The sequence below is a fragment of the Rutidosis leptorrhynchoides genome, chromosome 2 (assembly GCF_046630445.1).
Source record: "Rutidosis leptorrhynchoides isolate AG116_Rl617_1_P2 chromosome 2, CSIRO_AGI_Rlap_v1, whole genome shotgun sequence".
Lineage (NCBI taxonomy): Eukaryota > Viridiplantae > Streptophyta > Magnoliopsida > Asterales > Asteraceae > Rutidosis > Rutidosis leptorrhynchoides.
In genome coordinates this window covers 4,262,686-4,334,774 of record NC_092334.1, presented here as the reverse complement: position 1 = coordinate 4,334,774, position 72,089 = coordinate 4,262,686, and the positions used below count along the sequence as shown (strand labels likewise).

Below are 72,089 nucleotides of genomic sequence, written 5' to 3'. Positions count from 1 at the left end.
AAGCAAAATAACAGTTGAACAAACTGGTTAAATAGCTTTTAGCTGAGAAGTAAAACAGATAAGAAAGAACAGAGGAGTGGTTAGGGGAGTGGGTGATGAACGAGAGGTTTTGGGTTCGAGCCTTGCTAGAGACAATATTTTTAATCCTTTTTGGTTTTGAGGTAGAATCTCTACTTATTATTACTGTTATCATTATTATTATCATTATTGTTATTATTATTATTATTCATATAAATATTAGTATCAATATTTTTATAGTTATTATTATTAATATTCATTATTGTTAAAAATTAACACTTTTACTAAAAGTATCATTTTTATTAAAGTTACCATTTTTATTATTATTATTATTATTAAAAGTATCTTTATCTTTATTTTTAAATTTATTATTTTTATTACCATTATCATTATTTTTATCATTATTATTATTATTAGTATTATTAATATATCAAATAAAGATTTTCTATATAAAAATATATTTATAATATATAACATAACTATATTAATATTTTGTAATAAATATTAAATTATCTATTTAAAGTATATAAAAAATAAATATACCTAATTTAGTTATTAATGAAGCATATAATTTATTAAAATAACAATCATGTCACTAATAATATGTAAATTTGTTCGATTACAATTATGTGTGTTAATATATATGTAAATGATATAGGTTCGTGAATCCGAGACCAACCATACACTTGTTTAATGACGTCATATGTATTTTTACTACAAAATACAGTATGGTGAGTTTCATTTGCTCCCTTTTTAATTGCTTTTGCAATATATATATTTGGGCTGAGAATACATGCAATATTTTATAAATGTTTTACGAAATAGAGACAAGTGATTAAAAATGATATACTGCGGATTGATGTGCTAGGTAATTTAGTTACATGTTATAAGAGCATGTAAACGCGAATCCTAAAGATAGATCTATCGGGCTTAACACCCCCATCCTGTAGGCTGCACTAGACATAAGAGCTAGTGGGCGGATGTTTAGTACTTCGAGGATTATTTATACACTTGCGAGTGTACATATCCATCTTTGCGAAGATGACTTATTATATTATTGTTAAGGTTGGTTACTGAGGCCTCAACATAAGCAGAACGGTTTTATACACGTGCGAGTGTACATATATTTATAAACGAAAATCTTGTGGTCTATTAATATATTGAAATGATTGTTATGATAAACCTATGAACTCACCAACCTTTTGGTTGACACTTTTAAGCATGTTTATTCTCAGGTACGAATTAAGTCTTCCGCTGTGCATTTGCTCATTTTAAGGACATTACTTGGAGTCGATCATCGCAATGGGACCAAATGTTGATGACTTCGTCCAGGAGGATTAGGACGGGTCATTTCACTTGCCGTAGACACCCGCTGCTCTAGTGTTATCACAGCATGAACTGTTTATTTTGCATTCAAACTTTAATACTTTTGAACTATGTTTTGTAACGACCTAAGGGTCACATACATTTATTCATGCTTGCTATTCGTAGAAGCATACGGTTGGTGTAAAACAATTGATGTCGATTATGACGTCATCATTTTTCGTGAATGCAACTTCTTTTGAAACAGCATATAGTACTTAACCTTGTAATGATCCTGTTGTTGATGATTCGTACACGATGGTTTTGTACGGGGCATCACAGTAGCCAACTAGACCCAACCACAACTAGGTTGACCTCTCTGAGCTGAACCTAACAGATCAAGGTTCCAATTATAACAACAAGAACAACAACTTGTGCAGATACAATCAGTCAACAACTACTACTACAACAGGCAACTAATACTACTAAAAGTCTGGCAACCCTAACTGTGATCAGCTGTACAACATAACTACTAATCATGGCAACTATCAACAATATAAACATAGTAGCGCAACTTGCTACTCTATACTACACCAAGAGATAATCCCACTCACCGATTACCAGCAACTAGCTCAGATAAACTATCACTGATCTTCTTCCTTATCCTTATCACCTGAACATAAGGCAAATCAAGTTAGTTTCCATCCGTTAACACAAAACAACACAATACAGCAAATCAGTATCAAAAGCGCCACAAAAAGGTCTACTTAACACTTATGCATTTTCAGAATTTACATCCTGATTATCATAAGTCACGCGGGCAGCATAACGGCTAGGAAACAACACTTAGTAAAATATTCTGCCCATAAAGACACTCGGTCGACTGTCTCACACAGTCGGCCGACTGTGTCCACACACTCGGTCGAGCGTCTTCTCACACAGTCGATTGACTAAATCAAATCAGCAGATCAGGAACCATGCACACTCGGTCGAGTGAGTCACTCAACCGGTCGATCGTCTACACAGTCGGTCGACTGTCAAGAGACACTCGACCGAGTGTGTTCATCTGATGAAGAAGATGAACACAACTACGGGTTTAACCCAAAATTTGCCATTTCTTGCTCTAGAGCTCGTTTCTTACCTCAAAACTGACCAAATCGACTACACTAAACATCAATAAACACAAACCCACAAGATTTTGACACAAACAACATCAAAATCAACCAATTTGACACTAAAACCCACTTTTAACAAACTTAACACAAAAACTCCATTTTCTCAAAGATTAAAGCTTGAAACACTATGATTCTTACCTCAAAAGACTCAGTAAATCGTAAGGAACAAGATGATACAAAAGATTTGAGCTCTAGAACACCAATTGAGAATCTAGGGTTAGAGGTAGGAGATGAAGTGGGTACGGAGTGTAATTTGAAAGCTTCAAGAAAATGCAAGAAAGGCTGGTCACAAGCTTTTATATTTAGGTTAAATACAATACTCCATCACACACGGGTATTTACCAGTTATCTGATATCTTTCATATCTAATTTGACTGCCCTAACAGAGTCCAAATTAAACAAACGAACCTATTCTGTGACCCTTGTCACAAACTGATCTCAACTAAACAACCAAATAATTATAAACATATAATTATTATAATAACATACAAATACACCCAAGGTCAAAAGGGTCATTTCAACTAGGCCCAAAAACAGGATGTTACAAATCTACCCCCTAAAGAGATTCCGTCCTCGGAATCGGGTCAACTACGGTCAGCAAAACTGTAAACTCAACTAAGTCTTTCACAATGATCAACCCAAACTAGCAAATCGTCCTTTCAATACCAATCATCTTTCTTCAAACAAGTGCACGAATATGGAATTTCTATCATTTTCTCACTTCCGATACAATACAAATCATCATAACATCCATTAGTCAACCACTTGAATCCACAAATCTTCACTATTAATCCAATTATCCAAGTGAAATTTCACGTTTCTAAGTCATTCTGTATCAAAAATTTCACAATCTGTCATCAAATTCAACTCCTAACACAGTCAACATTTCATAAATATTCCAAGCTCGGGCTATAGAATTAGTCATCAGTCAAAGTCATGTGTCTACATTCACAAAATGGTCCTTAATTCATGGTAATATCCCAGGTTACTCGTCTTATGTCCAATCATATCACAGTCTCAATTCTTAACTCACAGTCCAGGAAGAGCACATGCTACCTAATTTTTCCTTCTGCTTTCCAAATTTTTTGAATGACTCACCATAATACACTTCTGTTGGCCAAACACAAGTATGTTATCCTGAATCACACCGTCATTCTGAGTTGCTCGAAACGGAAAAAATACTACTTGTTCCATCCACTAACTTAAGTCCAACAAGTCTCCTCAAACGCTTCGGCAATAACTAAGCTACTTTATAATTAATCAGTTACACCATCTGTCCAATCATAATTATTTAAACATTGTCCATCAAATGTTCAAATATAATCTAGAAACATTATTACACATTCAACAAGCATAGGAAATCGCAACATATGTTCCTCAATGTCAAAAATACGCTCAACTAGCAGTATCCTACATCTCGTTAAGCAAAAGAATTGTCCAATCAACACAACCCTCATTTCATCACATCAGCAACAACAATATCATTATCTAATAGTCTCCTGCCATCTATGAATCCACTACCTAAATCACAACACATCTCTATCCAAGTCACGGTTTTCAATCCCAAAAATCAGCCTAAGGATCACCCCTACCCCACAAAGCACACAAGGGTCGTAACCAAACATACAACAACATAACTTATCAAAGTAAATCTTACACTACAAGCAAGATCTACCGATCTACACACAAACATGTATATACACAATCATATATATATATATATATATATATAACTAAACAATACGAGGATTTTGAAACATACCTGTATTCACATCATATTCAACATCTGTATCAGCAACCATCTGATAAGCTCTTGCTATTGTCGTAGGTGAATTATTTCTTTTCTACCCTACTAGAGAACCAGAAGGTCCACCTATCGATCCCGACTGCGCTCCTGGCCCCGCCCCATAACCTGATCCTCTTACATACGGATACTGAGCTGACCTATGCCCCACTTGATGACATTTCCAACATACATCCTCTTGGAATGAACACATACGAATTTCGTGTCCCATAATACCACATCTCAAACATCTTTTAGTTGAATCCGAACAAGGACCACTATGAGATGACCTGCAACTATAACACCAAGAATTCTGACTTGATGCTGACCCACTCTGTTCTGACCCGCTAGTCTGTTTCAACTTAACAGACTTCTTTGACCTAGAGTCTGACTGACTCATCACCGGATCTTGTTGTGGCGTCACATGACCTTCCATTATATTTCTTGCTGTTATGACATCATCCTCTACCATCTTGGCTATAACAAACGCTTGCGATAGCGTCTTCGCCATCCTAACCATTGTTCTGTACTCTGGTAAAATTATATTAACAAAATGCTGAATTCTAGACTGTTCATCTGGAACTCACTGTTGCACAAACCTTAATTTATCCATATACTGCTCAATCACCTCATCTATCGTCATCTGAAGAGTCATTTTCATTTCCAAAAATTATGTCTTAATTCGATTGAGATCATAGACCGAGCAATACTGTTCACAAACTTTACTATAAAATTGTTCCCAAGTAATCATGTTCACTTGCTCTTTCGGTATACTAGAAATAACCGTATCTCACCAAACCATTGCCCTATTTTTCAACATACGACTAGCATAAATAACCTGCAATTCTGGTTCGCACTGACAAGTCTCAAAAACCTTTTCTATCTCTCTTAACCAGTTATGGGTTATCGTTGGGTTAGAACTTCCTGAGTACTCTGGTGGATTACAATTCAGAAACTGTTTGAAGGTACATTTCTTCGGTTGTTGAAACATCGGCATCTGATAAGGACCCCACATCTGATTTGGGAACTGTTGATTAAACTGAGGTGGCATCTGATACTGTTGAGGAAACTGATACTGAGGTGGTAACCATTGCTGTTGTGGGAAAGCACTTCCAGTTTGCTGATACATATTTGACTGCACCGGATACCCACTAAACATCTGATTCGGTACAATACCACTTGGATTCACTATTACCTGACTTTGTTCTAATTCCTTTATTCGATCATGTGCTTCCTTTAACTTACTTTGCAAATCTATAATTTATTCCTGTGGATCCTCTTCTGACACGTATCCGTCTTCATCTGGGGCTCTGAATGTTCTGGGGGCTGATGGACCAGTTGTGTTTCCTATATTATCTGCCATGTCTGCACTACCACAACATCTCACACAAACTCTTAGTGGAAAATAGGTTAGTACCTATCAACTAACGCATGTAATCGCTACATTCACTTAACCCGTCCCCTCAGATATGTTTGACACAACACAAGGTTTAGGAACATGACATTCAACACAATGTACATGCGGCCAAACCTAGGCTCTGATACCAAGTTTGTAACACCCTAATTTTTTTTAAATCACAGCGGAAGACTTATTTTACATTAATACCCTTAGTTAAATACAAACATGATTACCACATAACATTAGTTAATTACTTTATTACAAACCACAGGTGTTACGTTAAATGACTAGTTACATAATTACAAAAGTTAAGTCATCCAAGTTCGTCTTGTCAAACATATCATCAACCTGACTCCCGTCCCTACCAGCACTAAGATCCAAAATCTGCAAGGGAGGAGGTGAGGGGTTAACACGAGGCTAAGTGAATAGAACTATCACAAGGTCTAGCATACAGTACTGTGACGATTGCTCCAAATCCATATGGATGAACACGTCATTCATCGATTTCATTGCGAGGTATTTGACCTCTATATGATACGTTTTGTAAACATTGCATTCTTTTGAAAAGGCACACCATAAATGAATATTTAAATCAAAGGTTTTCGACATATGATGATATCTACATATAGACAATCACTTTAAATAATAGTTTACAATAGTACTTCCGTTGACAATGCAGTCAAAATAAGATACATGGTGATGATTTGGTGAATGCAACGTTTCCTTGAAAAATATGCCATGTAAGACTCCATGCACATAGCTTGTCTAACATATAAGAAAACAGCGGAAGACTTCTAGGGAACCTGAGAATAAACATGCTAACAAGTGTCAACACAAAGGTTGGTGAGTTCATAGTTTTAATGTTTTGCATAATCTGTACATAAAGGTGGATCACAAGATTTCAGTTGTTTCATCCAGAAACGTTTATCAAAATATTCTACGAAATTGAGCACCCTGGTAACTAAACTTAACGTATATATAAGTTATACCCTTTGTATAATCATCTTAATAATACACGCAAACCAACGTGTACGCTTCTCAAATAGCATATGTCCGTTAAAAGGCTAGTGCTCTAGCTCGGACGGGGATATCAAGCCCTATGGATCCATATACTACTACTCGCGCCCACCAGTTCTTATAACTGGCAGTTACTAGTTACCAAAGCTAAGGGATTTTCGGTTCAAACTCAGTGTAGAATTTAGTATGTACTTGTATCCATTGTGTTTAAAATAAAGTGCATGTATTCTCAGCCTAAAAATATAGATTTCAAAAGCAATTAAAAAGGGAGCAAATGAAACTCACCTTAGCAGCATATAAAGTCGTTCACCAAAATGTGACCGAAACTCGGATTACCAAATAACCGTAGATCTCAACCTAGAGAATATATGTTGGTCAATAAATGTCTATCAAGCTAGGTCTGGTCATAGTGTATCACAATCCTAATGCTCGAGATCGACATACAAAAGTTATCCAAAGTTGTTTCAAAAAGTCAATTTTTGAACAGTTGTTTAACAAAACGAGATGTACCTTATATAAGGATTCATTTACTCGGTTGGTAATATTCAAAAATCCAATTTATCAATCTCGTAAACAAGTTGTTTAAATCTTAATTGCAGATTCAAAAGCAATTTCAATTAACGTCAATCATAATTCAGTTGATCATATATTTTAATCCGTTCATCGAAACTATTCGATATCTAAATGAAAAGTTATTGATTTTTCGCCAGCTTTCCAAAAACATGTATATCATATACCTTTTACCAGTAATATATGTATTTAATTAGTGATTTATTATAAACTGTTTAACGATGAAATTTAGTATACAAGCATGCATAAACATATATACTCGAGCACTAGACATGTATACACTATTAATATATAAAAGATAAGATATGAATGCTCACTTATCAATATTGAGATTCAATATTGCAGGAAAGTACGTAGACGCAACAGAGATGATAAACAATAGGTTGACCTTACGAGCAAAACTCTCGAACAATACCCATAACCTCCATAGCTATAACCCATAATTTCCTTAGCTCTATCCCGCTCGAAAACATATTTTGAAAGTGACACGCTCATGACCTCGTCGTAGTATTTTATGTATAAATAATAATAATACTCATAACCATAAGATTAATAATAATAATAATAATAATAATAATAATAATAATAATAATAATAATAATAATAATAATAATAATAATAATAATAATATTATTATTATTATTATTATTATTATATATATAGAGAGAGATATCGAGAGATAGATGGATAAAATCATTCATGGAACCATAAATCGATCGAGCTTTTATAATGTGGCCTGGATTTTGATCCCACGCTATCGCATGGAATATGTGAGGGGAACCCATGCGATCGCATGGCCCCTGGTGACAGATCACATTATCTTGTTTTCTTGCTTGTCCACATATTTTTTTAATTATAAATATAATATATTTAATTTATATAATTAATTATATATTATATTAAATTCACATGCATAGTTGACTTGAAATTTTTGTTCCGATAAGTCGTACGTTGTTACTCGACTTATGTCCTGGTTCCGGTTTCTCGAATGTCCTTTCGTGCGCTGAAAAAACTTGCATTTTACATTTTGTGACTCGTACCTTTATTAAAATATAGTCTTAAATTATCAATAAACTATATCACTCAAAGCGTATCTTAAACTTTCTAGTGTTTTGATCATTTACTTCTATAAATCATCGTCTCGTAGTATATACATATACATATATACATTTTCATTTTGAAATAGTGTTTTACTGTAGCAAAGTTTTTTTACTGTAGCAAATAGTGATTTTTGAAAACACTGTAGCTTTTCGGGTACTATAGTAATTCGAAAATACTGTAGCAAATTAGTGTTTTACTGGTTCATCTTAAACGTTTTAGTTAACTTATCTAAATATCAATCGAATCAATAATCAAATGTTACTATCGTTTACTAAATAACTTGAAATCATATATATATGCACATTAAGTTATATATATATTGTTCGTGAATCTTCGAGAACAGTCAAAGAATAATTGATTACATGAATATAGTTCCAAAACTTTGAGACTCAACATTACAGACTTTTCTTATCGTGTCGGAAACATTAAATCATTTAAAGATAAAGTTTAAATTTGGTTAGAGATTTCCGGGTCATCACAGTACCTACCCGTTAAAGAAATTACGTCCCGAAATTTGCGTGAGGTCATCATGGCTAACAATAAAAATGTTTTCATGATGAATATGAGTTGATAAATAGAATTTTATCACCGTTGAATAATATGGATAAAACAATTCGATTTCTCGAAGTGTATGAGAGAAGTTATCGTAAAAGAGTGAAATGAAAGAATAGAGATTCGTCTTAACTTTTGACGTAGCTATGATTGATTTCCGGAATTTAAGGAATAGAAAATATTCATAATCTAAATAAGATTTGATTCTTCGAAATTTAAGGAAATTAAGATTTCCTTTAAATGCGTAATCTGCCTCGATTGTTATGTCTGATATTTTGCTATAAATTAACCACTTTAGTTTCATTATTTTCACCACTCCTACATCTTCTTCCTTATTTCATACTTCCAAAAGATTGTGAAATGCTTAATCCAGTTCTGATTCTTGATATTTTCTTGGCTATCGTATCCTTCATTCTTCTTTTTCATTTGCCACCAGAGGAAGTTATTTTCTTCTACTATTACCTTGGGGTTATAGTATTTTTTATTCTCCCGTGTCTTTATACTGCTATACGCATTGATATACACAGTTTGTAATATATGTGTTGTTGTCAGGCTTTATATTTTCCCTTATATTTAGGAGCTCCATGCTTTCGTTTTTCCTTCCCGACTTCAAGTCAAGCGAATAATGGTCCAGAATTCGTAGCTATACATTTCGGAATGAACATAGTTAATGTTCTAAGAAAGAAATTGTAATGGCACGATCTTGTTTTGTCAAATTACCAGAATATCTGGAAAAGACTGAATCATCAAGAAAAGTATTTTCTTGATATATTTAGAGATTAAATAGAATGAAAGAGTTATGTAACATGGTTCATGATGAGGGTGTGATCTGTGAACCCTTATCACGTTCCATTAGAAACTCAGCATGACTTACTGTAATATAATCACGTTGATCAAGTATCATTATATTATACTAACTCATGCTTCAATTCCCAACACTACTTCAAAAACATCCATTTTTCAAAATTTTCAGAAATTAGAAACTAAAATAGTTTCTTTTATGATGTAACACAGATAGCGTGAAAAGATAAATAATTTCGGATGATAATAGTTATGAAGATATCTTCAGAAATATGGAGAATATTTATAATGGAAGATACGATGATATCTTAGAATTTCTAATATCAGAGGATGATGCGGAAAATCTGTCTGTGAAGGTTTAGAATAAGAAGTAAGGTTCTTACTAATGGTTTCAGCAGACACTGAATCATTTGGATTCTTTGAAGGCAGGTTCAGTCTTTGTGATTTATCCACAACCTCCTTCATACTTTGCTCAATTCGGTTTTCAGTTCCAAACCTTCTCTTTTTTTTCTCAGCTTTACCACCATACTATTCTTTATCATCAAACTTTTGACTGTTAAGGTCGTTTACAGTTTTTGCTGCTTCATCAGCATTGTTCCAATTTCAGAGAACTAGTTCATAGTTTGGGATATTTTTCAGAAACTTCACATTCGAAGTATGTAAGTCTAGAAGATAGACATTATATGTATATATAACTGTTGTCGTAGAAAATGCTGCGAGATTCAAAATACTGATTGCTAATTCCCGATGGTTGGTATGGCAATTATTGTTACAAGTTGTGGATGAGTATATGATAGGGTTTCAATGAGTATAAGGATTTTTCGAAAGGTCAAGGATTAATAAAGTTGTTGGTAAATTTACTGCTAATGTGGTGGAACATGAAAGGTTCCCCGATAACAAGAATGTATATGTCAAAGTTACAATAAGGCTAATCTGAAAAGTCAAAGTTGACTGGTTGGAAGTGTGATAAAACTGGATACTTTGAAAAGGATTGCAAGATTATTTTCGGTAATAACAATGCTAAAGGATCTTTCACAGTTTTGAAGTCAAAGTATAGCTTTGAAAGATGTAGAGATCTAAGAATGATGTCACTTATTAAATTTTGACTTGGATTCCGTTCTGTTAGGATATATAATTGAATTTGTATGAAAACGATTGTATATCGCTGTGAGTATAGTTAATAATTTTTGAATCAAAGTTGAAGAATGTACAGTGTAACATATTAATTGTGAACTTATATACTTCCCGAGTATTACCTACCCTTTAAAGATTTTACAAGTAATATTTTGTACAAAAGAATTTTCATTACAATCTTTATGAAAATATATGTATGTATATTTTCTTCAGATGTAATACAGATTTAATGAGTTAATATCATATTAAGCTCATTTGATTTTTGGCTTGAATTAGAAATGAAAAATCTCTAAAACATTAGAGATCATATAATCTGCGCGGAATATATCACTAATGAAATCAATACTTCATTATTTATTCTTATTGATATTCCTTGGTGAAGGATGTTGTTGCTCGTGGAATTTTTTTTTTTTTTGTGAACCTTACAAGGCATAGATGATGTTTTCTTGAAAGTTTCGAGTATATCGAAATTGAAAATGTAAAATCAATTATGTAATTGATTAATACACTTGGTTTTATTATGAAATGGAATTCATTGGGTTGAAACAGAGATTGTAGTTAACAATGGTTAAGTTGTTAAGGAAGGATGTATATCATTGCATATTAGTAATAAGAACTAACCGAGTAGTTCCTACCAGTTAAGATTCACACGTAATAGCTTAGTACGAAAAGATTTATTTTGATTTCAAATTTCATATATATTAAATATACATAAAATTTCTTCAGGAGAAATGAGTTAATACTTCATCGGTTATTGTTGCTGGTATTTCTTGGTAACTACGGTGCATATGACGTTGATGCTCGTGGAACAGATTGTGAAGTTGAGGTTTGCGATGCGGATGTTGTTGGTGGTGGTAATGGTACTGTTGGTGTTGTTGTCAGTGGTACTGTTGATGCCGGTGATGCTGCTGGTGCTTGTAACCTTTGCACTGTATTCTCCAAAGCCACTACCCGAGCGCGAAGCTCGTTGACTTCTTCTACTACACCGGGATGATTGGCGGTTCGGACGAGCGGATGAATAAGATCCAGAATTTGAGATAGTATATTATTGTGACGAGATACTCTGTAAATGAGAGAGAAAATGGTGTCTCGAACAGGTTCGCCGGTAAGTGCTTCAGGTTCTTCGCCAAGAGGGCAATGTGGTGGATGGAAGGGATCGCCTTCTTCTTGTGTCCAATAATTAAGTAGGCTATGAACCCATCCCCAATTCATCCAGAATAGGTGATGGCTGATTGGTTGATCCATTCCGGTTACACTGTCTTCGGAATTCAGGTGAATATCCATATCGGAATAGCTGTCGGAGTTTAAGGAATTTGAACTAGATACGGGATCCATCTTGTATAATTAGGGAGATAATTTTTGATATGAATTAGATTATAGAATTTAGTTTGGTATTCTTCAATACATAATTTACATATGTATATATAATACCAAATTCCATAAATCGCAGAGAAATTTTCGGAAGATGTCAGGAAAAGTTTACAGTAACAGATACGCTAAGATATGGATTTTTGTCTATACACTATTTATGCAATAAATGCAGGAAAACGTGTCTAGACTTAAGAATGATAAGCAGGTAATTTCCGACAAGAAATGATAAGCAAAACTTTTAACATGCAGACACGGTCGAAGTCCAGACTTACTAATGCATCTTAACAATTATCAGTTAGACACACTCATGCAAGACATGGTTCGCTAGGACCAACGATCTGATACCAACTGTGACGATCGCTCCAAATCCATATGGACGAACACGTCATTCATCGATTTCATTGCGAGGTATTTGACCTCTATATGATACGTTTTGTAAACATTGCATTCTTTTGAAAAGGCACACCATAAATGAATATTTAAATTAAAGGTTTTCGACATCTGATGATATCTACATATAGACAATCACCGTAAATAATAGTTTACAATAGTACTTCCGTTGACAATGCAGTCAAAATAAGATACATGGTGATGATTTGGTGAATGCAATGTTTCCTTGAAAAATATGCCATGTAAGACTCCATGCACATAGCTTGTCTAACATATAAGCAAACAGCGGAAGACTTCTAGGGAACCTGAGAATAAACATGCTAACAAGTGTCAACACAAAGGTTGGTGAGTTCATAGTTTTAATGTTTTGCATAATCTGTACATAAAGGTGGATCACAAGATTTCAGTTGTTTCATCCAGAAACGTTTATCAAAATATTCTACGAAATTGAGCACCCTGGTAACTAAACTTAACGTATATATAATTTATACCCTTTGTATAATCATCTTAATAATACACGCAAACCAACGTGTACGCTTCTCAAATAGCATACGTCCGTTAAAAGGCTAGTGCTCTAGCTCGGACGGGGATATCAAGCCCTATGGATCCATATACTACTACTCGCGTCCACCAGTTCTTATAACTGGCAGTTACTAGTTACCAAAGCTAAGGGATTTTCGGTTCAAACTCAGTGTAGAATTTAGTACGTACTTGTATCCATTGTGTTTAAAATAAAGTGCATGTATTCTCAGCCCAAAAATATAGATTTCAAAAGCAATAAAAAATGAGCAAATGAAACTCACCTTAGCAGCATATAAAGTAGTTCACCAAAATGTGACCGAAACTCGAATTACTAAATAACCGTAGATCTCAACCTAGAGAACATATGTTGGTCAATAAATGTCTATCAAGCTAGGTCTGGTCATAGTGTATCACAATCCTAATGCTCGAGATCGACATAGAAAAGTTATCCAAAGTCGTTTCAAAAAGTCAATTTTTAGACAGTTGTTTAACAAAATGAGATGTACCTCATATAAGAATTCATTTACACGGTTGGTAATATTCAAAAATCCAATTTATCAATCTTGTAAACAAGTTGTTTAAATCTTAATTGCAGATTCAAAAGCAATTTCAATTAACATCAATCATAATTCTGTTGATCATATCTTTTAATCCGTTCATCGAAACTATTCGATATCTAAATGAAAAGTTATTGATTTTTCGCCAGCTTTCCAAAAACATTTATATCATATACCTTTTACCAGTAATATATGTATTTAATTAGTGATTCATTATAAACTATTTAACGACGAAATTTAGTATACAAGCATGCATAAAATATATACTCGAGCACTAGACATGTATACACTATTAATATATAAAAGATAAGATATGAATGCTCACTTATCAATATTGAGATTCAATATTGCAGGAAAGTACGTAGACGCAACAGAGATGATAAACACTAGGTTGACCTTACGAGCATAACTCTCGAACAATACCCATAACCTCCATAGCTATAACCATAAATTTCCTTAGCTCTATCCCGCTCGAAAACATATTTTGAAAGTGACACGCTCATGACCTCGTCGTAGTATTTTATGTATAAATAATAATAATACTCATAACCATAAGATTAATAATAATATTAATCTTAATAATATATATATATATATATATATATATATATATATATATATATATATATATAGATATCTAGAGATAGATGGATAAAATCATTCACAGAACCATAAATCGATCGAGCTTTTATAATGTGGCCTGGATTTTGATCCCATGCGATCGCATGGAATATGTGAGGGGAACCCATGCGATCGCATGGCCCCTGGTGACAGCTTACATTATCTTGTTTTCTTGCTTGTTGACATATTTTTTTAATTATAAATATAATATATTTAATTTATATAATTAATTATATATTATATTAAATTCACATGCATAGTTGACTTGAAATTTTTGTTCCGATAAGTCGTACGTTGTTACTCGACTTATGTCCCGGCTCCGGTTTCTCGAATGTCCTTTCGTACGCTGAGAAAACTTGCATTTTACATTTCGTGACTCGTACCTTTGTTAAAATATAGTCTTAAATTATCAATAAACTATATCACTCAAAGTGTATCTTAAACTTTCTATTGTTTTGGTCATTTACTTCTATAAATCATCGTCTTGTAGTATATACATATACATATATACATTTTCATTTTGAAATAGTGTTTTACTGTAGCAAAGTTACTGTAGCAAAGTTTTTTTAATGTAACAAATAGTGATTTTTGAAAACACTGTAGCTTTTCGGGTACTGTAGTAATTCGAAAATACTGTAGCAAATTAGTGTTTTACTGGTTCATCTTAAACGTTTTAGTTAACTTATCTAAATATTAATCGAATCAATAATCGAATCAATAATCAAATGTTACTATCGTTTACTAAATAACTTATATATATATATATATATATATATATATATATATATATATATATATATATATATATATATATATATATATATATATATATATATGCACAATAAGTTATATATATATTGTTCGTGAATTTTCGAAAACAGTCAAAGAATAATTGATTACATGAATATAGTTCCAAAACTTTGAGACTCAACATTACAGACTTTGCTTATCGTGTCGGAAACATTAAATCATTTAAAGATAAAGTTTAAATTTGGTCAGAAATTTCCGGTTCATCACAAGTACCAACTTGTACTCCTACAGCAGTACAACATACAACAACATACAACACATAACAACTGGCAACCATGCTCCAACTAGAGGATCGGCGGCTTGTACGGGCACACGACCACTAGCTGATCAGTCTAGCGTCTACCGATAGTCTTTACTACTGTATCTCCAGTATAGTCATCCACACGCAGGTGATGCGTCGTTCAGCACTATACTCAACAAACAGTAGCCGACTAGACCCAACCACAACTAGGTTGACCTCTCTGAGCTGAACCTAACAGATCAAGGTTCCAACTATAACAACAAGAACAACAACTTGTGTACATACAATCAGTCAACAACTACTACTACAACAGGCAACTAATACTACTAAAAGCCTGGCAACCCTAACTGTGATCAACTGTACAACATAACTACTAATCATGGCAACTATCAACAATATAAACATAGTAGCGCAACTTGCTAGTCTATACTACACCAAGAGATAATCCCACTCACCGATTACCAGCAACTAGCTCAGATAAACTATTACTAAGCTTCTTCCTTATCCTTATCACCTGAATATAAGGCAAATCAAGTTAGTTTCCATCCGTTAACACAAAACAACACAATACAGCAAATTAGTATCAAAAGCGCCACAAAAAGGTCTACTTAACACTTATGCATTTTCAGAATTTACATCCTGATTATCATAAGTCACGCGGGCAGCATAACGGCTAGGAAACAACACTTAGTAAAATATTCTGCCCATAAAGACACTCGGTCGACTGTCTCACACAGTCGGCCGACTGTGTCCACACACTCGGTCGAGTGTCTTCTCACACGGTCGATTGACTAAATCAAATCAGCAGATCAGGAACCATACACACTCGGTCGAGTGAGTCACTCAACCAGTCGATCGTCAACACAGTCGGTCGAGTGTCAAGAGACACTCGGCCGAGTGTGTTCATCTGATGAAGAAGATGAACACAACTACGGGTTTAACCCAAAATTCGCCATTTCTTGCTCTAGAGCTCGTTTCTTACCTCAAAACTGACCAAATCGACTACACTAAACATCAATAAACACAAACCCACAAAATTTTGACACAAACAACATCAAAATCAACCAATTTGACACTAAAACCCACTTTTAACAAACTTAACACAAAAACTCCATTTTCTCAAAGATTAAAGCTTGAAACACTACGATTCTTACCTCAAAAGACTCAGTAAATCGTAAGGAACAAGATGATACAAAAGATTTGAGCTCTAGAACACCAATTGAGAATCTAGGGTTAGAGGTAGGAGATGAAGTGGGTACGGAGTGTAATTTGAAAGCTTCAAGAAAATGCAAGAAAGGCTGGTCACAAGCTTTTATATTTAGGTTAAATACAATACCCCATCACACACGGGTATTTACCAGTTATCTGATATCTTTCGTATCTAATTTGACTGCCCTAACGGAGTCCAAATTAAACAAACGAACCTGCTCTGTGACCCTTGTCACAAACTGATCTCAACTAAACAACCAAATAATTATAAACATATAATTATTATAATAACATACAAATACACCCAAGGTCAAAAGGGACATTTCAACTAGGCCCGGTAACAGGATGTTACGGGTTCCCCCCCCCCCCCCCTTTAGCGGGCTCGTGTTTATATATGTTTGCTTTTCGAAAAAAAAATACATGAAAGTGATCGCATGTCTTTGCGTTCACTTACTATTGAAATATGTTTAACTTAATTCATGGCAGTATATAAGCCCAACAACACGATTATGAGGCACTAATCACCACATCATTCCTAAGCAACCAAAAATGTCACCGGACCAATAAGTCTCTATGTCATTTCCACCTTAAGACCTAACCTATTAACAATTGATCGGTAATTCTAGAATTGACGAAAGCATCACTATATCACATCATTTTACAAATAAAATTTTGTAAAAATTTAGTGGACATATCATTTTTTCTTGATAGTAATCAACCGTATAAAGAGAGAATAAAAAGAGATAATAGAACTTAACTACGGAGTATTGATTGGTTTATGATATTAATTACTTTATTCAGTGTATTTTATTATATTTATTTTTGGTTTGTGAAAATTGAGTTTTGATCTATCTACACTTTTTTTTTCCAATAAATTTACAATTATACTCATAAATTAGTCTAGGGAGTTAAACTTATATTATTATTATTATTATTATTATTATTATTATTATTATTATTATTATTATTATTATTTTAGGTATAATTAAGAGTATAATAATAGTGAATTAGGTGTAAATGGATTAAAAAGTGATGTACAAGATTAACTTTCTAACTATTGTAGGGGCTGTATCTTTACTTAGATTATCAAATTATCAGTTGGCTAATTTTCTGACGATTTTAATTTAGTGAACGGATTTTAATAACAATAACAATATAAGTATTATAAATGAGAATTCTGAGTCAAATCTAAAAATCCCAAATCTCTAAAATCTAAAATCTAAAATCCTAAATCTCGTTTGCCTACAATAGGGCCAACCCAACCCCCTTTGCGTTAATTGAAGAAGACTGACTGCTGTTAGCATAAAATACACTCTTACCTTTTTCCCGGCAGCAGCAAACCCCTCTTCTTCCTACTCCGCCACCGTCCACCGTTACACCGCCTCCCTTCCACTCTCAACTGCCGCCGTGAATGTTTTCCTTCACCGCTACCTAACACTTTTCACCGACTTCATCATCATCTCTCACAATGTTGCGAAAATCAACTCTTAATTTGTTATTCTTCGTCCTTGTTATCGATCTTTGTTGCTCTATTTGTTTACTTGCAGACGAAGATACTTTTGATTTCAACAATGACGTTTCAATCGTTAACGTGACTAGTAGTGGATCAAATAGATCTAAGGAAGATAGCTTTGCTGGCATGCTTGATCGTGCTCTTGAAAAAGAGTTCCCTGAAAATGACGATCAGTCCGATGGTTACTTACTTTCATTCTTCAATCTAAACATATATACATGCATTTTATATTAGCTGAAGATTACTGATTTATTTTTGATACGATAGATTAGATATCTACCGATGTTACTAATTTTTGAGCTATTTAGGGCAAAAAATTAGGTACATTTTGAAATGATGCCTTTAATTTACTCACACTAATTTTAATTTAGGGCATAGAATTATGTATATTTGGTAATGATGTGTTTAATACACAAATACTAGGTTCAGCAAGGTGTATGATTCTACTTGAATTGATAGAATTTTTAACTATAACGTGTACAATGTTTGTGCTAATGATTTAGTTTGATATGTTAACGATGAAATGTAAATTTTGAGCTACTTTGGGTTAGGGAAATAGTTACATTTTGAAATTTAGTGTTATTTTACTTAATGTAGGAATTACTCCCGTGATGTTTGTGGAGTAATGTTCCAACAATCGTGTAATGTGTTATAAGTTTTCTGTCTATAATTTTGTAATGTGCTAGTTTGATTTATTTTTCTTAGGTACGGATCCTGGGAGCTTTAATAACAGTGTGGCAGGGCAACAGGTATGTGATATAATTCTTTTAGATTTAGAGTTTCTATACGGAACATTGAAACATGTTGGCTAATTAAACTAACCTAGCGCATAAGAATTTGATTGCTTGTATGGTTTGAGCAATCAAGTACTATATTTTTTTTATTTGGGTTGGTTGTAGACGACTTGATTACAAACATCAGAATCAAATTGTGAACTGCTAGTATTAGGATGCAGAGGGGATCACTATTGTAGGTGATTACAGTTGCTAAGCTGCTACTTATCTTACGTTTTAACATGTTCATAGAGACCCTGATATACAATTATCATTGAATGTCTTGTACATTAGCTCATGTGAATGTCAGAGTATGACCTCAAGTGAGCTTTCTGAGGGTTATTTTCTTAACTGTAACTGTATCATGGTCGTTCATGATTTCATCATTATTCTTTACTGTGGTTCTTGTCTTCATATCTCCCTTAAATGCCACCAACAATCATATCATGAAAATGTTCGGTGAAGAAAAGATCTGGACTTAAGCTTCATAGAAAAACCAATAGAACCACAAATGGGGGATTAGTGTTGATTAAGTAATATTCATCACTATATTCTACTTGGAATACATATTAAAGATTATTCATGAATTTTTCTAGGAATAGAGTTTATAGTATTTTTTTTACACATTTCACTTGTCAGGCAGTTCTGGAAACTGTTGCTAGAGTCAAGTCGAAGAGAAACGACACGAAGGAGGATAAGTATGTGCTTCTGTTTGAATAAAACTTCTCTTGATGTATATAACTTAAAGTACACAGTTCTAGGCTTTTTTGCAGTTTGGATTTGAACAATTTTGAGATGTTCCTCACTGTTCATCTCGTCCCCTGGTTTTATGGAAGTCAGTAGTCTACTACTCCTGATTTTATTTGACTTGTACCTCAGGTCATTTCAGCTTCATGATGTTTTCAATTTGGATAATGAAAACCGTCCTGAAGATACGCCAAGACTGATAGATAGCAAGGTATTTTATACTTTTGAGTTTCACTTCATATATGATGTACCAGCAGCTGAATTTGATGATATCAATCCCAGTGCTTAGAATGGACTCATTAAGTGTTCCTTTTACTTATTTGTTTGCCTGTGCAATTTTTTTTTTTTTTTTTTTTTTTTTTTTTTTTGTATAAAATTGAATTTTGTTATCAAGAAGTTGATCTTTTCTTTGAAATCTATGCCCAGGACAATGTCTTTATCATGTCCAATCCGAAGTCTAAGTATCCTGTACTACAATTAGACCTAAGGTATGTCTTCCACAAAATTCTTCAAGGAAAAACTTATTCTTAGAACATGCGCCTTTTCTCCTCTTTTATCACCTCTAAACTTCGACGTATTTATGTAGTTAGTATCTAATACATGTTTTTATAATTTTGACAGGTTGATATCTGATTTGGTTGTTGTCATTGTATCTGCAACGTGTGGTGGGATTGCATTTGCTTGTGCGGGCCAGCCGGTCTGGTCATCATTAATTTTTTTTTCAATTACTTGATATGTTCTAAATATATAACTAAAAACAAGACTTTCCTTAAACTTCAAGATGGTTTTCTCTGTTTCTTTAGAATTTATAAAACATATATTAAATGGAAACCTCATTTCATAATACTAATATCTGCTTTCTATGGTTTTCTCTGTTTTTTTAGAACTTATAAAACATATATTAAATGGAAAACTCTTTTCATAATACTAATGTATGCTTTCTTGTTCAAACCACGCAGGTTATTACAGGATATTTGTTAGCAGGATCCGTGATTGGACCAGGTGGACTTAGCTTTGTTAATGAACTGGTTCAGGTATGTAACATCATCTTTCTCTTAGGTGTCCAAGTGTTTCATGGGAATGTTTGATGATAAAATTGTGTTGATTTTGACATCTTGTAAGTATATGCATGCAGGTTGAGACTGTTGCCCAGTTTGGTGTTATTTTTCTTCTTTTTGCATTAGGTTTGGAGTTCTCTGCAGCCAAGGTTTAACCTCCCGTTCATACCCCAACATCTCCGTATCTTTCCTTTATATGCTCTCTCACACACACAGCAAAAACAACACAAATTCACAACTTGTGATTTTTATAAAGATAATAAATGTTGAATCATGTTTTTAATCTCTGTATGGGTGATACATTCTCTTAATCAAGTGTCTAATGTTCCATTGTTACAGCTTCGTGTTGTCCGAGCAGTTGCTATTTTAGGAGGTCTGCTCCAGATATTTCTTTTTATGTGCTTGTCTGGAGTAATAGCTGTGGTATGTGGTTGTTGTTGCAAGTCTTTTAAGGGTTTTTTTAATGTTTATTTTATGGTATATTACTTGTCATAATTACTTTAACTGATGTGGATATTATCATGTTCGTTTTATTTACAAGAATATGAATCGAACTTTAGTAACAGAACGTAATTGAAAAGGCCTTTATATTACCTTCATCTGATCGGGTCTGATCTGATCTGCACACTTACCTTCTATTGCAGTTATGTGGTGGTGAAGCTTCTGAAGGTGTATTTGTTGGTGCCTTCCTTTCCATGTCATCGACAGCAGTGGTAGTTATATAGTCATGTTAATTTTATTTAGCAGCATTATAATATGATCAACAGCTACTTGCCAAATAATACTTTTAATCTTGTCCTCATGTTATTTTGTAAGCTAATCCAGCGATAAGTTAGTACTCAAAGTAGATTTATCACTTAAATCTTCATTTAGTTGGAAAAACATATTTTTTAGACATTAACAAAGTATTTAAGTTGCTTAAATACTAGACTATTCAGATCGTTTGATATGCAGTCACGGACTTTGAGTTAACACCTTAGTTAAGTCTTATAGTTGTATTTTTTTCTGGGTGTTGCTGACCCATCATTGTTTTGGTTTACATAGGTTTTGAAGTTTTTGATGGAAAAGAATAGCATTAGCACTCTTCACGGTCAGGTCACTGTTGGTACCCTTATCTTGCAGGTAGATTTCTTCTTCGTTATATTTTATTCACCATTTATCTTTAATGCCCCGACGTGGTGAAATATAAAAATATAGTTAAAACGACAGGCCAAATGACGCAAATGGGTTAGTTAGGTCGAAAGTCGTCTCAATTAATGCATACAATTTCTAATTTTTATTTGAAGCATCTAGATTATCGTTGATATGATGTAACATTTGTAGTTGTATTTATACACAATTAATTGAAAATGAAATAATACATTTTTTAGATGACACTGTTTCGCTTCAACCCGGCCCAAAATTAAAACCATCTTTTTTGACAACCCCATCGTAACTTGTTAACCTACCCACCTATTTTATCACTTCAATTAACTTTGAATGGCATTTACTTGTTCAAAATGTTAGTACCACAGAGTCTGACAAGTTGGTGTTGATGTATTTTTGTATATCAGGATTGTGCAGTTGGCTTATTATTTGCGCTGCTTCCGATCCTGGGTGGTACTTCTGGAATTGTTGAAGGCATGTTATCTATGACAAAGACGTAAGTAAATTAACCAAAACCTGAAGAATTGCATCTTCTGCTAATGTAGCGAACAATTGCTATTGTATTCTCATGCAAAGAATACACTAAATCATTACAACAATACATGCAACTTATCTGTTACTCCAATGATATTTAGTCTTCTATCTTCTATTATACATTAATCGTGACTCGTGTTATCAGGTTGGTGACTTTAGTTACGTTCTTGGCTGTTTTGTCGGTATTCTCCCGCACTTGTATACCATGGTTTTTCAAACTTATGATAAGCCTATCCTCTCAGGTATTTAAGGTCTTATTAATGCTAATCAAACATCTCTTTGTTCCAATTCCTAAAAATTATAGAAGTGTTCATTTTTTTTTAAATGTTAATTTATAAACATTCTGCAGACCAATGAACTTTATCAGCTAGCTTCTGTGGCTTTCTGCTTGATAGTTGCATCGGTTAGTTACGTTACTCTACTACATTTTGGCTTAATTTTATTGCATCTCATCTGGCATCATCGCTTATACTTTCAACCAATTTACTTAAGATTGTTTGAAATGTGTTGAATTATAGTTTATCCCTAACGGGTCAACCGGGTGCAATAAAAAGTAGTTAAGACTTTTTAAATTAAGTTACTTGGAGGAGGCATTATTCCCTAAAAATACTCATTGAGTGATTTTGAACCCATTTTATGTTTTGAGTGGAAAATTGTAATGTATCTAATGGGTATTGAAATGTGTCAAATGGGGATTGAAAGTCACTCACAGTACTCATGAGATGAATTGCGTCAAATAGATTGGAAGTCACTGACAGTGTCCTTTTAGCTGCATAAAGCCTCCAAAGCACTTTTTTCAAAAGCTAAAAGTGATGTATTTGACACAAAAGTATTTTGTAAAATAAGTTGTAAAAGAAATTTCCCGGTCTATCCAAACTGGGCCGGGGTTTGATCGTAACAAAAGTTATCTGATTTGATGTGTTATCTGACCATCCATAATGACCTGATACACTATTGAGAATAACTATAAGAAATGGTAAATGCTGATTGTGATAAATTATCTAATGAATCAGTGTAGTGACAAGTTGGGTCTAAGTCTTGAATTGGGTAGCTTTGCTGCTGGAGTGATGATATCAACAACTGATCTTGCTCAGCATACACTTGAACAAGTAAGAATAACTCGTAAATGAGCCTAACAATGACTATCTTTGTTTTTGTTGCTTAATCTTAACTGATATTCTATTTATTATTTTTTTTTTCAAATGACATTTTAATCACTATACTTCTTTCTGGATGTGGCATACTTTATAGCGAACTCATCTCCCATTAATGAAAAGTGAAAACAATTCTTTGATTAAATGCAAGACTCAATTTTGTTTCAGGTGGAGCCCATTCGCAATTTCTTTGCTGCTCTTTTCCTTGCGAGCATCGGGATGCTTATTCACGTTCAATTTCTATGGAACCACATTGATATCTTACTAGCAGCTGTTATACTGGTAGTTGTAATAAAGACTTTTGTAGTTGCCACTGTAGTCAAAGGATTTGGATACACTAACAAGACTGCACTGCTTGTAAGGGTTTTTGCTGCTACTTGTCTACGTTCTCCTATGGTTTCTTTTCTTTTAACTTTATATATATAATATATATTTAGCTTTATTGACAAGTGAGCCTTAGTTAATAACTTGATGTAGGTCGGGATGTCCCTTGCTCAGATCGGTGAATTTGCTTTTGTCCTTTTAAGCCGTGCCTCTAATCTTCATCTAATTGAGGTAATATTACAACTTAGCTACTTATTCCCTTTGTAAAGCAAGTTATGTTTCAGAACACACCGCCTTACCCAATATTAGTCTGGGTGGAAGTTTCTATCTATCTACTAATTAATGGGTTGATTTGGGTTGTGTTTCTATCTCAAGTGGATCAAATAAAATATTCATTTGGGAATTGCCAGAAGTGTTTGCTTGTCAACCTGTCCCATTTCAACTTGTTCTGAGAGTTGACCCGTTTGAATCCTTTAGACAAGCTTGCTACCTCTTGTCTAAAAAAAACATGTTACTTGTTAATTATTCATAAAACATTCGTTTTTGATTCTATTTATTGCATTCTCAAAATGGGAGCATCACATGTTATTGCTACTGTTTGATGACAACTGCTTGTTTACAGGGCAAGTTGTATCTTCTGCTTCTTGGCACAACAGCTCTCAGTCTGGTACGTTAATTCTCATTGTAATAAATCATCTGTGTGTTTGGCATGATCCAATTAAGACGCCAGGTTCCACCATAATTGGTTGTCACTTGAAATATTTTGAGTGTTAAAGGTTTAAAGTTTGTTCAGCCCTCGCTTGTCAATATCCATGTAGGGAGCCAAAAACACAAAATAAGCCACAGGTCACTAAGTGATATTTATTTGTTTGCAGGTGACCACTCCGTTTCTATTTAAACTGATTCCTGCTGTTGTACATCTTGGAGTATTATTGCGTTGGTTCACACCTGACATCCCCACAGAGGTGATCTTCTTTTCTCAAACAAATCTTACCCGGAAAATTCGATAGGTTGTAAACAACCCCTTTATAATATGCATTGTACACCATACCCAACAATGCATCATTACAAATGTTCTTGTACAACACTTTGTGTACCATAGTAGAATTGACACTTCCGAACACTTTGAATGGGTCTATTCAGTTGTGTTTTGTCACTAAATGGCGTTTTTGAATGAAGTTGGATAAAAGGAAATACTATCACACAAAGTGCACTTAATACACATAACATCTAAAATCTTTTTATTTAAAAGCTTAATTTTTTTATGCCATAATATATTCTTTTGTGATCCTATTTGGCATACTAGCTACCAGTAGCGTAATTGTTTTTTTTAATTCTTTTTACAAAGAATGTTTTGTGTTAACCCTTCATGTCCGGTTTCGATCTATAAAAATACTTCCCGTTAGACACCCTGATCCACTCATTATTCCGCCTGTATACTATGGCATGTCATTGTTCATTTACGTAAGTTATTATGCATCTATATTGTTTCATTTCAATTATCATATGCTGAATTATGACCGGGGTGTACTTTTCTCAGATGCTATTCAAAGGAGAACTGATGCGGTCAGACACTGTCAAACGTATTAGTTTAATGGTAGATGTTTCTCATGATTTATAATGTAGCGCGAAGTATATTTATGAAAAAGACATGACTCAAAATCTCAGGCTGTACCCGATGCACAATTGATACTCTGTGAGATAGGTGAGAAAAGAGTTGACTTGAGCTTAAACTCAAAAGCAAAGGAACAAGTCTAGTAGTAACCCCGCTCGTATCTAATTAAGAAAGGTAGACTTATACGGCTTTTACACTAACTGAGACTGCACCACTTTGTACATATATATACACCCTTATGCATAATTGTGATTTCAGATTGTTACTCTGTAAAAACACTGTTGATTTTGTAGTGTAGTTTGAATCATCTGTTTTCCCTCCTGTTCACGAAATTCTGTATTTTGTGAAACCATTAATGTTACTCTAGTGATTATATACCTAGTCTGTTCGTATATTAACTGATTATTATTCGTATACCATTACGTGTCAATCAATGCCATGACAAAGATTTCAAAAGAAGGTTTACAACTACAGAAAGGTAACATGTAAGGGTAATGCACACATGAAAATCTGTAATAAGGACTAACTACCATCATTTGGTGCCATGTTGGTCGTCCTCGTCCCAGCTTTGTCCGTTTTGAGTTGAGTTTCTGTGATGGTTCATCTGGGCATGAATTTTCTAGGTCACGAAGATTTGATCAGTAGTAACAGCTCTTTAACAGAAGATGATAAACGGTTGAAAAGGAAGTACCCATTTAATAGCATATGTATAAGATCCTGTGCTGTTAGTTATTGTGTTGCCTATGTTTCTATCAAGTTCGAAATCATCTTAAAATGCAAACAGCTTTAGCTGTTGAGCACCTCAAAACAGCGTAAGTTCTGGTAGCTTTCATATTAAAATGAAATCACTTTGGGTGTGCGTTGCTTGAACAATAAACATGACATTGTAACAAGTTTCCAAGTGAATTTAAGCAATTGTAAACTTGACAAGAAAAGCTGTTCTTGTTGATTGAATGCTACTTTGTAGCTTACCACGATGAGCGTCAACTTCTGTTAAATTTTGCAAAAAATCATTATAAAATTAGAACGTTAGATCAGATCATTCATGCTGATATGTGAAATCAAATGAACTCAACTTCCTTGACCTCATTTTCAACAACTATCAGTGTTTCAAGGAACAAACATTAAAACTATCAATTATGATAAACAAAAGGGGAAAGAGGGGGGGGGGGGGGGGGGGGGGGGGGGGGGGGGGTGAGCGATACCACGGTTGAGTATTTATACCTAAACATGTGATGTAAAAAAATAAAAAACGCAATAATATATATAAGTCAGACAAATACTTGACCATCTGTATTTCCTTCTCTTTAAACCCACATTTCTCATAAAAAGCCTTGTTATCAGTGCTACAATCAAGAATCACTTTATAACAACCCGCCACACGAGCATGATCTGCAAGAAAGTCGACAACTTTCTTGTGACGACCCAAAAATTTCTGACCAAATTTAAACTTAATCTTATTATGAGTTCGACACGATAAGCAAAGTCTGTAATGTTAAGTCTCAAAATTTTGGAATTATATTTATATAATCAATTACTCTGTGACCATGCCCGATGATTCACGAACAATTGTGTGTAATTAATTATGTAAATAAAAATATAAGGGTATATATTAAATTGAATGAATATAATACCATTCAATCTTTTGAATTAAATGTGTAGAGTAATATACAAAATAAATAAGATGTTGTTAAAATAAATAATATATATATATATATATATATATATATATATATATATATATATATATATATATATATATATATATATGAATCTTGTACACAATAAAAAACCTTGTTATCAGTGCTGAAGCGACCCGTCCTAATCCATCTGGACGAATACATTACATTTGGTTACATCGCGAGGTACTTGACCTCTATATGATACATTTTACAAACATTGCATTCGTTTTTAATAGACAAACTTTTATTTCATCGAAAATTGATGACATGCATACCATTTCATAATATATCCAACTATAATTGACTTAATAATAATCTTGATGAACTCGACGACTCGAATGCAACGTCTTTTGAAATATGTCATGAATGACTCCAAGAAATATCTTTAAAATGAGCAAATGCACAGCGAAAGATTTCTTTCATACCTGAGAATAAACATGCTTTAAAGTGTCAACCAAAAGGTTGGTGAGTTCATTAGTTTATCATAAACGATCATTTTTATCATTTTAATAGACCACAAGAATTTCATTTCCAGTTCTCATAAATATACGTCCCATGCATAGAGACAAAAATATCATTCATATAGTGAACACCTGGTAACCGACATTAACAAGATGCATATAAGAATATCCCCTATCATTCCGGGAAATCCTTCGGACATGATAAAAACTAATTCGAAGTACTAAAGCATCCGGTACTTTGGATGGGGTTCGTTAGGCCCAATAGATCTATCTTTAGGATTCGCGTCAATTAGGCGTGCACTAATTCTCAAAATTAGTGATGTTCCCTAATTCTTAGGCTACCAAGCAAAAAGGGGCATATTCGGCTTTGATCATTCAACCATATAATGTAGTTTCGATTACTTGTGTCTATTTCGTAAAACATTTATAAAAATTGCGCATGTATTCTCAGCCCAAAAATATAAAGGGTAAAAAGACAAATGAAACTCACCATACTGTATTTTGTAGTAAAAATACATATGACGAAACTGAACAATGCAGGGTTGACCTCGGATTCACGAACCTATATCATTCATATATGTATTAAAACATATTCTTGTACTCGAATAAATATGTATTATTATTAGTGATGTAATTGTTTTATTTATTAATTTATAAGTTTCATTATTTATATATTTTCATTTTTGTACATAATAATATTAATATAGTTAAGTTATGTAGTTTAAATATGTTTTTGTATATATAATCCTTAATTATATACTTATAACCTTAACAATATCTTTAAAATCTTTATTTTTATAATCATAATAATTCTAATGATATTGATAATACTAATAATAATAATAATAATAATAAAAATAATAATAATAATAATAATAATAATAATAATAATAATAATAATAATAATAATAATAATAATAATAATAATAATAATAATAATAATAATGATAATGATGATAGTAAAGATGTTACTTTTAATGATACTATTAGTTTGAACAAAAACGACAGATTTGAAAATAATGTTACTTTTAATAATAATAGTATTACTAATAATACTAATACTTTTAATTATGATAATAATAATAATAACAATTATGATACTTATAATAATATTTATAATGTTAAATTGTATTATGTTCATAATAATGTTAATAATAATAATAATGATCATAATTTTAATAGTAATACTACATATATTAATATTAGTAATAATAACAATAATATTAAGTAATGATAATAATATATGTAATAATAACAATTTTAACAATAATAATTACCACTAGCAATAACAACAACAACAACAACAACAACAATAATAATAATAATAATAATAATAATAATAATAATAATAATAATAATAATAATAATAATAATAATAATAATAAAAAAAGAAGTTATACCTCAAAAGAATAGGATTTAAAAAAAATGCCACTAGCAGGGTTTGAACCCACAACCTCCCGTTCACAACTAAACACTGCTGACCATCACTCCGCTTCTGTTTTTCTGTTTTAATACCCTTTCAATTATTTAAAACCCGTATTCTTTCTGTTTACTTTCTTCTTCCTCACTAAAAGAATAAACAAATCGACCAGAGTACTAAAATCATTGCAGCAAGTTTTTATCATCTATTTTCATTAAATCAATATCATCATCATCGTATCCTCTATCATCATTATCATCACCAGGCATCATAATACCTCATCATTCTTATCGTGAATCATCACAGCTCATGAATATCGATCATCTTCAACATAATATGTATAAAATTAGCGGGTATGGGTTTGTGGTGGCCCAATAGCAGCCCATTAACAAGTACTATCATGAGACCAAGTTCACAAGCCCAACTATTTTATTAATCCATGTAACATTATCGGTTTTTGATTAAAAAAATGAACCAGGAACGTAACCCTTTTCCAGCTGAAGTCGGCTCCCAATATAATTAATCATAATAATTCAACAAGTGAGTGGGGTTAGTTGGCTTTAATATTTGTCGGCTATAATGAAAAGAATTCTTAAATAGAGTTATCGATTTGAATCCAAAAGAAATCGTGGGTCTTGAGTTTAAATGGCTGTCGGCCAGAATGGAAGGAAAAGAAAAGATGTACAATCATCACAACAACTTTATCATCTCTTAGTGGTTTCATCATCCTCCTTTCATTCCTTACCTTTTTCGTTATTAATATATATATAAACCAATTTATCATCTCTTCGTTATTAATAGGAGGTAGGATCAGAAATGTAATGCAGTCGAATATGATGATTTTATGTTGGTGATTTGGCTGGTTAAAACAGAAACAGGAAAAGTATTGCATCTGCAGCAGGGATCGATGATTGGGTTTGAAGTGGTTATCGTTAGTGATGTTAAGGGAACGGGTTAATGGTGATCAAAGATGATTTTGTCGACTAATAGCACAAACAAAAAGAAGTCATATCCAGTGCAGGAAAGGTGGCGGATTCACTTGAAGAAGAATTAAGGTTCGGTGATGGGTTTCGATATGATGAGTTTTGGTTTTTGTTGTTCACGAAGAGAGAAGCAAGGAGATAGTGTAGTTGTGGTGATCGAGAGTGATTTGTGGTGGCGAAGTAGTGTTAGATTAATTGCTAAACTCATTAGCTGTAAAAGGTATTTTGAATTTGTTAGTTGATAATGTAAGGTTAATTGGTTCCCTTTTACTACTGGAATTGATCAGATTAATTAATATTTGAGTGTCGACAGGTTTACTCACTCAGGTACGAAAAGGAAGAAAGAGTATAAAAAAATAAAAGCTGATATCAACCCCTAACTGATTTTGGATACAAGTGTGTTTGATTTCGAAACTTAATACAGGATTGGGGACAAAAACAAATCAGAGTACAGTTGGATTGACAAATTTTGATTCTCTAATTGTACGCAAGATTTTATATATAATTTTTAATAATATTAATAATATAATTAATAATAATAAATATAATATTATCAAATAATACTAAAATTTGATATTAATAATATTATTAAAGATAAATGTAATAAATCGTATTATTTTCTAATAACTATAATAATAATAATAATAATAATAATAATAATAATTTATATTAAAAATAATATTTCTTAATGATAATAGTAATAATATCTAATAATAATAACTGTAAATAATAATAATTATAATAGTAATTATAACATTGATAATAATATTATTATTGATAATATTAATAAATTAATTTTTATTTTTATGATAACTATAATAATAATAATGAATATAAAAGTAATAATAATAATGACCAAAATCATAGTCTTATTACTAAATATAATAATAATGATTTTAATATTATCATTAATAATAGTAATGAACATAACAATTATATTCTAACTAATAATGATACTAATAATACTAATTTTGATAATAATGAAAGTAATATTAATAATATAAATGTTACTACAACAACTATATTTTTATCTTGCAATTTTAATATATTAATCTTACATGTTATAATATTTTATAATTATATCATATATTTTATATTTTGGTACATACAGAATATTTATTATTTATATCTTCCAATATATTACAATATCCATATAGTCAATAATCATATATATAATTCACACACACACACACAGACACACACACAGATATATATATATATATATATATATATATATATATATATATATATATATATATATATATATATATATATATATATATATATATATATATATATATATATATATCTGTGTGTGTGTCTGTGTGTGTGTGCGTGTGTGTGTGTTTTTAAGTATCAAGTTTTAAATTATCTTAAGTTATCTGTCATAATACTAAATCACATATTAATTTAATTGATAATGTATAATTATTTACATATATACTTATTTATATATACATCTTTATTTACAACAATTGTTCGTGAATCGCCGGGAATGGTCAAAGGGTAAATGCATTCGTGAATGTAGTTCCAAAACTTTTTGAGACTCAATATTACAGACTTTGCTTATTGTGTCGAAATCATATAAAGATTAAGTTTAAATTTGGTCTGAAATTTCAGGGTCATCACAAGTGCTACAATCAAGAATCACTTTATAACAACCCGTCACACGAGCATGATCTGCAAGAAAGTCGACAACTTTCTTGTGACGACCCGGAAAATTCTGACCAAATTTAAACTTAATCTTATTATGAGTTCGACACGATAAGCAAAGTCTGTAATGTTAAGTCTCAAAATTTTGGAATTATATTTATGTAATCAATTACCCTGTGACCATGCCCGATGATTCACGAACAATTGTGTGTAATTAATTATGTAAATAAAAATATAAGGGTATATATTAAATTGAATGAATATAATACCATTCAATCTTTTGAATTAAATGTGTAGAGTAATATACAAAATAAATAAGATGTTGTTAATATATATATATATATATATATATATATATATATATATATATATATATATATATATATATATATATATATATGAATCTTGTACACAATTAATATTATATGTATGTTTTAATATATAATATATATAAATGTAAGTATATATAATAATTTGAAATAATAAAACATAATTTAAATATTTGTAAAATAAGATAAATAAATAAGTGTAAATTAAAATGAATTTATATATAAATATATATGATTTCCATGTATAATCATTATTATATGCATATTGTTATATATATCAAATTTGTTATTAATAAATATTCTATAAAAGTTATTATATAATATATGATATGATATTACATAACTAATAATATATAATGCAAGTTAAAAATATAGTTGTTATATTAAGATTATTATTACTTTCATTATTATTATTAATACTAATATTAATATTAATAATTAACATCAGTATTAGTTATACTATTATAGATAATATATAGATATGAAATTTAATGCATTTAATTTGTTACCTTTACTAATATTATTATTACTTTCATTACTATTATTAGAATATGTATCTAATATTAATAACAGTGTTATTATTATTATTTTGTATAATATATAAATATAAAATTTGATATAATTGATTTGTTATATAACTACTATTATTATTAGTATTATTAGTAATGTTGTTATCATTATTCATATCGTAATCAGTTGTAGATTACAATTTTAGTTACTACAAATGATTATGTATTATTATTATTATTATTATTATTATTATTATTATTATTATTATTATTATTATTATTATTATTATTATTATTATTATTATTATTATTATTATTATTATTATTATTATTATTATTATCTTTATCAAGATTATTATTATTAATATCATTATTATTATAATTAGTAGTAAAAATTATAATTTTGGTTATTATGTTTATTATTAATGTTATTACTAAAAATAATCATTTTTATTTTAGTTATTATTATCATTATCATTAGAAGTCTTTATTATTATTATAGTTATCTTTATTAGTATAAATAATACAAATTATTATTATGAATAATATTATATTCATCATTTTTATAGTTAATTATAATTATAATTACTATTAATTTTATTATTATTAGTGTTATTATTATTAATATTAAAAATGATACATTTTATTATTATTAACACTAATAAAACTATTATTACCATTTTATTTTTTTAGTGTCATTACATAGTTATTATTAATATAATTGTTATTATTATTAGTATTAGTGATATTATTATTATTAATTATTAATATACTTAATTAGTTAATACTAAATATATATAAAATATAAATACAGCTATATAAATCACGGAATCAATTTCATATCTCGATCATGCTTTATTGATTTGTTTTCTGTCTACTACTTTGTTAAACATCACATTCAGCTCGTACAAATAAGATTCGATCCATATAGCAAATTCCAAATTTTCGTTATCCGTCAATTTCATACTTTTATTTATTATTTTTTTCTGCCTGTAACCAGTCGAACGCCCATTGTATAAATCAAACACTTAACTTGTGTTGTCTCATATTAATTTTTTTCTGCCTGTAACCAGTCGAACGCCCATTGTATAAATCAAACACTTAACTTGTGTTGTCTCATATTAATCCAGGTGATTATTACTCCACAACTATCAATTATCAATTACAGTTTATTTTATTTGAAAAATCAAGAATGAAGCCGAGGACCTCTGTTCTTACTTCAATTTACAAAAAGCTCGATTTTAAACAACTTTCAAAATCTGTTAATGAGGTGTTGTTAGGAACCCTCCAGTCAAACTACTTGCATAGTCTGAGCCCAATTCCTCTTAATGATTCCAAATTTTGAGGTCAAACTTCAAATTTAAAAAGTCAACTGAATGTTCTTCATTAAAATTCGAATTCGCTTTTGTGTTTCAAGTTAAATTGGTTATTCACAAAGTTTCTAGGAGGAATTTACTACTTATTTCATGTTGGTACTTTGATCCAAAACTATCTAAATTTTAAAATCGCGTAATGAGTTCATGGTATATATAACGAGCTGCTGTGACAGTTTTTTTTTAAAAAAAATTCTCTTTTTGTGTTTCTCGTTTCTGATAAATCAAAATACCACAAACAATCGGTTAAGTTTCAATTACAAATCGTAAATCAATTTGTATTGCTGTTATGATTATGTAAAGGTCCTGTCGAGTGGTTGAAGGAAGAAGGTAATGGAAACAAATCGAAATAAGAATAAATAGATTTAAGAGGTGGTTTAATTCAAAAAAAACAAGGACAGTGGAAGGGTAAAGTTTGTTGTTCGGTGAGCGTGAGTTCTCGGGTTCGAATCTCGTTTGGGGCAATTCTTTTTAGAAAGGGATTATAAAGGGTATACATCTCTATATTTTTATTATTATTATTATTATTATTATTATTATTATTATTATTATTATTATTATTATTATTATTATTATTATTAACTGTTGTTAATATTAATTATTATTATTCTAATTATTATTATTGTTGTTATTATTACTAGTATTATATTTAGTAATATTGTTATTATCATTACAAATACAAGTATTATTATTATTATGATTATGATTATTACTATTAGTGTTATTATGAAAATAACACAATTTATTGTTATTTTCATTAATATTAGCATTAGTACCATTTTTAGTACTATTATTATTTTATTTATTAACAAAAAATATTATTAATATGAATATCATTAGTAGTAATGTTATTATCAATATAATTAAATACAACTTTTATTTATATTAAATATTATTATCTATATAAAAATATACTTATAAGTATATTACATATAAGTATAAATTAATTAGATCGACAATCTTTTTATAAATATCCATATATAACAAATTAAGTATTTTTAATATATATATATATATATATATATATATATATATATATATATATATAACTATATTGATAATAATCATTTTCAAATATATATATATATATATATATATATATATATATATATATATATATATATATATATATATATATATATATATATATATATATATATACAAATTAATTACATAATATACAAAGTTATAATAGTTCGATTACGAGTATATGTTTTAATATATATGCGAATGATATAAGTTCGTGAATCCGATGCCAACCTTGCATTGCTCAGTTTCGTCGTATGAATATTTTTACTACAAAATATTGTAGAGTGAGTTTCATTTGCTCCCTTTTTAAATGCTTTTGCAATATATATTTTTGGGACTGAGAATACATGCGCTTTTATAAACGTTTGACGAAATAAACACAAGTAATTGAAACTACATTCTATGGTTGAATTGTTATACCGGATATCACCCTTGTTGAACTTGGTAGCCTAAGAATTGGTGTTTATTATAATTGTCACCAATTGACGTGAATCCTAAAGATAGATTTATGGGCTTTGACACGCCCCAGTCAGAGAATTTGAACTGCTTTAGTACTTCGATGTTTGTATGTTTGGAGATATTCTAGATGCATTTTGTTAATGTCGGTTACCAGGTGTTCAATCCATATGAATGAATTTTAAACACTTATGAGTGTATGATTATTGAATAAATGAAATCTCGTGGGCTATTAAAATTATGGAAATGATGGATTACGATAAACTAATGAACTCACCAACCTTTTAGTTGACACTTGAAAGCATGTTTATTCTCAGGTTTGAAAGAAATCTTCCGCTGTGCATTTGCTCATTTTAGAGATATTAGTTGGAGTCATTTATGGTATATTTCAAAAGACGTTGCATTCAAGTCATTGAGTTCAATAGAGATTATTATTAATTAAATGACGGATTAGGTCATTTATAGGTTGGATATTATGAAATGGTATGCATGCCTGTCAACTTTCGATGTAATGAAAGGTTGTCTTTTAAAAACGAATGCAATGTTTGTAAAATGTATCATATAGAGGTCAAATACCTCGCGATGTAATCATATGTTATTGTATTCGTCCTTATAGATTGGGACGGGTCGCTTAATGTGGTATCAGAGCGGTGGTCTTAGCGAACCATGTCTGCATTAGTATGTCTAACTGATAGTTGTTAGGATGCATTAGTGAGTCTGGACTTCGACCTTAGTTGCATGTTAAAAGTTTTTGCTTATCATTTCTTATCGAAAATTACCTACTTATCATTCTTAAGTCTTGACACATCTTACTGCATTGATTGCATGAATAGTGTATAGACAAAGCTCATATCTTAGCGTATCTGCTAATTCATATCTTAGCGTAACTGTTACTGTAGATTTGCCTGACATATTCCGTAAATTCCTCCGTAATCTACGAAATCTTCTGTACTATACATAGATATTCTATATAATTAGAATACCATCCGATAGTCAGAAATCTTTTTATATCAAAAAATCTTTATTCAATCGTATGAAATGGAACTCGTCACTAGTTCAAGTCCCTCGGATTTCGATATGGAGTTTCACTCGAGTTCCGAAAGCAGCGTCACCATAATGAATCAACCAATCATCCATCCCCAATTCATCTGATAGGTTCGTAGTCTACTTAATCATTGGAGACAAGAAGAAGGCGATCCCTTCCATCCACCACATTGCCCTCTTGACGATGAACCTGAAGCACTTACCGGCGAACCTGTCCGAGACACCATTTTCTCTCTCATTTCCAGAGTGTCTCGTCACGACTACATATTATCTCAAATTCTAGATCTTATTTATCCGCTCGTTCCCAATCACCAATCATCCCGGAGTAATCGAAGAAGTCAACGAGCTTAGTGCCCAAATAATGATTTTGGAGAATATAGTGCAAAACGTACCAGCTTCAGCAACATCACCGGCACCAACAGTACCACCAACATCAATACCAGTACCACCAACAACCCAAGTTTCAACATCACACGTCTCAACATCTCATTATGCACCTCGAGCATAATAATCGTTCTACGAATCGTTCTACATCATTTATCTTCGTTCTGCATGACTATTATGTAATTTCTAATGTTTTAGAGATTATATATTCTAGTTCTAACGGTAAATCAAATGAGATTAATATCATATTAACTCATTAAATCCATGATTACATCTGAAGAAAAAATATATGTACATATGTTTTCATAAAGATTGTAATTAAAAATTCTTTTGTACAAACTGTTAATGGTGAAAATATTTTAACGGGTAGGTAATACCCGAGGAATGTTTAGATTTCACATTAATAAGTGGCACTGTACATTCTTCGAATCTGATTCAAAGGTCAATTACTATCCTACTTACATCCACAAGATATACGAATCCGTTCACCATAAAATAACCATTTTCATTCAATTTCATATTTGAATTTTGACTTACCAAAATCCAACAAGTGGCATAATGAAGAAAACATTTGACAAAATAAAAATTGTTAGAAACAAACAAATTAACTATGAGAAATTTTGTTAAGAATCCACGCTAACAAAATCCTAGCTAACTGTTCCTAGCTAACTGTTAATTCCTTATTACATATATTTATCGCAATTTATTTATCGCACTTTTAATTCTCGTAATTTTATTTATCGTCATTTAATTTCTGTTATTTACTTTACGCACTTTATTTATCGTCATTTTAATACTGTTATTTACGCATTTTAAATATCGGGACACGTATACAAGGTTTTGACATATCATATCGACGCATCTATATATATTATTTGGAATAACCATAGACACTCTATATGCGGTAATGTTCGAGTTAGCTATACAGGGTTGAGGTTGATTCTAAAATAATATATATACTTTGAGTTGTGATCGAGTCTGAGACATGTATACAATGGGTCACGATACGTATTAATTAATTCGAATATTATATCAAACTATATATGAATTATTGAATTACTAACTGTGGACTACTGACTGTGGACTACCAACATTGGACAATTAAAATGAATTAAAATATTGATTATAACATATGAAACTAAACAATTCTTCAAGTTTGCCACTTGATTTCATCTTAAAACCTCATTTGTATCTTGACGATTACAATCTGCGTTCAAACCTTTCATGATTCTTGAAAACACCTCAATCGAGAGGATGAACCAACCGCACTTCATCTACAGAAGAAAAGATCGATGTATATAGTTATGCACCTGAAAATACTCGGAACTTGAGTAAATGTTTAACATGTACCTGTGCTAGCTCCTTTGGCGTTGTTATTACCGAAAATAACTCTGTAATCCCTTTCTAAATTAGACAATTTTGTCACAGCTCCAGCAAGTTAACTTTGACTTTTCAATTGTACCAGCAACCTCATTACTCTTTGGCTTAAAACTCTTCGACAAATCACTATATTTATCTATTGAAGTCTTATCTATTACTCATCCGCATATTGTAACGAGAATTGTCATATCAATCACCGAGAATCAGCAATCAATATTTTTAAATCTCGCAGCATGTCTACATTAACAGTTATATGTATACATATAACCTTTATCTCTTAGAATTATGAATTTTCATTCTGAAATTTTGAAAAACACTCTAGTTTACGAAATCAGATCTCTAAATTCTGAAAAAACTGAATGAAGCAACAGAAACTGTAGACAACCGAAACAGTTAAAAGTTTGATGATAAAGAATATGTGTTGGCAAAGCTCAGAAAAAGTTTAAAACTGGAAAACGGATTGAGCAAACCATGAAGGAGACTCTGAACAAATCACAAGGACTAAACTTGTACATAAAGAATCCAGATGATTCTGTTTCTGATGAAATCTTTAGCGAATACCTTGTTCTGTAATTGTTCTAAATCATTGTGAATGAATTTCTTCATCACATTTTGATTGTAGAATTATAAGATATTATCGTATCTTTCATTATAAATATCCTCAATATTTCTGAAGATATCTTCATAAATATTCTCGCCCGATATTAATTATCTCTCCGTGCTATCTGTATTATATCATAAAAGGAAACTGTTTTAGTTTCTATATTCTGTGAACCTTCAAATTTAAAATACGAATGTTTTTGAAGAAGTGTTGGGAACTGAAGCATGAGTTAGTAAAATATAATGACACTTGATCAACGTGATTATATTACGGTAAGTCATGCCGAGTTTCTAATGAAACTTGATGATTCACAGACCATAACGTCATCATGTGCCATGTAACACGACTCTTGCATTCTATCTAATCCATAAACATATCAATAACATATTGTCTTGATAGTCCTATCTTTTCCCTTGAATGCTGGTAATTTGACAAGTCAGATTGTGCTATTACCATTTCTTTCTTAGAACATTAACTATGTTCATTCCGAATTCCATATCTACGAATTCTGGACCATTACTAGCTTTACTAGAGGTCGAGGAGAGAATAAAAAGGCAAAGAGCTCCAAAATACAAGAGAAAATATAAAGCCCAATAACAACACGGAGGTTACAAACCGTGGATATTAATACGAATAGCAATATAAAGACACGGTAGAATTAAGAATAGTATCACCCCAAGGTAATAGTAGAAGTAAACAGATTTTTTTGGTGGAAGACTGAAAAGAAGGATGACAGAAATGATAATTAGGAAAATATCAAGGATTAGAACGGAATTAAGCATTTTCACAATCTTTGAGATGTATGAATTAAGAAAAAAAGTATAGGAATGGTGAGAATAATAGAACGGAAGAGTTTAATTTATAATGGAAATATCAGACAGAGTAATCGAGGCAGATCACCGTATTTAAGTATAGAGATCTTAATTTCCTTATTTGCCAAAGAATAAAATCTTTTAAATTTCGAAGATTTTCTTTAAATCCCTTGAATTCCAGAATTCAACCAAGACAACGTCAAAAGTTAAGACGAAACTTTATTCCTTCAATTCACTCTTTTGTGATAGCTTCATTCGTGCTCTTCGAATAAACGAATTGTTTTATCCATATTACTCAATGATGATAAAACTCTATTTACCAACTCATATTCGTCATGAAAACATTTTTATTGTTAGCCATGACCACCTCACTCAAATTTCAGGACGAAATTTCTTTAACGGGTAGGTACTGTGACGACCCGGAAATTTCTGACCAAATTTAAACTTAATCTTATTATGAGTTCGACACGATAAGCAAAGCCTGTAATGTTAAGTCTCAAAATTTTGGAATTATATTTATGTAATTAATTACCCTGTGACCATGCCCGATTATTCACGAACAATTGTGTGTAATTAATTATGTAAATAAAAATATAAGGGTATATATTAAATTGAATGAATATAATACCATTCAATCTTTTAAATTAAATGTGTAGAGTAATATACAAAATAAATAAGATGTTGTTAAAATAAATAAATAAATAAATAAATATATATATATATATATATATATATATATATATATATATATATATATATATATATATATGAATCTTGTACACAATTAAATTTATATGTATGTTCTAATATATAATATATATAAATGTAAGTATATATAATAATTTGAAATAATAAAACATAATTTAAATATTTGTAAAATAAGATAAATAAATAAGTGTAAATTAAAATGAATTTATATATAAATATATATGATTTCCATGTATAATCATTATTATATGCATATTGTTATATATATATATATATATATATATATATATATATATATATATATATATATATATATATATATATATCAAATTTGTGATTAATAAATATTCTATAAAAGTTATTATATAATATATGATATGATATTACATAACTAATAATATATAATGCAAGTTAAAAATATAGTTGTTATAATAAGATTATTATTACTTTCATTATTATTATTAATACTAATATTAATATTAATAATTAACATCAATATTAGTTATACTATTATAGATAAAATATAGATATGAAATTTAATGCATTTAATTTGTTACCTTTACTAATATTATTATTACTTTCATTACTATTATTAGAATATGTATCTAATATTAATAATAGTGTTATTATTATTATTATTTTGTGTAATATATAAATATGAAATTTGATATAATTGATTTGTTATATAACTACTATTATTAGTATTATTAGTAATGTTGTAATCATTATTCATATCGTAATCAGTTGTAGATTACAATTTTAGTTACTACAAATGATTATGTATTATTATTATTATTATCTTTATCAAGATTATTATTATTAATATCATTATTATTATAATTAGTAGTAAAAATTATAATTTTGGTTATTATGTTTATTATTAAATTAATGTTATTACTAAAAATAATCATTTTTATTTTAGTTATTATTATCATTATCATTAGAAGTCTTTATTATTATTATAGTTATCTTTATTAGTATAAATAATACAAATAATTATTATGAATAATATTATATTCATCATTTTTATAGTTAATTATAATTATAATTATAATTAATTTTATTATTATTAGTGTTATTATTATTAATATTAGAAAATGATACTTTTTATTATTATTAACACTAATAAAACTATTATTACCATTTTATTTTTTTAGTGTCATTACATAGTTATTATTAATATAATTGTTATTATTATTAGTATTAGTAATATTATTATTATTAATTATTAATATACTTAATTAGTTAATACTAATTATATATAAAATATAAATACAGCTATATAAATCACGGAATCAATTTCATATCTCGATCCTGCTTTATTGATTTGTTTTCTGTCTACTACTTTGTTAAACATCACATTCAACTCGTACAAATAAGATTCGATCCATATAGCAAATTCCAAAATTTCGTTAGCCATCAATTTCATACTTTTTTTTTCTCTGCCTGTAACTAGTCGAACGCCCATTGTATAAATCAAACACTTAACTTGTATTGTCTCATATTAATCCAGGTGATTATTACACCACAACTATCAATTATCAATTACAGTTTATTTTATTTGAAAATTTAATTTGAAAAATCAAGAATGAAGCCGAGGACCTCTGTTCTTACTTCAATTTACAAAAAGCTCGATTTTAAACAACTTTCAAAATCTGTTAATGAGGTGTTGTTAGGAACCCTCCAGTCAAACTACTTGCAAAGTCTGAGCCTCCAATTCCTCTTAATGATTCCAAATTTTGAGGTTAAACTTCAAATTTAAAAAGTCAACTGAATGTTCTTCATTAAAATTCGAATTCTCTTTTGTGTTTCAAGTTAAATTGGTTATTCACAAAGTTTCTAGGAGGGATTTACTACTTATTTCATGTTGGAACTTTGATCCAAAACTGTCTAAATTTTAAAATCGCGTAATGAGTTCATGGTATATATAACGAGCTGCTGTGACAGTTTTTTTTTTAAATTCGCTTTTTGTGTTTCTCTTTTCTGATAAATCAAAATACCACAAACAATCGGTTAAGTTTCAATTATAAATCGTAAATCAATTTGTATTGCAGTTATGATTATGTAAAGGTCCTGTCGAGTGGTTGAAGGAAGAAGGTAATGGAAACAAACCGAAATAAGAATAAATAGATTTAAGAGGTGGTTTAATTCAAAAAAAAAAAAAAAAAACAAGGACAGTGGAAAGGTTAAGGGTGTTGTTCGGTGAGCGTGAGTTCTCGAGTTCGAATCTCGTTTGGGGCAATTCTTTTTAGAAAGGGATTATAAAGGGTATACATCTCTATATTTTATTATTATTATTATTATTATTATTATTATTATTATTATTATTATTATTATTATTATTATTATTATTATTATTATTATTATTAATTGTTGTTAATATTAATTATTATTATTCTGATTATTATTATTGTTGTTATTATTACTAGTATTATAATTAGTAATATTGTTATTATCATTACAAAATACAAGTATTATTATTATTATGATTATGATTATTACTATTAGTGTTATTATGAAAATAACACAATTTATTGTTATTTTCATTAATATTAGCATTAGTACCATTTTTAGTACTATTATTATTTTATTTACTAACAAAAAATATTATTAATATGAATATCATTAGTAGTAATGTTATTATCAATATAATTAAATACAACTTTTATTTATATTAAATATTATTATCTATATAAAAATATACTTATAAGTATATTACATATAAGTATAAATTAATTAGATCAACAATCTTTTTTAAATATCCATATATAACAAATCAAGTATTTTTAATATATATATATATATATATATATATATATATATATATATATATATATATATATATATATAATCATTTTCAAATATATATATATACAAATTAATTACATAATATACAAAGTTATAATAGTTCGATTACGAGTATATGTTTTAATATATATACGAATGATATAGGTTCGTGAATCCGATGCCAACTTTGCATTGATCAGTTTCGTCGTATGAATATTTTTACTACAAAATATTGTAGAGTGAGTTTCATTTGCTCCCTTTTTAAATGCTTTTGCAATATATATTTTTGGGACTGAGAATACATGCGCTTTTATAAACGTTTGACGAAATAGACATAAGTAATTGAAACTACATTCTATGGTTGAATTGTTATACCGAATATCGCCCTTGTTGAACTTGGTAGCCTAAGAATTGGTGTTTATTATAATTGCCACCAATTGACGCGAATCCTAAAGATAGATCTATGAGCTTTGACACGCCCCAGTCAGAGAATTTGAACTGCTTTAGTACTTCGATGTTTATATGTTTGGGGATATTCTAGATGCATTTTGTTAATGTCGGTTACCAGGTGTTCAATCCATATGAATGAATTTTAAACACTTATGAGTGTATGATTATTGAATAAATGAAATCTTGTGATCTATTAAAATTATGGAAATGATGGATTACGATAAACTAATGAACTCACCAACCTTTTGGTTGACACTTGAAAGCATGTTTATTCTCAGGTTTGAAAGAAATCTTCACCTGTGCATTTGCTCATTTTAGAGATATTACTTGGAGTCATTTATGGTATATTTTAAAAGACGTTGCATTCATGTCGTTGAGTTCAATAGAGATTATTATTAATTAAATGACGGATTAGGTCATTTATAGGTTGGATATTATGAAATGGTATGCATGCCTGTCAACTTTCGATGTAATGAAAGGTTGTCTTTTAAAAACGAATGCAATGTTTGTAAAATGTATCATATAGAGGTCAAATACCTCGCGATGTAATCATATGTTATTGTATTCGTCCTTATGGATTGAGACATGTCGCTTCATTTCTTTCCTAATTGCAACCCTCTTGCACTCGAATCAACCACAATGTCTTCAACATGTCCAACTTTCCCACGGTTCCTTATAAATTTCTTCTCGATAAACACACTTCCAGTTGCAACTATCTTAGACAGACTGACGTCTACAATCACACATATAACATGATCATCGCCGTATAATCTGACCTCTTCAAATCGTTTTTGGAATTCTTCATCTGATACAGAATCACATATTGTAAGTTGTTGTAGCTTCATGAATCCCTTGTTCTTGTCTGTTATCTCCAATTTTCTCACTTTATATCTTTCTTCATCGCTAGAGGCCGCACCGTTTAGCATCATTGTCAGTTATAGTTTATATAGAATCTATTATAAAAAAATAGAATAAATGAATTATCACATCCAACGTTATTATAAACAAGTACTTCTTTTGTTACAAAAAGAAGTTGCAGCAAGTTTGTTTATTTGCACTATCAACCTACCATTCAACAGTCTTACATATTGTTTTCTTGTTCATAAAATGGATACAATTGAGGTAAGAAAAATTAAGGCTATAGTTTAACATTGATGAAGGTATGTTACTACTCAGATTTCATTTTCCTTTTTGAAACGTATCTAGACAGACAATCTTATCAACAATCGGGAATTTCATTAAGTATAGTTAAACATTTCTATTTTTTATTAGAAGCATAAATATGTAACTGCATTTGCTTACATCATTTATTCAAAGGAAGTTGATGTTTTAACACCACTTTTGTTAGATCCACCCAAAGTTCCTAAAATATTCTTAAATGAAGTCTTATACAAATTTCTTGTTACTCCAGTATTTATTTGGAAAATAGCATTAAATCAATTAATTAAACCATTAAAACTATCAAATGGGCCATAGACAATTTCTGCCCAGAAACAGAAATACTACAGAACTAGCTACAGCCTACAAGCAAATTGTAAGGCTACACAAGTAGAATTCGAAGCCGCTAAACTCATATAATCCAGATTAGCCGTACAACAAAAAAATCTGTGGAAAGTTAAATGTAGGATATCATACATATCACTGTAAATCAGACATAGAAATTTAATGGTGACGATTTATTATATAGAATATAGAACAACTTAAACACTCAGAATAATTTAGATGCTAGAAACCTAATTTCACTTTAATACGACAATCAAATCAATAAGATTTGAAGAAATAAAAAACAATAAGTCGGAGTAATTAAGAAAAAGGTAGAGGAACCTTAGATGTCAAACACTTGGATGATAGATTAAAGAGACGACGACATTAGCTGTAATGACGATTAACCCCTTAAACTAAACTACACTTGGATGTAAAGTTTTTTTTTTTTTTTTTTTTTTAACGGCTATATCGAATTGAATACTCTCATTTGTCATCCACACACGCGATATGAGGAATTCAAATTCACGACGATATTGAGAGTACCATCGAAGATTGAGAAAACCCCTTAGAGACCTTCCAAAATCTCATTAATGTTGGCAGTACTATCAAATATTTGAAATTCTCTGCATAGAGTGAGGATCGAACCTGCGTTGGCAGTACTTCAAGTAGGATCCCACCCCCATACCACTAAAGTCAAGCTTATTCCATAATTGATTTCAAACCGATTAAACCCGAAGATCAAATAAAATGAAAACAGAAAAATGAAACTGAATTTAAATTCGATTATCGATTCGATTCCAATTCGGTTTTTAAATTTGAATTCAGTTTTCAGTTTTTATTTTTCGAATTCAAGGTTTAATCGAAAATCGAATTTGATTATATATATATATATATATATATATATATATATATATATATATATATATATATATATATATATATATATATATATATATATATATATATATATATATATATATTACATGGATCAAATGTGAACTTTTTTTTTGATTGAGAACCATGAGAACTCTGGCGGGTGAACAAAAAAGGAGAAGGTCGAGCAAAAAACGATCAAGTTTGAAAGAAAAAAAAGAAGGGCGACAATTTTTGGTGAAAAATGCATTTTTGGCTTGGTTCTACATTTTGATATTCGAACAAAAATCGACTAATTCGAACGATTTTTGAGCAATTCGAACAATTCCTCGTTCTACATTTTTAATTCGAACAAAAATGGGAGAATGTAGAACAATTTTTGAGCAATTAGAACAATTCTACAATTTTATATGCATTTGCTTTGTTTCTACAATTTTTGTAGAACGACATGTTCTACACTCATTTTAAACTCATTTACATCGATTTTCTTTAAATTAAGTTCAGGGTTTAGATTTTAGGGTTTTGGGTTTAGATTTTAGGGTTTAGGGTTTAGATTGAGTTTTTTTACACGAACGGTTTAGAGTTTAGGGTTGAGGGTAAACCCTAAACTCTAAATCGGGCTAAATTTTAAAAAAAAAAAAAGTTGATTTTGATGTAGAACAAGTGTATGTCTAGCAAAAATGGGAAAATTCGAACAAAAATGGGGATATTAGAAGTTTCGAACGTTCTACATTTTCTAATTCGAACAAAAATGTGGATTATTCCTTGACTATTTTTTAGCTATTCTAAGTTAACTGTATTTGGTTTTGTATTTCCTTTTTATTTTGTAAAAACTAGAACATTATATGAATAAAAATAAATTAATCAAAAAGATGAAAATTCAACACGATATAAATTAATGAACAAACAAAGCCCAAATATTAATTTGGTCAATGTGGGATGATTAATTCATTACAATACCCACTCTCACATGCTAGCTTGGAGGACGAGAGCGCCTAAACTTATAAGCAACCACCTAAATATTAATTTGGCCGATGTTACAGATTTCTTTAGAAACGGAAGACTAACAATAGCTTAAACCAGACAAACACTGTGTGATTGTAACATCCAATTAAATTAAATTATTAATTTATTGTATATTGAATAAATGGCCTATTTCAATAAATAATTTTCTTCATCTCACGATCATATCCTAAAATTAGAATTTTTTTAGAAAAACTAAATATTTCAAATAAATTTATTTATAATCCGTTTAGTTATATAATTATTTTTTCTAAAAAAACTAAATATTTCCTAAAGTAGAAAGTTACTAGGGTACGTAACGCAACGCACGGTAATCAAATACATTTGACTTGGTTCAATGTCCCAATTTACGTTACTCCCATCCATACCGTCCAGACATCCGCCCAAGCCGCCGCTCACTGGGCGCCGATGGCAGCGGGCCGCCTAGGGGGCCGCCTAGGCCATCGCCCTCCTCACCGTGCTCCATTTCGTGCTTTTGTGTCATATCTCTGGACGGATGAATCGAACGTTTGTGGACTCCAACGGTCAAATTTTTGATCGTTGGAGATTAATATATTTCTTTTTTATTTCTTTTCTCTTTTAAACTCTATATATACACACATATTTCATATACATTTCATACAAACACATCTCATACACATACATTTCATACTCAACATCAAAACTATCTCAAATTATCAATCATTTTATAAATTAAAATGAATCCAAATAACTCAAATTTCGATCTCGATATAAATTTGGTATTAACGATCTTGAATACCACAAATAATCGAGCGCTTGAAGATCTCGCAAGACTTGGTCATTTAGATGAGTTAAACGATGATGAAGAAGTTGAACCCGTACCAAGGGCACCTAGAAGGTATTTATTTAGAGATCGTGAAGGCCGCACAAAAGCTTTATGGAATGATTATTTTGCCGATAATTGTACGTTTCCAAACGATTATTTTTGTAGACGTTATCGAATGCGCAAACCTTTGTTTCTTCGTATATGTCAAGGTATAATGAATTTTTCCCAAACTCCGATTCCTGAGTATTTTACTTATTTTCATCAAAGATGTGATGCTTGTGGGCTATTTGGTTTTAATATTGTTCAAAAAGAAACATCAGCCATACGTCAACTAGCGTATACTGCGACGGCCGATCTTTTTGACGTGTATTTGCATATGGGTGAACAAACCTCATATGATTGTTTAAACAAATTTGCAAATGTATTTTTCACCTGTACGCAACAGAATATTTGAGAAAACCAACTGCACAAGATGTGCAACGTTTGATCACTAAACATGCTCAAATACATGAATTTTCGGGGATGTTAGGAAGCATTGATTGTATGCATTGGAGATGGAGAAATTGTCCGACACGTTGTAAGGGTCATTATACACGAGGTGACCATGGTTACCCGTCAATTATGCTTGAAGCGGTAGCGTCTTATGATGGATGGTTTTGACACGCTTTTTTTTTTTGGTACCGCGGGATCAAATAATGATATCAATGTACTTAATCAATCTGATTTGTTTAACGACTTATTAGCCGGCGAGTCTCCACCGTGTACATTCACGGTGAATGGGTGTACGTTTGATAAGGGTTATTATTTGGCGGATGGAATTTACCCAGAATGGTCCACACTAGTTAAGTCGTTTAGAAATCTGATTGATCCAAAACAATCAAAGTTCAAGAGGTATCAAGAATCGGCAAGAAAAGATATTAAACGAGCATTTGGAATTCCTCAAGTTCGATGGACGATTGTTTAACATCCGGCAAGACCATATTATATCCGAAAAATTAGAAGGATTATGTTAACATGTGTGATATTAAATAATTTGATAACCGAGGACAACGGCCGTGCATTTTGTGGACTTGAAGAGAATTATCGTCCGATTCGACGTGCACAAGGAACATTCCAAGAAAGGGTTGACGCGCATATCCAGGCGGACGCGGAATTAAGAGATGTGGCATTCATCGACTACTATGAGATATGCTTGTAGAACACGTTTATAATCTTCCACCTAATTATCGAATTCGACATGATCCAACAAGAAATTCAAACAATCAAGATGAGGCGGGACCTTCATACGTTAACGATGACGAAGACGAATACTTATTAAGTGTTTATGTAATTTTTTTTTTTAATTCTATGTTTTAATTTTAATTATTTGTAATGTTTTTTTTAATTATCAATGAAATTTTAGTTTTATGTTATTAAATATTTATTATTTATATTATATATAACTAAATTAATATTATTTTTGAAAAAATAAAAAATTAAAAAATTAAAAAAAAAGAAGAAGAAGGAGGAGTGTCATGGTTGGGAGTGTTTAGTCCTGAGAAGGAAGTGGGAAGGAAGTGCTGATGTGACGCTGATGACTAAGATGGAGAAGTGTCTCCATTGGGAGCACTCTTATACTTGCACACTTAAACTCCTACCATACCTCTACCCTTGGGAAAAAAAGGGCAAATGACCCGAAAAGGTAACCTATGTTGTCAAATTTAACAATCAAGGTAACCCCCCAAAAAAGATGCCCGGAAAGGTTTTTAATTTTAAAAACTTCGGAGAAAAGGTAACATCGTCAAATTCATTAACGATAGTCAGTCAAAATTACACAATTGGTCCCTAAACTTTGTTAAAAGATTGCACCAATAACCTCTTCATCATCTTCAATCCCAATCTTCGTCCTCTTTTTCAAAACATAATTCCATTGTACATTCAAACCCCCAAGATTAACATACAACATCAACATCAACATTATACCTAATATAAAGAATTTAAAACACACCAAACCCCTAAAATTGACATACAATCGATGGTGGTGCAGCAGCAACAACCACATCCACCCACCACCGCCCACCACTGCAAATATTAATCTCAATCTATGCTTATAATTAAACTAAACATATAACATGAAAGTGATTCTAAATTAGATTACTAACACTCGACACTAAGAATTAGGATCCATAACAATCTCAAAAATTCTAATTCGATTGATAGAAATCAGTTTTACTTTTTGTTCTCAACTTTGACTCGCGAATCAAAGATCGAAAGGAAGAAATACAACCTGAAATTTTGCGGAAACATTCATGAAATCATTGCTAACACATCTGCAATTTCAGTTTTAATTAAATGTTCCTGGATTGTTCCGTAGATCTATTCGTCCGTGTTTTCGGTTAATGAAGAACGCGATCTGAAACTTAACGAATCTGAATCTAAAATTATGTTTGATGATTAACGAAGGTTTGACTGATGTTTAGGAAGTCAGATCTGGTTTTAGTTATTTGTTTAATCATCTAAAGAATGAATGCAAAAATCCATGTAGGTTGCAATTAAGGATGAAGATGAACTTGAACATATTTTGAAACTCAGTTTTGATTTCTATTTTTAATAAACGATGATGATGATCAGGCGATTTGATGAATGTGAACGATGTTAATACTTATGTGGATCGATGATGATGATGATGATGATGATGATGAAATTATGATTATGATTATGATAATGATAAATAGTTATTTAATTTTTTTAAGGAAGATGATACATGGACTTTTGGTGCAACGTCTTTAAAAACTTCAGGGACCAACTATGTATTTTCAACTAACGATTGTTAATGAATTTAACGAAGATTACCCCAATTTTAAAATTTTTGAACACGCAATCCTTTTCTTGAGCAAAAATAAAATTGAAATACTTTTCGGGCTTATGCGATTTGGGGTTACCTTGATTGTTAAATTGAGTAACTTACGTTACCTTTTCAGGCCATTTACCAAAAAAAAAAAAAAAAGGAAAAAAAAAAAAGAAGCATTTACTTAAATATTGTAGTGCATCTGTTATCTGTTATATCAAAATAATAAATAAATAAAAGAATTGGTTGCCATCACAAACCATCGCCTTCAATCTTCTTTTAAGTTCATGCACGTCTTACATGACGATTTCAATTATACACACAACGACCGTGCGTGGGGTCTTTTGAATCTATTACTATATCGTTTTGCTAAATCGATTGATTATCCGATTGATTGATTGATTGATTGATTGATTAATAATCCTAGATTCTCAACCCGTTTCATCAATTTGGATCCATACATCTATCATGGATTTTGTTTTGGTCTCATTAATGTTTCTAGCTATCGGTTTCTCTTTGGCCATCGCGTTGGAGCCTAGCCCCCTTCAAGATCTTTGTGTCGCCGATTTAAAGGGTCAAGGTACGTTCTTTATATAAATTTTTTCTTTTTGAAAAAATAGTGATTTTTTTTCCGATTCAATGTTGTAATCAGATTTGTTTATGAAAACAGTATTCATGAATGGATTCGCATGCAAACACCCGAGTATGGTTCATGCCGATGACTTTTACTTTGGAGGGCTACACATGAAGGGAAACACGTCAAATGCACTTGGGTCGAAAGTGACTCCGGTTTTTGTGACCCAATTGCCCGGTCTCAACACTTTGGGTATATCATTGGCCCGTATTGATTACGCCCCATTTGGGGTCAACCCACCTCACACACATCCTCGTGCGTCAGAGGTAATAACGGTCTTGGAAGGGAGTCTGGAGGTTGGATTTGTTACGTCTAACCCTGAAAACCGTCTGATTTCTAAGACATTATGTAAAGGTGACGTTTTTGTTTTCCCGGTTGGACTCGTACATTACCAAAAAAACAATGGAAACACGAATGCAATCGCGATTGCAGCTTTAAATAGTCAGAACCCTGGAGTGATGCCAATTGCAAATGTGATTTTTGGTTCAAAACCGGATATAAAAAAGGATATACTTGCCAAGGCATTTCAAATTGGTGAGGATGCTATCGCTAATATTCAACGCAGGTTTTAGGGTTAAAGGGATCGAAACAATGAAAACTGTGTTGCATTTTGAATGTATTTCTTCAGTTCATTATATAAAAAATGGTAATTTGTGTGCAGAGTTTCCTGTTTTTGTAACGTCTATTGAAATGAAATATTTGATGGGGATGGACTTGATTAATGGAAAGCGAAGTGGAATTAGATACAAAATTCATGTTATCGTCCATTGTAGGAATAACTTAACATTCATGAATCGCATTCAACATTTATATAAATATAAATAGCTTACATCGTAAAAGGTCTAATGTTCAAATCTCACTAGCAGTATATATAGAAGCGGTCATGAAAAAGGGTTGGAAATGGTCGCAAGATAACTCGGTTAGACTGCGTACATTTGATAAAAGTTTAATTAGTTTCCTCGAGTAGCCTGAACAAGGAACACTTTGTCTGTTAACCCGTTTACATTCGCATTGTATACCGTGAATATTGGATGTGGTTTACGTTTTCGGCCATTTGTTATTAGCTCATGTGATTAGATGACAAACAGAGTGTCTATTTAACTATTTTATTAGCCTGCTTCATGCATGACTGTTTCAATATTTCACAGGACGGCATTAATTAACATTCTTCTTCTACTTAATCTTTCATTTCTTTATAAATAAGCAGTCTTATACAATAACTCTATCAAATCAAATATCAACTAACCTATCCATCAACTAATTTCACAATCTCTTATCCATCAATGGCTCGCGTTTTTAGCTCGCTTGCGGTTCTAGCTCTTGTTTTCTACATGGCCATGGCATCAGACGATAATCCTATTCAAGATTTTTGTGTTGCGGATATCAACAGTCAAGGTAGTTGATTAATTAAGATACTCTTTATTCGTTATCTTACATTTTTTATCATGTTTAATTAATCAATTTTTCTTTATTATACTAGTTTTGGTGAACGGAAAGACTTGCAAAGACCCGAGTTTAGTTCAAGCCGATGACTTCTACTTGAGTGGACTACACGTGAAAGGGAACACGTCGAATGCACTTGGCTTTGGTGTGACCCCAGTTTCGGTGACACAGTTGGCAGGACTCAACACTTTAGGGATCTCAATGGCTCGTATTGATTACGCACCATTTGGGATCAACCCACCTCACACGCATCCTCGAGCCACTGAAATTTTAAACGTTGTGAAAGGTAGTCTTGAGGTTGGATTTGTGACATCCAACCCTGAAAACCGTCACATTACTAAAATCTTAAAAAGAGGTGACGTTTTTGTTTTCCCCAAAAACCTCGTACATTATCAAAGGAACGTTGGAAAAGTGAATGCAATTGCGATTGTAGCATTAAGTAGCCAGAACCCTGGGGTAATCACGATTGGAAATGCGGTTTTTGGTTCGAAACCAGATATATCGACTGATATTCTTGCTAAGGCCTTCCAAACTAGTGACGACGTTATCACTAATATTCAGATGAAGTTTTAAACTCTAAGCAGCAAATTAAAGATCGATTTTTGTTAGCTTTGCATTTTTGTTTGTATCTTTCATATTATTTGTTATTTCTGACATTAAAAGAAATTTATTTGCATAATTATATTTTTAATATTATAATTTAGTTGTTGTTAACAATTAATAGTGGTCTAATGCTACTACAAACTACATAATTATGAAAGAGTAGAAAGTAAACAGAGTAAAGAAAGAAACACTTAAGATAAGTGTATAAGTGTACTAGAAGGTGCTTTTTTTTTCTTTTTTTTTGCGAAAATATATTTATATAGCAATAGATCATAAGATCAGGTGAGTACAACATTGAATGAAACAGCAATTGAAACGGATCGACAAAAGATCCGATGTACTTGAACAAAACAACCGTCCACAGCACACTTTGAAACCACATCGACACTAACCAAAACATTGATAAATAAACACTACATTGACGACAAACACCACAATGGACCAAACAACCGTCCACGACACAATCTGAAACCGAGTAGCCATAGAATGAAATCGTCCACGGCACTAGAAGGTGCATGTTTACAAGTTTACATTCATAGTGTATTTATACTACAAAATAACGATGTAAGTACTATTTATTTAGCTTAAAGTAAAAACAAAATAACAAGTGGTGTGTGTAACATGTACAGTAATTCTTATTCCTCTTCTATATTGTATGTTTATACTGTGAAACCTTAAAATCAAGTTTGCTGTGACTAGGGATGTAAATTAATAGGCTTAGTAGAAATGTTGTTCTCTTATCGCATCACATGTGATATACGAGATAACGATAAATTTATCATATTCGCGAAATTACATAATTACCCGTTAAATTGTTATATTTTATTTTTTACTCTCACAGTCTTACTTTTTTTTATTATCTATAGTTTCTATTAAAATCCTATAATGATGTTGTCATTATTAACCTAACTTTTTTATTAAAAAAATCAAAAAATAAAAGAAAAAAATTTAAGCATAGCGGTTTATGTCATTAATCTAAATAATTTTGATTTAAAATTAAATCTTATTAATTAATTATTTTTATTAAATCTTATTAATAATTATTTTAATTATTAAATTTAATACTTTTGAATAATTTTAATTATTTATTTTGAATTGAGTACGAGAATATATAAAAATTCGGCAGAAGAAACCAATTTCAAATTTATATTTTAATTTACACTTTTAAAATAAAATGACAACCAATATTATGTCTTATGATTGGATATGGATTGTTTAATATGCATTTTAGGTATTTAATGAAATGTTCACTGACGACTTTCTTAGTCGGACTCTATGGTTCCACGGGTCATTAAACTAAATGACTTTAGCATTTACGTTCACTTAATACCTAAAACATATCATTAAACTGTTTCGTTTAAACAAACCAGTGGTTCCACGGGTCATTTCACTAGTTATATTATATACTTTATTTAAGTTTCATAGCAAAAATATAAGTCCTAATTATTAACTCAATCTATAAGCTTTTAGCCTCTATTACCAGCCAATAATATATACTAGTTAAAGACCCGCGATTTCGCAGGTTTTTTGAATGGTTAAATCATTTATTAATACCATATTATATTGTACTTGTTATTTTGCTTTGAATTTGGTTATCCAAACAATCTAACAATAGAAAATGATCAATATGAAGTTGATGTTTTCATAAGAATACTATTTAATATATTTATATTGTCAATTTTTTTTTAATATATCGAAAAATAAGATTATACAAACATAAGATCATACATTTTAGTTGTTTAGTTGCAACTTGTGTTGAATGATAAGATCTCTAGCATATTAAAATTACCATCATTCACCGATTGACATATCATAAAGTTCAATTACATATCAAACTATTCAATGGTTACTAAGCTACCATAAGTTATATCTTAAAGTGTTTAATAATTACATGTCTAAGCATCAAAATAGAAAGACACTAAATCCATATTCATTAACACTTCTACACAAACTAACGAACAACCTGCAGAATCAAAAGACTTTGATACCGAAACAAACTGTTACACCGGGTGAGTTCTGTGATGATCCGGAAATTTCTGACCAAATTTAAACTTAATCTTTAACGTTTCTGACACGATAAGCAAAGTCTATGAAGTTGAATCCTAAAATTCTTGAACTATTCAAATACCCTTCGATTGTTCTCAACGATTCGCGAACAAATATATGTAAATAGATACATATATATACTATAACTTGAAAACATAACAAAGTGTTATGAAAACGATACTGTGCATTAACCTTATTGGTTTGATTATCTGATTGATATATTTAACTACGGAGTTAAAAGATTATGCCAAACGATTGAATTAAAAGATATTTATTGAGTCCCTTAAAGATTATGATATTATTACGAGTCTCTGTTGTGAGGTCCAAGTTGATTTGGGAAATCGTTCATTTTTAACGATATTCAAAATAAATGGTAAAGTGTTTGTTTAAATAACGTAATTTGGAGACATACAATAATAAGGAATATTAACTGTTGGAATTAGATATATGAATAACTTGTGATATGTATTTTAAAAAGTATATATTGATATTGAAAATATATAAAATATAATATTAAACTGGTCATAAAACGAATTGTTATTATATATATATTAACAAATAGCGAGACAATGATTTATAGAAGTAAATGACCAAAACACTCGAAAGTTTAATATATACTTTGAGTAGTATAGTTTAGGGATAATTTAAGGCTATATTTTGACAAAGGTACGTGACACGAAACGTAAAATGCAAGTTTTCTAAGCGTACGAAAATGCGTTCGAGAAACCGGAACCGGGACATGAGTCGAGTGATGATGTACGACTTATCGGAACAAAAATTATAAGTCAACTATGCACGTGAATTTAATATAATATATAATTAATTATTTAAATTAAATATATTATATATATTATATAAAAATATTGCGACAAGCTAAAAGTTAAAAAATTGTGAGCTGGATTTTGGGGTCATGCGATCGCATGAGAAATAGGCATAAAACCCATGCGATCGCATGGGGTTCAGTTTCAGCAAATGTACTATAAATTCTCCAGTTTTCTACGAATGTTTTTCACACACGTCTGTATCTCTACTCTCTATATTTATATTATTAGTATTAATATTATTATTATTATTATTATTATTATTATTATTATTATTATTATTATTATTATTATTATTATTATTATTATTATTATTATTATTAATATTATTATTATTATTAATTCTAATATTATTATTAGAAATATTAGTTGTAATATTAATTAGTATTATACAAAAAATACTACGACGAGGTCATAAGCGTGTCACTTTCAAAATGGGTTTTCAAGCGGGATAGAGCTAAGGAAACTTTGGGTTATAGCTATGATGTGACGATCTCTCCAAATCCATATGGACGAACACGTCATTCATCGATTTCATTGCGAGGTATTTGACCTCTATATGATACGTTTTGTAAACATTGCATTCTTTTGAAAAGGCACACCATAAATGAATATTTAAATCAAAGGTTTTCGACATCTGATGATTTCTACATATAGACAATCACCGTAATATAATAGTTTACAATGATACTTCCGTTGACAATGCAGTCAAAATAAGATACTTGGTGATGATTTGGTGAATGCAACGTTTCCTTGAAAAATATGTCATGTAAGACTCCAGGCACATAGCTTGTCTAACATATAAGCAAACAGCGGAAGACTTCTAGGAACCTGAGAATAAACATGCTAACAAGTGTCAACACAAAGGTTGGTGAGTTCATAGTTTTAGTGTTTCGCATAATTTGTATATAAAAGTGGATCACAAGATTTCAGTTGTTTCATCCAGAAACGTTTATCAAAATATTCTACGAAATTGAGCACCCTGGTAACTAAACTTAACGTATATATAATTTGTACCCTTTGTATAATCATCTTAATAATACACGCAAACCAACGTGTACGCTTCTCAAATAGCATACGTCCGTTAAAAGGCTAGTGCTCTAGCTCGGACGGGGATATCAAGCCCTATGGATCCATATACTACTACTCGCGTCCACCAGTTCTTATAACTGGCAGTTACTAGTTACCAAAGCTAAGGTATTTTCGGTTCAAACTCAGTGTAGAATTTAGTATGTGCTTGTATCCATTGCGTTTAAAATAAAGTGCGTGTATTCTCAGCCCAAAAATATAGATTGCAAAAGCAATTAAAAAGGGAGCAAATGAAACTCACGCATATAAATATTGTAAATCAGTTTATAAAGCATTTTCATGTATTCTCAGCCCAAAAATGTAGAGAGTAAAAGGGATCTTATGAAACTCACCTTAGCAGCATATAAAGTCGTTCACCAAAATGTGACTGAAACTCGGATTACCAAATAACCGTAGATCTCAACCTAGAGAACATATGTTGGTCAATAAATGTCTATCAAGCTAGGTCAGGTCATAGTGTATCATAATCCTAATGCTCGAGATTGACATACAAAAGTTATCCAAAGTCGTTTCAAAAAGTCAATTTTGACAATAGTTCAACAAAACGAGACATACCTTATATAAGGAGTCATTTACTCGGTTGGTAATATTTAAAAGTTCACTTTATCAATCTCGTAAACAAGTTGTTTAAATCTTAATTGCATATTCAAAAGCAATTTCAATTAACGTCAATCATAATTCAGTTGATCATATCTTTTAATCCGTTCATCGAAACTATTCGGTGTCTAAATGAAAAGTTATTGATTTTTCGCCAGCTTTCCGAAAACATGTATATCATATACCTTTTACCAGTAATATATGTATTTAATTCATGATTCATTATAAACTGTTTAATGACGAAATTTAGCATACAAACATGTATAAATATATATACTCGAGCACTAGACATGGATACACAATTAATGTATAAAAGATAAAATATAAATGCTTACGTATCAATATTGTGATTCAATATTGCAGAAAAGTACGTAGACGCAACATAGATGATAACAGTAGGTTTGACTTGTAAATAATACCCATGAACATTACCCATAACCTCCATAGCTATAACCCATAATTTCCTTAACTTTATCCCGCTCAAAAACCCATTTTTGAAAGTGACACGCTCATAACCTCGTCGTAGTATTTTATGTATAATACTAATTAATAATATTAATAATAATAAGATTAATAATAATATTAATCTTAATAATAATAATAATAATAATAATAATAATAATAATAATAATAATAATAATAATAATAATAAATAAAATAAATACGGAGTAATATATAATTTAGAGAAAGAAGTGTGAAAACTGAGCAATTTATAGAACCTTTTCTGAAAAAGTACCCCATGCGATCGCATGGGATTTGTGGTTCAAGGCCATGCGATCGCATGGCCCTCTGATCCAGCTCACAAACTTTTAACTTTTTGTTTGTCGACATAATTTTATATAATATATATAATATATTTAATTTATATAATTAATTATATATTATATTAAATTCACATGCATAGTTGACTTGTAATTTTCGTTCCGATGACTCGTACGTTGTCACTCGACTTATGTCCCGGTTCCGGTTTCTCGAACGCATTTTCGTACGCTTAGAAAACTCGCAATTTACGTTTTGTGACTCGTACCTTTGTCAAAATATAGTCTTAAATTATCAATAAACTATATCATTTAAAGTGTATCTTAAACTTTCGAGTGTTTTGATCATTTACTTCTATAAATCATTGTCTCGCTATTTGTTGATATATAATAACAAATCGTTTTATGACCAAGTTAATATATATTTTCAACATCCATAAACACGTTTTAAATATACGTCGCAATTTATTCATACAATTAATATTCCAACTTATCGTATATATTCAAATAAATATTTAAACCAATAAGTTTAATGTACGGTATTAAACAATTAAAATGTTGTTACGTTTTCAAGTTATAGTATATATATGTATCTATTTACATATTATGGTTTGCGAATCATTGAAAACAATCGAAGGGTAATTGAATAGTTCAAAATTTTGAGATTCAACTTCATAGACTTTGCTTATCGTGTCGGAAACATTAAAGATTAAGTTTAAATTTGGTCAAAAATTTCCGGGTCATCACAGTACCTCCCCGTTAAAGAAATTTCGTCCCGAAATTTGCGTGAGGTCGTCATGGCTAACAATAAAAATGTTTTCATGACGAATATGTGTTGATAAATAGAATTTTTATCACCGTTGAATAATATGGATAAAACAATCCAATTACTCGAAGTGTATGAGAGAAGTTATCGTAATAGAGTGAAATGAAAGAATAGAGATTCGTCTTAACTTTTGACGTAGTTACGATTGATTTCCGGAATTGAAGGAATAGAAAATCTTCATAATCTAAATAAGATTTGATTCTTCGGAATTTGCGGAAATTAGGATTTTCTTTGATTAAATGCGTATCTGCCTCGATTGCTATGTCTGATATTTCGCTATAAATTGACCTCTTCCGTTTCATTTATTTTCAACACTCCTATAATCTTCTTTCTTATTTCATACATCCCAATAGATTGTGAAAATGCTTAATCCAGTTCCGATTCTTGATATTTTCCTGGCTATCGTATCCTTCATTCTTCTTTTTCATCTGCCACCAGAGGAAGTTATTTTCTTCTACTAGTACCTTGGGGTTATAGTGTTTTTCATTCTCCCGTGTCTTTATATTGCTATACGCATTGATATACACGGTTTGTAATTTCGGGGTTGTTATCGGGCTTTATATTCTCTATTATATTTCGGAGCTTCATGCTTTCGTTTTCTCTTCCCGACCTTAAGTCAAGCGGATAATGGTCCAGAATTCGTAGGTATGAAGTTTCAGATGAACATAACTAATGTTCTAAGAAAGAAATGGTAATAGCACAATCTGACTTGTCAAATTACCAGAATACCTCAAAAAAGACCGAATCATTAAGAAAATATTTTCTTGATATTTTTAGAGATTATATAGAATGAAAGAGTTATGTAACATGGTTCATGATGAGGGTATGATCTGTGAACCTTTATCACGTTTCATTAGAAACTCAGCATAACTTACTGTAATATAATCACGTTGATCAAGTGTCATTATATTATACTAACTCATGCTTCAATTCCTAACATTACTTCAAAACATTTATATTTTAAACTTGAAAGTTTCAGAATTTAGAAACTAAAATAGTTTATTTTATGGTGTAACACAGATATCGTAAGGAGAAAATTGATTTTTGATAAGAATGATTATGGAATTATCTCTAGAAATATGGAGGATATTTATAATGAAAGATACGATGATATCTTAGAATTTCTAATATCAGAGGATGATGAAGAATATTATCCGCAAGGGTTTAGATTCGGAAGCAAGGTATTCGTTAATGGCTTCAGCAGATACTGAATCATTTGGATTCTTTGAAGACAGGTTTCGTCCTTGGGATTTATCCACAGCCTCTTTCATACTTTGCTCAATCCGTTTTCCAGTTCCAAACTTTCTCTTTTTCTGAGCTTTGCCAGCACACTATCCTTTATCATCAAACTTTTTACTATTAAGGTCGTTTACAGTTTTTGCTGCTTCATCAGCATTTTTCAAGATTTCGAGAACTAGTTCGTAGTTTAAGGTGTTTTTCAGAAACTTCACATTCGGAGTAAATAAGTCTAGGAGATAGACATTATATGTTTATATATAACTGTTGGCGTAGAATTGCTGCGAAATTCGAAATACTGATTGCTAATTCCCGGTAGTTGGTATGGCATTTATCGTTAGAAGATGTAGATGAGTACATGATAGGGTTTCAATGAGTATAAGGATTTTTCGGAAGGTCAAGGATCAATGAAGTTATTGGTAAATTTACTGCTAATGTGGTGGGACATGAAAGGTTCCCTTGTAACAAGAACGTATATGTCAAGGTTACAATAAAGTTAATCTGAAAAGTCGAAGTTGACTGGTTGGAAGTGTGATGAAAATTGATATCTTGAAAAGAATTTCAAGATTATTTTCGGTATTAATAACATTAAAGGATCTTGCACAGTTTTGAAGTCAAAGTATAGCTTTGAAAGATATAGAGATCTAAGAATGATGTCACCGATTCAGAGTTATGACTTGGATTCTGATCCGTCAATATCAGAATATGTAATTGAATTTATATGAAAACGATTGTATATCGTTATGAGCATTGTTAATAATTTTTGAATCAAAGTTGAAGAATGTACAGTGTAACATATTAATTGTGAACTTATTTATTTCCCGAGTATTACCTACCCGTTAAAGATTTCACAATTAATACTTTGTACAAAAGAACTTTTATTACCGTCCTTATGAAAATATATGTATGTATTTTTTCTTCAGATGTAATACAGAGTTAATGAGTTAATATCATATTAAGCTCATTTGATTTTCGGCTTGACTTAGAAATGATTAATCTCTAAAACATTAAAGATTACATAATCTTTGCGGAGTATTTCGCTAATGTAATCGATACTTCATTATTTATTCTTATTTTTCGGTGAAGGATGTTGATGCTTGTGGAATCTTTGTGAACCTTACAAGGCACAGATGATGTTTTCTGGAAAGTTTCGAGTACATCGAAAATGAAAATGTAAAATCAATTCTGTAATTGAATAATACACTTGGTTTATTATGAAATGGAATTCATTAAGTTGAAACAGAGATTGTAGTTAACGAAGGTTAAGTTGTTAACGAAAGATGTACATCATAGCATATTAATAATATGAATTTAACCGAGTAATATTTACCCTTTTTCAATTCATAAAGAATTGCTTAGTACGAAAAGATTTACGATGGTTTTAAAATTTATATATATAAGATATACATATAAATTCTTCAGAGGGAATGAGTTAATATTTCATAACTCATTGATACAAATATACGCGTTGTTGACTTGTAATAATATCCACGGTGCTTTCTTGAACTGGCGGAGCTTGTGATGTTAGAGGTGCTGATGATTCTAATGATGTTGAAATGTGCCGTTCTTATTGATTAAAAACGTTCCATATTAATTGATTTCGTTGCGAGGTTTTGACCTCTATATGAGATGTTTTTCAAAGACTGCATTCATTTTTAAAACGAACCATAACCTTTATTTCATAAATAAAGGTTTAAAAAGCTTTACGTAGATTATCAAATAATGATAATCTAAAATATCCTGTTTACACACGACCATTACATAAAGGTTTACAATACAAATATGTTACATCGAAATCAGTTTCTTGAATGCAGTTTTTACACAATATCATACAAACATGGACTCCAAATCTTGTCCTTATTTTAGTATGCAACAGCGGAAGCTCTTAATATTCACCTGAGAATAAACATGCTTTAAACGTCAACAAAAATGTTGGTGAGTTATAGGTTTAACCTATATATATCAAATCGTAACAATAGACCACAAGATTTCATATTTCAATACACATCCCATACATAGAGATAAAAAGCATTCATATGGTGAACACCTAGTAACCGACATTAACAAGATGCATATATAAGAATATCCCCATCATTCCGGGACACCCTTCGGATATGATATAAATTTCGAAGTACTAAAGCATCCGGTACTTTGGATGGGGTTTGTTACGCCCAATAGATCTATCTTTAGGATTCGCGTCAATTAGGGTGTCTGTTCCCTAATTCTTAGATTACCAGACTTAATAAAAAGGGGCATATTCGATTTCGATAATTCAACCATAGAATGTAGTTTCACGTACTTGTGTCTATTTTGTAAATCATTTATAAAACCTGCATGTATTCTCATCCCAAAAATATTAGATTTTAAAAGTGGGACTATAACTCACTTTCACAGATTTTTACTTCGTCGGGAAGTAAGACTTGGCCACTGGTTGATTCACGAACCTATAACAATATATACATATATATCAAAGTATGTTCAAAATATATTTACAACACTTTTAATATATTTTGATGTTTTAAGTTTATTAAGTCAGCTGTCCTCGTTAGTAACCTACAACTAGTTGTCCACAGTTAGATGTACAGAAATAAATCGATAAATATTATCTTGAATCAATCCACGACCCAGTGTATACGTATCTCAGTATTGATCACAACTCAAACTATATATATTTTGGAATCAACCTCAACCCTGTATAGCTAACTCCAACATTCACATATAGAGTGTCTATGGTTGTTCCGAAATATATATAAATGTGTCGACATGATAGGTCGAAACATTGTATACGTGTCTATGGTATCTAAAAATTACATAATATACAATACAAGTTGATTAAGTTATGGTTGGAATAGATTTGTTACCAATTTTCACGTAGCTAAAATGAGAAAAATTATCCAATCTTGTTTTACCCATAACTTCTTCATTTTAAATCCGTTTTGAGTGAATCAAATTGCTATGGTTTCATATTGAACTCTATTTTATGAATCTAAACAGAAAAAGTATAGGTTTATAGTCGGAAAAATAAGTTACAAGTCGTTTTTGTAAAGGTAGTCATTTCAGTCGAAAGAACGACGTCTAGATGACCATTTTAGAAAACATACTTCCACTTTGAGTTTAACCATAATTTTTGGATATAGTTTCATGTTCATAATAAAAATCATTTTCTCAGAATAACAACTTTTAAATCAAAGTTTATCATAGTTTTTAATTAACTAACCCAAAACAGCCCGCGGTGTTACTACGACGGCGTAAATCCGGTTTTACGGTGTTTTTCGTGTTTCCAGGTTTTAAATCATTAAGTTAGCATATCATATAGATATAGAACATGTGTTTAGTTGATTTTAAAAGTCAAGTTAGAAGGATTAACTTTTGTTTGCGAACAAGTTTAGAATTAACTAAACTATGTTCTAGTGATTACAAGTTTAAACCTTTGAATAAGATAGCTTTATATGTATGAATCGAATGATGTTATGAACATCATTACTACCTTAAGTTCCTTGGATAAACCTACTGGAAAAGAGAAAAATTGATCTAGCTTCAATGGATCCTTGGATGGCTCGAAGTTCTTGAAGCAGAATCATGACACGAAAACAAGTTCAAGTAAGATCATCACTTGAAATAAGATTGTTATAGTTATAGAAATTGAACCAAAGTTTGAATATGATTATTACCTTGTATTAGAATGATAACCTACTGTAAGAAACAAAGATTTCTTGAGGTTGGATGATCACCTTACAAGATTGGAAGTGAGCTAGCAAACTTGAAAGTATTCTTGATTTTATGAAACTAGAACTTTTGGAATTTATGAAGAACACTTAGAACTTGAAGATAGAACTTGAGAGAGATCAATTAGATGAAGAAAATTGAAGAATGAAAGTGTTTGTAGGTGTTTTTGGTCGTTGGTGTATGGATTAGATATAAAGGATATGTAATTTTATTTTCATGTAAATAAGTCATGAATGATTACTCATATTTTTGTAATTTTATGAGATATTTCATGCTAGTTGCCAAATGATGGTTCCCATATGTGTTAGGTGACTCAAATGTGCTGCTAAGAGCTGATCATTGGAGTGTATATACCAATAGTACATACATCTAAAAGCTGTGTATTGTACGAGTACGAATACGGGTGCATGCGAGTAGAATTGTTGATGAAACTGAACGAGGATGTAATTGTAAGCATTTTTGTTAAGTAGAAGTATTTTGATAAGTGTATTGAAGTCTTTCAAAAGTGTAAAAATACATATTAAAACACTACATGTATATACATTTTAACCGAGTCGTTAAGTCATCGTTAGTCGTTACATGTAAGTGTTGTTTTGAAACCTTTAGGTTAACGATCTTGTTAAATGTTGTTAACCCAATGTTTATAATATCAAATGAGATTTTAAATTATTATATTATCATGATATTATCATGTATGAATATCTCTTAATATGATATATATACATTAAATGTCTTTACAACGATAATCGTTACATATATGTCTCGTTTAAAAATCATTAAGTTAGTAGTCTTGTTTTTACATATGTAGTTCATTGTTAATATACTTAATGATATGTTTACTTATCATAGTATCATGTTAACTATATATATATATCCATATATATGTCATCATATAGTTTTTACAAGTTTTAACGTTCGTGAATCACCGGTCAACTTGGGTGGTCAATTGTCTATATGAAACATATTTTAATTAATCAAGTCTTAACAAGTTTGATTGCTTAACATGTTGGAAACATTTAATCATGTAAATATCAATCTCAATTAATATATATAAACATGGAAAAGTTCGGGTCACTACAGTACCTACCCGTTAAATAAATTTCGTCCCGAAATTTTAAGCTGTTGAAGGTGTTGACGAATCTTCTGGAAATAGATGCGGGTATTTCTTCTTTATCTGATCTTCACGCTCCCAGGTGAACTCGGGTCCTCTACGAGCATTCCATCGAACCTTAACAATTGGTATCTTGTTTTGCTTAAGTCTTTTAACCTCACGATCCATTATTTCGACGGGTTCTTCGATGAATTGAAGTTTTTCGTTGATTTGGATTTCATCTAACGGAATAGTGAGATCTTCTTTAGCAAAACATTTCTTCAAATTCGAGACGTGGAAAGTGTTATGTACAGCCGCGAGTTGTTGAGGTAACTCTAGTCGGTAAGCTACTGGTCCGACACGATCAATAATCTTGAATGGTCCAATATACCTTGGATTTAATTTCCCTCGTTTACCAAATCGAACAACGCCTTTCCAAGGTGCAACTTTAAGCATGACCATCTCTCCAATTTCAAATTCTATATCTTTTCTTTTAATGTCAGCGTAGCTCTTTTGTCGACTTTGGGCGGTTTTCAACCGTTGTTGAATTTGGATGATCTTCTCGGTAGTTTCTTGTATAATCTCCGGACTCGTAATCTGTCTATCCCCCACTTCACTCCAACAGATCGGAGACCTGCACTTTCTACCATAAAGTGCTTCAAACGGCGCCATCTCAATGCTTGAATGGTAGCTGTTGTTGTAGGAAAATTCTGCTAACGGTAGATGTCGATCCCAACTGTTTCCGAAATCAATAACACATGCTCGTAGCATGTCTTCAAGCATTTGTATCGTCCTTTTGCTCTGCCCATCAGTTTGTGGATGATAGGCAGTACTCATGTCTAGACGAGTTCCTAATGCTTGCTGTAATGTCTGCCAGAATCTTGAAATAAATCTACCATCCCTATTAGAGATAATAGAGATTGGTATTCCATGTCTGGAGACGACTTCCTTCAAATACAGTCGTGCTAACTTCTCCATCTTGTCATCTTCTCTTATTGGCAGGAAGTGTGCTGATTTGGTGAGACGATCAACTATTACCCAAATAGTATCAAAACCACTTGCAGTCCTTGGCAATTTAGTGATGAAATCCATGGTAATGTTTTCCCATTTCCATTCCGGGATTTCGGGTTGTTGAAGTAGACCTGATGGTTTCTGATGCTCAGCTTTGACCTTAGAACACGTCAAACATTCTCCTACGTATTTAGCAACATCGGCTTTCATACCCGGCCACCAAAAATGTTTCTTGAGATCCTTGTACATCTTCCCCGTTCCAGGATGTATTGAGTATCTGGTTTTATGAGCTTCTCTAAGTACCATTTCTCTCATATCTCCAAATTTTGGTACCCAAATCCTTTCAGCCCTATACCGGGTTCCGTCTTCCCGAATATTAAGATGCTTCTCCGATCCTTTGGGTATTTCATCCTTTAAATTTACCTCTTTTAAAACTCCTTGTTGCGCCTCCTTTATTTGAGTAGTAATGTTATTATGAATCATTATATTCATAGATTTTACTAGAATGGGTTCTCTGTCCTTCCTGCTCAAGACATCGGCTACCACATTTGCCTTTCCCGGGTGGTAACGAATCTCAAAGTCGTAATCATTCAATAATTCAATCCACCTACGCTGCCTCATATTCAGTTGTTTCTGATTAAATATGTGTTGAAGACTTTTGTGGTCGGTATATATAATACTTTTGACCCCATATAAGTAGTGCCTCCAAGTCTTTAATGCAAAAACAACCGCGCCTAATTCCAAATCATGCGTCGTATAATTTTGTTCGTGAATCTTCAATTGTCTAGACGCATAAGCAATCACCTTCGTTCGTTGCATTAATACACAACCGAGACCTTGCTTTGATGCATCACAATAAATCACAAAATCATCATTCCCATCAGGCAATGACAATATAGGTGCCGTAGTTAGCTTTTTCTTCAATAACTGAAACGCTTTCTCTTGTTCATCATTCCATTCAAATTTCTTCCCTTTATGCGTTAATGCAGTCAAGGGTTTTGCTATTCTGGAAAAGTCTTGGATGAACCTTCTGTAGTAACCAGCTAGTCCTAAAAATTGGCGTATGTGTTTCGGAGTTTTCGGGGTTTCCCACTTTTCAACAGTTTCTATCTTTGCCGGATCCACCTTAATACCTTCTTTGTTCACTATGTGACTGAGGAATTGAACTTCTTCCAACCAAAATGCACACTTTGAAAACTTAGCGTACAATTCTTCCTTCCTCAATACTTCTAACACCTTTCTCAAATGTTCACCGTGTTCTTGGTCATTCTTTGAGTAAATAAGTATGTCATCAATGAAAACAATGACAAACTTGTCAAGGTATGGTCCACACACTCGGTTCATAAGGTCCATGAACACAGCTGGTGCATTAGTTAAACCAAACGGCATGACCATAAACTCGTAATGACCGTAACGTGTTCTGAAAGCAGTCTTTGGAATATCATCTTCTTTCACCCGCATTTGATGATACCCGAAACGTAAGTCAATCTTTGAATAAACAGACGAGCCTTGTAGTTGATCAAATAAGTCATCGATTCTCGGTAGTGGGTAGCGGTTCTTGATGGTAAGTTTGTTCAACTCTCGGTAGTCGATACACAACCTGAATGTACCATCTTTCTTCTTGACAAACAAAACAGGAGCTCCCCACGGTGATGTGCTTGGTCGAATGAAACCACGCTCTAAAAGGTCTTGTAATTGGCTTTGTAGTTCTTTCATCTCGCTGGGTGCGAGTCTGTAAGGAGCACGAGCTATTGGTGCAGCTCCTGGTACAAGATCTATTTGAAATTCAACGGATCGATGTGGGGGTAATCCCGGTAATTCTTTCGGAAATACATCAGGAAATTCTTTTGCGACGGGAACATCATTGATGCTCTTTTCTTCAGTTTGTACTTTCTCGACGTGTGCTAGAACAGCATAGCAACCTTTTCTTATTAGTTTTTGTGCCTTCAAATTACTAATAAGATGTAGCTTCGTGTTGCCCTTTTCTCCGTACACCATTAAGGGTTTTCCTTTTTCTCGTATAATGCGAATTGCATTTTTGTAACAAACGATCTCCGCTTTCACTTCTTTCAACCAGTCCATACCGATTATCACATCAAAACTCCCTAACTCTACTGGTATCAAATCAATCTTAAATGTTTCGCTAACCAGTTTAATTTCTCGATTCCGACATATATTATCTGCTGAAATTAATTTACCATTTGCTAATTCGAGTAAAAATTTACTATCCAAAGGCGTCAATGGACAACTTAATTTAGCACAAAAATCTCTACTCATATAGCTTCTATCCGCACCCGAATCAAATAAAACGTAAGTAGATTTATTGTCAATAAGAAACGTACCCGTAACAAGCTCCAGGTCTTCCTGTGCCTCTGCCGCATTAATATTGAAAACTCTTCCACGGCCTTGTCCATTCGTGTTCTCCTGGTTCGGGCAATTTCTAATAATGTGGCCCGGTTTTCCACATTTATAACAAACTACATTGGCATAACTTGCTCCGAAACTACTTGCTCCGCCATTACTCGTTCCGACACCATTTGTTCCTTTCGTTCTATTAACCCCTGGTCCGTAGACCTCACACTTTGCCGCGCTATGACCATTTCTTTTACACTTGTTGCAAAATTTGGTGCAGAACCCCGAGTGATTCTTTTCACACCTTTGGCATAGCTGCTTCTGATTGTTGTTGTTGTTGTTGCGGTTATTATTGTTGTTGGGATGATTGTTGTAGTTGCTGTTGTTATTATTGTTGTTGTTGTTGGGCCGTTTGTTGTAGTTGCGATTGATGTTGCGATTGTTGGGATAATTGTTGCGATTATTGTTGTAATTGCTGTTGTTGTTGTATTGGTGATTCTTATCACCGTTTTCCTCCCACTTTCTTTTGACTTGCTTCACCTTGGCCTCTTCAGCAGTCTGTTCTTTAATTCTTTCTTCAATCTGGTTCACGAGTTTGTGAGCCATTCTACATGCCTGTTGTATGGAGGCGGGCTCGTGTGAACTTATATCTTCTTGGATTCTTTCCGGTAATCCTTTCACAAACGCGTCGATCTTCTCTTCCTCATCTTCGAATGCTCCCGGACACAATAGGCACAATTCTGTGAATCGTCTTTCGTACGTGGTAATATCAAATCCTTGGGTTCGTAACCCTCTAAGTTCTGTCTTGAGCTTATTGACCTCGGTTCTGGGACGGTACTTCTCGTTCATCAAGTGCTTGAATGCTGACCACGGTAGTGCGTACGCATCGTCTTGTCCCACTTGCTCTAGATAGGTATTCCACCATGTTAACGCAGAACATGTGAAGGTATGCGTAGCGTACTTTACTTTGTCCTCTTCAGTACACTTACTTATGGCAAACACCGATTTTACCTTCTCAGTCCACCGTTTCAATCCGATCGGTCCTTCGGTTCCATCAAATTCTAAAGGTTTGCAGGCAGTGAATTCTTTGTAGGTGCATCCTACACGATTTCCTGTACTGCTAGATCCAAGGTTATTGTTGGTATGTAGCGCAGCCTGTACTGCGGCTATGTTTGAAGCTAGAAAAGTACGGAATTCCTCTTCATTCATATTCACGGTGTGTCGAGTAGTCGGTGCCATTTCCTTCAAAATAGTTAAATGGAATAAGTTAATCATACAGAATATTAAGAGTAGTTAATAGTATTTCGTAGCATAATAAGAACTCATTTATAAAAGCTTTTTCTTCATATTAGCGTTTTATAAGTTTAAATTCGGGTAGTACCTACCCGTTAAGTTCATACTTAGTAGCTAATATACAATTCAACTACTACGATTCTATATGAAAAACTGGTTATAATAATATTTCGCGTTCAAACTTTTACACAATATTTTACAAACTTACAATACCGCTTATTTTACATATAGCATGAAATATAGCACACAATAAATTTGATACAAGATGGTTGTGAAGATAATTCTAGCTAGTACACAAGTCGTTCAGCAAAGGCAATAAAGACACGTAATTCATACGTCCAGAAACAAGTCATGCATTCTGGTTTTACTAGGATTACTTCCCATCCTTGGTCTTGTGGAACATAACCGTTATGGTCGTTGATAAGACATCGTGTTGTAACGTCGTCAAAGGGACGAGGGTTACGTAATGTCCAACAGTCCCGTAACAATCTAAAAACCTCATTTCTTACCCCAATTACCGACTCCGTCACTTGTGGGAACGTTTTGTTTAATAGTTGTAGCCCGATGTTCTTGTTCTCACTTTGGTGAGAAGCGAACATTACTAATCCGTAAGCATAACATGCTTCTTTATGTTGCATGTTAGCCGCTTTTTCTAAATCACGAAGTCCAATATTCGGATATATTGAGTCAAAATAATTTCTTAACCCATTGCGTAAAATAGCATTTGGGTTCCCCGCAATATATGCGTCAAAGTAAACACATCGTAACTTATGGATTTCCCAATGTGATATCCCCCATCTTTCGAACGAAAGCCTTTTATAAACCAAGGCATTCTTGGAACGTTCTTCAAATGTCTTACAAACTGATCTCGCCTTAAATAGTTGTGCCGAAGAATTCTGACCGACTCTAGACAAGATTTCATCAATCATGTCTCCGGGTAGGTCTCTTAAAATATTGGGTTGTCTATCCATTTTGTGTTTTTATACTGTAAAATAGACAAGAGTTAGATTCATAAAAAAATATACTTATTAATACAAGCAATTTTTACATATATCATAAAGCATAAGCACACTATATTACATATATTACACCACACGAATACAACTATCTTATTCCGACTCGCTTGTTTCTTCTTCTTCGGTTTTGGTTCGTTTTGCCAAGTTTCTAGGGATATATGATGTTCCCCTAATACGAGCCGTCGTGATCCACATTGGTTTAGAAAAACCTGGTGGTTTAGAGGTTCCCGGGTCATTGTTACAACTTAAGGACTTCGGGGGTTGACGATACATATAAAGTTCATCGGGGTTGGAATTAGATTTCTCTATTTTTATGCCCTTTCCCTTATTATTTTCTTTTGCCTTTTTAAATTCAGTTGGGGTAATTTCTATAACATCATCGGAATTCTCGTCGGAATCCGATTCATCGGAGAATTGGTAATCCTCCCAATATTTTGCTTCCTTGGCGGAAACACCATTGACCATAATTAACCTTGGTCGGTTGGTTGAGGATTTTCTTTTACTTAACCGTTTTATTATTTCCCCCACCGGTTCTATTTCTTCATCCGGTTCTGATTCTTCTTCCGGTTCCGATTCTTCTTCCGGTTCCGACCCTTCTTCCGGTTCCACTTCGGGAACTTGTGAATCAGTCCACGAATCATTCCAATTTACATTTGACTCTTCATTATTATTAGGTGAGTCAATGGAACTTGTTCTAGAGGTAGACATCTATCACATAATATCAAACGCGTTAAGAGATTAATATATCACATAATATTCACATGTTAAAAATATATAGTTTCCAACAAAATTTGTTAAGAAATCATTTTTCAAGTAAACACGGTTGAAGTCCAGACTCACTAATGCATCCTAACAAACTCGATAAGACACACTAATGCAAAATTCTGGTTCTCTAAGACCAACGCTCTGATACCAACTGAAATGTCCCGTTCTTATTGATTAAAAACGCTCCATATTAATTGATTTCGTTGCGAGGTTTTGACCTCTATATGAGACGTTTTTCAAAGACTGCATTCATTTTTAAAACGAACCATAACCTTTATTTCATAAATAAA

The 72,089-nt window shown here is 31.5% G+C and overlaps 3 protein-coding genes and 1 pseudogene across 3 annotated transcripts; 3 read left to right on the top strand and 1 right to left on the bottom strand.

Moving 5' to 3' along the window:
* The first annotated feature begins 17,821 nt into the window (after nt 1-17,821).
* On the top strand, nt 17,822-25,746 carry LOC139890496 (K(+) efflux antiporter 4-like). Its single transcript, XM_071873371.1, has 21 exons — nt 17,822-18,267; nt 18,792-18,835; nt 19,499-19,557; nt 19,739-19,817; nt 20,033-20,094; nt 20,228-20,303; nt 20,566-20,640; nt 20,742-20,813; nt 21,004-21,087; nt 21,309-21,377; nt 21,709-21,786; nt 22,218-22,306; nt 22,490-22,586; nt 22,694-22,747; nt 23,358-23,453; nt 23,667-23,855; nt 23,976-24,053; nt 24,445-24,489; nt 24,698-24,787; nt 25,363-25,419; nt 25,491-25,746. Exons 1-21 carry the CDS (start codon nt 18,042-18,044, stop codon nt 25,578-25,580), a joined length of 1,809 nt encoding a protein of 602 aa, XP_071729472.1. The 5' UTR covers nt 17,822-18,041; the 3' UTR covers nt 25,581-25,746.
* Nucleotides 25,747-26,344: 598 nt separating this feature from the next.
* Nucleotides 26,345-44,424, bottom strand: LOC139894440 (glucosamine 6-phosphate N-acetyltransferase-like; annotated as a pseudogene).
* Nucleotides 44,425-50,961: 6,537 nt separating this feature from the next.
* LOC139890495 (putative germin-like protein 2-1) lies at nt 50,962-51,699 on the top strand. The gene is made up of 2 exons (XM_071873370.1): nt 50,962-51,073; nt 51,164-51,699. The coding sequence occupies exons 1-2, from the start codon at nt 50,962-50,964 to the stop codon at nt 51,697-51,699; spliced, it is 648 nt and encodes a 215-aa protein (XP_071729471.1).
* A 711-nt stretch (nt 51,700-52,410) lies between these two features.
* LOC139890494 (putative germin-like protein 2-1) lies at nt 52,411-53,143 on the top strand. Its single transcript, XM_071873369.1, has 2 exons — nt 52,411-52,522; nt 52,608-53,143. Exons 1-2 carry the CDS (start codon nt 52,411-52,413, stop codon nt 53,141-53,143), a joined length of 648 nt encoding a protein of 215 aa, XP_071729470.1.
* Nucleotides 53,144-72,089: the final 18,946 nt, after the last annotated feature.

Bases quoted from the DNA above. Each gene is read 5' to 3' on its own strand.
- LOC139890496 (XM_071873371.1), top strand. From the start codon at position 18,042: ATGTTGCGAAAATCAACTCTTAATTTGTTATTCTTCGTCCTTGTTATC. The intron at 22,587-22,693 runs GTATTTAAGGTC...AACATTCTGCAG, and splicing joins TGATAAGCCTATCCTCTCAG to ACCAATGAACTTTATCAGCT. The intron at 24,490-24,697 runs GTACGTTAATTC...ATTTGTTTGCAG, and splicing joins GCACAACAGCTCTCAGTCTG to GTGACCACTCCGTTTCTATT.
- LOC139890495 (XM_071873370.1), top strand. From the start codon at position 50,962: ATGGATTTTGTTTTGGTCTCATTAATGTTTCTAGCTATCGGTTTCTCT. The intron at 51,074-51,163 runs GTACGTTCTTTA...TTATGAAAACAG, and splicing joins CGCCGATTTAAAGGGTCAAG to TATTCATGAATGGATTCGCA.
- LOC139890494 (XM_071873369.1), top strand. From the start codon at position 52,411: ATGGCTCGCGTTTTTAGCTCGCTTGCGGTTCTAGCTCTTGTTTTCTAC. The intron at 52,523-52,607 runs GTAGTTGATTAA...TTATTATACTAG, and splicing joins TGCGGATATCAACAGTCAAG to TTTTGGTGAACGGAAAGACT.